At 37.8% G+C, this 67,634-nt stretch overlaps 1 protein-coding gene across 3 annotated transcripts; it reads left to right on the forward strand.

The window, feature by feature from the left end:
* The first annotated feature begins 18,879 nt into the window (after nt 1-18,879).
* On the forward strand, nt 18,880-54,360 carry PRKACB (protein kinase, cAMP-dependent, catalytic, beta). Of its 3 annotated transcripts, XM_009884705.1 has the most exons (11): nt 22,272-22,673; nt 33,112-33,120; nt 36,024-36,085; nt 37,036-37,164; nt 40,935-41,033; nt 42,011-42,093; nt 42,627-42,753; nt 45,000-45,095; nt 46,852-46,974; nt 49,025-49,189; nt 53,302-54,360. In XM_009884705.1, exons 1-11 carry the CDS (start codon nt 22,667-22,669, stop codon nt 53,425-53,427), a joined length of 1,026 nt encoding a protein of 341 aa, XP_009883007.1. In that variant the 5' UTR covers nt 22,272-22,666; the 3' UTR covers nt 53,428-54,360. The 3 variants fall into 3 exon arrangements, with proteins under 3 accessions (XP_009883006.1, XP_009883007.1, XP_009883008.1); XM_009884704.1 differs by lacking the exons at nt 22,272-22,673; nt 33,112-33,120 and adding an exon at nt 18,880-19,066; XM_009884706.1 differs by lacking the exons at nt 22,272-22,673; nt 33,112-33,120 and adding an exon at nt 31,034-31,043.
* The last annotated feature ends 13,274 nt before the right edge of the window (nt 54,361-67,634 follow it).

Consider the following 67,634-nt stretch of genomic DNA (forward strand, 5'->3'; position numbering starts at 1 on the left):
GGGATAGTGCCCACTCCTCAAGGATGGCATTCAGTAGTCTTCGTCATCAGCGTGTCCTGCTGCTTGCCAGGCTTGTGTAGATTGTTCCACCCTATGCAAGGAGCCCTACAGATAGATTTCCTTCACCGCCTAATCCTGAATGATTGCCAGGGAGGCTCAGTGCACTGTACTGTGGAGGTATCAGTCCGTGGAAAAATGAATACATGACTGTATCTGTTGTTACAAAGCATGTGTAAAAGAGGGCCATGCTGAGATTGAATACCAAATTACGAAATATAAATAATGTTTTTAAAACATAGTTTTCTGTTTGAAATAAGTTACATAGAAAAGTACTTGTTTATACAGTTTGATTTGTAAATGTCTTACTATAAAAAGGCAGTAACTTTTACTAGTCAGTTATTGTCTTTATTATATGTATGTATATATAATTAGTATGACAGTAGGTTGACAGCGGAATAGTTCACTTTATCCAATGTCAGTTGTGTTTCTGCTTATTATTTATCGAACGCACAATAGAGCTAAAGGGTAATACCATAGCTTTTTCAGTGGCAAAGTTTGTAGCTCGTGTATTTTTATGCTCAAGTTGGAGGAATTTATTAAAAATTTTGAGGAGACATCAATTTGTGTAGATATTACATCAAGTTTAAAAAAGAAAACTTGGGATTGTGAGAAGAGAATAGGTACTGGTGATAAGCCTTTGCCCACCAGAACTATAAACAAGTTCTTTTGCTGAATTCAGAAGTACTCTTAAAAAATGCAGTAACAGCCCACCCATCTGTGTTTTGTAAGAATAACAGAAATGTGTCAGGCTATGGTATCACAGTATGAAAATTCTTTGTAGATATGATTTGGCTCTTATCCGAGGTCAAACCACAGTATTTGTTGACCTTCCTACTTAGGCTTGATGCACTGAAAATCTGGGCTGTTAAACTTGGGAGTCATATGATTGTCTAAATCCTTACTTCTCAGTTGCGATGTTCTAGAAAAACAAGGCAGAGGCAGTGCAATCAGGCTTAACAGTGCTATTGCTTTTAACCATCTCTGGATTTCTCATAGGGAAAATATAGCTTTTAGGAAAATTATGAGCTTTTTAAAATTAGTTGGCACTATTAAGCACCTTTCATCTGAAAACTGGCAACTAACTGCAAATATTTATTAAATAAATAACTTTTTAGAAAACTTAGGCATACAGCAATACAGTGAAGTGACTTCTCATGATTACCGTAGGCTTATAGTAACACTTCTAGTAACTTAAAATAATGTGTATCTTCATTTTTTGCCAGTCATGCATTTAAATTGGCAAGTCTGTTACAGAGAGAAAACTATACCTTATTTTATGGCAATTAGTATATCAATTTACTTCACGTTCTCAAAGTGCTTATTAATTTTAGCTCAAAATAGATCAAATGTACCACATGTGACTGCTGTATCATAATACTACTTATCTATTTTTAAATCTAAATGGACTCTGGGAAAGTACTTTGCAAACTTTTGGCTTCTATTGCTGAGCAGGTTTCCTATGTATTTCTGGGTAAAGTGGCTCCTAATGGGGTCCTGTGTTATCCATTGGTCTTTCTGGCCATGTTTCAAGGCTTTTATATTTATTAATCAAAAAAACCTGAACTATAATTCAGGTGAATTGTGTAAATCCTTTTTCTAAATGAGCAAGCTGGGGAGACTACGTCTTCTTCATTTCAGTCCTGAAATTGTTCTGATATTGCAAAGAAAATGAGATGTGTGCTGTAAGTCATGAGCTCAGAGTTATAGTGTGGTATTTTGTTTTGTAACTGTTTTCTTTGTGGACTTACATTCAACACCAAAGAAATAATTATTGTTTGCCTGTGTGTATGTCATGAGCTTTTCAAAATGTATTAAATGTCTCTTATTAAAATATATTGACTAACGGAAAGCAAAAGGTCTTCACCTTTCTTCGTCTGTAATCATGGAGTCATGGCTCAAAAGTTACGCATAAGGTAGTATCTCTTTTGTAATGCTCAATTGGGATCTCTCTCTCCACTGCATGCAGTCCAAGTTAAACGTTAGGACTTTTCTAGCAGGATCTCGCCTCACCAAATTATCATAGTCATGAAAATGAATAAAGTAAGAGAGAATCTCCAAGGCAGTGAGGAATTTTAGTATTTTCTTGGTGGAAGGCAACTGTAAAATAAGACAGATAAATCTAAGGAAAGCAGATGAAATGTTACTGAACTGGTTGGTTTCATGGTTGCATCTGGGTGTGCAGTTGTGTTGTATGCTAATTGTAGTTTGGCTTTTGAGCGTAAATCTGTGTAATTGCCGTTTGTAGTAATTCAGTCTGAGAGTTACAAAGACAAAAATACCAGCGACAAGCAGCACCACAGAGATGATGTCAGTATTTAACAGAACATGATAAAGGAACATTAATTATCTTTGCAGACTGAAATGCATCATAATTTGGGATCCAAGGGAGTACCCTTAGGTGACAAACATTGACAAACACAATCCACAAAAGACTGAATATTTTCATTGCTTAGTGTGTGAGCCAAATAGCAGCAGTGCTATGTGGGTTTTCTGTAGTCACTCTTCATGCTGCAGTCTTGTCTCTGGCTGAAGAGATAGCACCCCAATGTCAGGTGTGGGGTTTTTTTTAATCATTATTTCATGTAAAGACATCAACATGTTAGTGAAGGTGTAGCCACTAAGTTTTACAACTTAAACAACTCAATCAGTATGTATAGTAACATCAGGTACAAATTCAGGAGGACAGCAAAACAGATTTAACAAACACTAGTGTTTGAGGCATTCCTTTTTTGAGCATGCCCAAAGTGTATCTGTAGTTTGGTGTTCATATCCTGAGTCAGCTATTGCTAAGTCAGAAGTTGCTAAAATATTGAAGAATGTTAAAGAAGTGGCTGTTTCACCTTTCATTTATGTACAATTGGCAGTCAGTAACTAAATTCAGTTTTCATTTCATTTTGAGAATTGTAATGAAAAGAGTTGAGATAACGAGATTGTTGAATCAGCTTTTGGCCTTTGACCTTCTAAAATTGATGTCTAAAACAGAATTAAGTGTGGAATTGTATATAGACATGGAGTGTTCTCTTAAGTTTAAATGGCTCAAAAATTAGGGCAGTGAGGGGTTAGGCGCTTTTCTCTTTCTCCATGAACAGTGATAGGACAGACCTCCTTTTCATCTGGAAAAATTTTACCTGTGCTCCTGGGGATTTGCATTGTACAACATCTCTCATATTTTTGTCTGATTCTGTTTTTTTAATGAGGCCATAGTTGGCACCTGACATTTATTTATTTTTTTAATATGAGACAATAAAACTATTCTAATTGTTTGGGGAAAATACTGGTGAAGATGCCTTTTCTTGCTCTATACCTTACATTCAAAGTCAGGTTTTGCCTCCACTCACAGTAGTTATTTCAGATGCGAAGCCCTCATCCTGTCCTTCCTTAGCTCCTTGTTTCAGTTTTACCTCTGTCCTGTGTCAGCTCCCTAATGCAGTCTTGCATCAGGACTCAATTTCTTGCCTGTTGGCCCTTCCTCTGCTTTTTTTTCCTTTCCTTACTCCCTCCCGCCCACCCACCCCCCGTCCCAGTTCTGTTGTGAAATTTTTGTTTTTGACTGAGTGTCAGAGACATTCTGGTGAATTCTAATATCGTGTGTTCCCTGTGTTTGTATCATAGTTGTCCCTGAAGTGGACACTTAATGGCAGAGAATAGGAAAATATTTTAATTTTAAGCTGTGTGTTTAACAGCTCACCCTAATTATTTGTAAGCAAAGAAGAAAGCATAGTTTCCTTTATCTTTCATATTTCAGCCTACTGTATCAATAATTAATCTCAAGGTTGCTGGGTAAATATTAGCATCATATCTTTAAAAGATCTTTTTCACTCTTGAATCAACAAATGTTCTTCAGAGACCCTAATTTGGGGTTTACTTGACTTGGGACAAAAATCAGACCTTCTTAAATGTGGCTTTTGTTTCTGTATACTTTTTATTCTCTTAATCTGTAATGTGTCCACTAATTTAAATTGTTTACTGTCAGAAGTCTTATGTTAATCCATTTTCTTGGCTGATGCAAAAAAAACCCCACCAATGTTTGAACTTGAGGATGCCAGTTTAAGCATATGAAACACTAAAATAAGCCATATTTTTAATTTAAACAAAACCCAGTCAATTTTATGTGAAATTGTTTCCATATTTAAACCTTAGTTTTACATTAAATTTCAGGCTACCAATTATTTTTAGACTACACTTATAAATTAATGAAAACAGATGGAATATATGATTAGAAATTTTGACATATTGAGCAGTCAGGCAGAACTGAAAAATATTTGAATGTATAATATGTGGGACAAAATTATATCAAAGAGCTATTTGATTACAAAGCCAAGGGTGAAAAAGGATGCTTTGAAGAAAGGCAGAGTGAGCATCTGAGCTTGACCCCACTGCACACTGTACAGGATGTGAGTATATGGCCACCTCTTGTTTTCCAAATGGCCGTGTCCCAGCCGGGTGTCTGTATATTTGTATATCTGGATGGGAATTCACTCCTTTAAGGGCGTGAAACAAATAATTTCAGTAAAAACTGTCCAAATGAGAGGGAAGGGGAGAGAGATTCAGGCTTTCAAAACCACTGCATAACATACATATTCATATAATGATGCTCATATATGATGATCAGAATTAAAATATTTACCAAGAAACATGGCTGCATTTTTAAAATAATATTGAGAAGAATCTGTCTTTGTAGACAAGGAGAGGATTTAAAGGTTCATGCAGAGTTTCTTACCCTGCTATTTTCATATCTATTCTAGGTGACTGCCAGCATTTTGTTATCGGGGTGGTTAGTTACAGTTTTGTTTGGAGTTCTATTGAAAGTATGCTTTTCTTATCTGTATTCCTTGAGCTGATTGCTTTAAGTAGAACAAAATTTGTACCCAGGATATCAGCTTTGCTTTTCTTTTTGTTAGGGTAAGTATATACATACCAATTTTTCCTTAGAGGAAGGAAGATAAACTTTGTGTTTCAACATGAATGGCTACGAGGCTGCAAGTTTTCCAGCAAAGTGTGAAGCTTTGATCTTCTAGCTGAAGTTCTTGTAATTAAGAAGTAAGAGAAACTGATTTTAGGTTAGATTTATAAATCTTTTCTGTGTAGGCTGGGTAAAGTGTTGGGAAGGACTCAATAAGCTACATCCAAGTGAATGCATGTGAAGCAAGCATAAGAGAAGGTGGAAACAAATTTGGTATCTTGTATTTGCTTTGAACAATTTGCCAAGTCTACTTTGTTAATTCTGTGAAATAACAAATTCATTAACTAAATACAATTTTAAATGCTACAGTCTTGGTGGAGGGTGGTGATGAACATTAATGAGGTGCTTTTAATAAAAGCTGTTACTGAATCTGAATGAGTGGTGTAGCTTTTCAATTCTGAGAGCAGAGTATGCTGCTCTGTTCCTAGAGTTCCTGAGTTGGGTTATCGTACACAAAATGGGGAGATAAGATACCGTCAGAGCTTGACGTCCATATGGTATATTTTTACTGGGTTTGGAAAACTTTTCTCCTGGGCTGGTGCTACACACAGACTAGTCCAATTGCTGGTGGACGTAATTTAGAGTTACTGAAGCAGTCATCATTAATGGAGTATGGACTACGGTTGTATTTAATCTGGTCTTAATTCTCTCACAGACAGAGGTTTTTAATGAACGTACACCAGAAGATACTAAGAAGTGTACACAGATGTACTTAATCCAGTGGTTGTGACAAGTGAATTTCTAGAAAGAACAAAAAGTGAGCAGGTTACTAACTGTTAGCAAAATCCAGATGAGTAATGAATCTTCTAGTACTGCTTTTGTTTTTAACTAAGGAAAGAGCAGCATGATTTGAGTTAGTTCAAACAATTTCCTTCATGATCATCTCCTGCCTATTTCCTCCTTTCTCTTTCTACCCAGCTTTCCATATGTGTATTTTAGTGCCACGACATCCTTAGCACCTTGTTCGCTTCAGAATCATAGAATGGTTTAGGTTGGAAAGGACCTTAAAGATCATCGAGTTCCAACCTGCCTGCCATGGGCAGGGACACCTCCAACTAGACCAGGTTGCCCACGGCCACGTCCAGCCTGGCCTTGAACACCTCCAGGGATGGGGCCTCAACAACCTCTCTGGGCAACCTGTTCCAGTGCCTTACAACCCTCAAAGTGAAAAACTTCTTCCTAATGTTTAATCTAAACCTGCCCTCTTCTAGTTTATATCCATTCCCCCTCGTCCTGTCACTACATGCCCTAGTAAAAAGTCCTTCCCCGGCTCTCCTGTAGGCCCCCTTTAGGTACTGGAAGGCCGCAACAAGATCTCCCCGGAGCCTTCTCTTCTCCAGGCTGAACAGCCCCAACTCTCTCAGCCTCTCCTCATAGGAGAGGTGCTCCAGCCCTCGGATTATCCTCATGGCTCTTCTGGACACGGTCCAGCAGGTCCATGTCAAGGACTAAAGTAATATGTTCCCATGTTGATGTGTTTTCCAGTACCTATCTATTTATGCTACCCTCTGAAATGTTCTGTAAGAAACTGTATTCAGTGTGCCAAAGTTGTATTTTACTTTGGTGGATATAGTAGGGATTGCATGGATTTAAGGCGTACCTGAAAAGGTAATTCAAATGTAGATTTCAAACTGAGTAGAATTTATAATCACATTCAACATGTAGTCATAAAAGGCATTCATCTGCAGAACTTGTCCATGTTTGACATCCTGAATGCCCAACAAACCCTCCAGGAACCATGCTGAGTTGCATTAGACAACATATTAGCATTGTTAACCTTTCACAACTTTTCAGAAAAATTAGGTACCAGCAGTGTTTTCAAAAATTGCAATAATTAATCATTTGCCTTATTTGGCTGATAAATCAGTGATATTTTCTTCTGAAAGTGTCATCTTTATAGAGGCAAAGGAATGGAAATGTCAAAGTAGGTTACCGAATAATACATAAGCAGTTGTTTTTACTTCAGATAAGTATTCATTTAGGCTTTCATTTCTGCATAATTTAGGTATTGGGTTTTTTCTATCGTATAGAAAGGCAAGGAGAAGGCTCAGTAATTGCAATTACTAAGTTCATTATTTTGATATTGCACTTAAATGGGATGCCATGTGTTTCCCCCTCCTCCCCCCAAGAGTGGAGGAAGGTGGCTCTTATAGCGGAAATAGGTTTAAAAATTCACCCAGTGTGTTGCAACTGGCACCTCATTTTGGCAGTTTTCTTGGGTAGAGTTTAACTTGAGAGGAATTGGAAGAAAATCAGAATGTTCCCACATGCCATGTGACTCCCAGAAATAACAACTCTGTATTGAGGTTGTTAGGAAAAGTTATGAGGATCTGAGAGAAGCTCTAAGTGAAACATGTTTGTTCTTCCAGGAGGAAGAAAAGAAGCCTCTGGCTAGTTTGAAAATTTTAGGCATTTTTTCTCAAAATGGTTCAAGTGAATTAAGATAATAAATTCAGGGGATCACGTGTCTTCCAGCTCTGCCAGATTAGAGGGATTTTTGACTCCCAGAAATTAGAAGGGACCACATAATGCTATCATAAGGTAGACTTTACCTATTCAAAATAGGAGTATTCAAAACTTCTTTTTTTAGCAGTAATCATGCTAATAAAGCGATGCTCATATCACTTCAAGATTAAGGATGACATTAGTGGGAATCCCCCCAAATGGTAAAGGTCTGTGTAGGCAAATTCTCTGTTTTCCGTGTGTGCAATCTGCAGTGGAGGTGTGTGGTGAAGCTGTCAGTTATTTCAGACATGCACATTTCTGTGACTCTAGACTTTTTGGCGGAGATCTCTCATTTAAGGATGAAAATATTTGGACATTTGTCATTTGTCACAATTCTCAAATTGTGACCCACGTAGGTTTCCTGTGTGCAGTCTGGGGTGGGTTTTCTTTGCAAGAGTTCTGCTGATCATGACAAATCAGAAGCAATACCAGTGACATCTCTCTAAACAAAACAAAAAAACCTGTCTTTGAACAGTTACTTGGTTTTCTTGGCTTGCTTTCATACAGGCAGTCATCACATAATAAGCCTAAGTAATTTATAATTAACCTGTGGAAGGTCAGAGCATGACTGAAAGCTCTTTGCCCTGGGAATTGTTAGCTCCTGGGTCTGTGACAGCCTTTTCTTATCAGGTAGGTCTCCTGGCTTTTGAGACTAAGGTGAGAATGGAGTTAAAGGTGTGTATATGTAGAGAGGACTTGTGTTGTCATGAGCATTTCATTTCTGTAAATATCAGAACTAGAAACCAGTGGAAAGAAAATTGGAGATTGAACTTTGATAGTTACTGTTGTTCGGTAGCAGGTGCATTGGATCTATGCAGCAAAAATTTCTTTACCTGTTAGAGCCTTCAGTAGCTTAGTAGCCAAGGGGAAAGATAACTGCGTGGTCAAATTTTGCTTGAATACAAGTTTGGGGAGTTCTTTGGATAACAGTGGTATAGCAAGAGCCTTGCCATATCCTTGTTGAGGAGAATATGGTGTTGAGTGTCAGTGCTTTGAGGTGACCTACTGTGAGAAGCTGCTCTCAGTGGTATTTCACAGCATGAAATACAGTGATTTTCAGGATGCATTTTTAATTATTGTTTGCTCCTATTTCTCTTTAGAGCAAATAAGTTAGATACAATTATAACTAATGGATGTTCTTGTATCTAATTAAAAAATAACTTTAAGAATATTTGCTGTTGTTTACCTGTCAGTTACAAGTTTATATCACAGTTAAGAAAAGAAATATTTCAAAATCAATTTAAATATTGTTGAACTGTGGAAAAGTTTGTTCTTTGTGCACTCTAATAGAGTGAGCTATAGTAGAGCTAGCCAGCATCGTGAGAACCTGCTTGTTAGAAAAAAAAACTTTGATTTTTTTTTTTTTTTTTTTAAAAAAGAATTATCAAACTTCTTAGAATAAAGATGTTATGGATTATCAAACACTGATTTTTTGCAGTAAAAATAAGCAAAATTTGCATGTTCAGCACAGCTTGTAACTTACTCCCTGTAAGTTGGTGAAGGACATCACTGGTTTCTTTTGATCTTATTAAAAGAAAATATAATCGTTGATCGTTTTGCTTTGAGAGTAAAAATGCAGTTGCAAGGTTGTGGCTGCTTAAGGATACAGTGTTAATGAATTGTATCTTTTCTCTGCTGTCATTCATGCTGCATGCTGAGCCAGCATGCCATGTGAATTGTTTGATTTTGTTCAGAGAATTACAAGTAATGGTATATTTTATCCATTCTTGCTTCTAAAGCTTTTCACAGAGTTCTGTGTTGTGAATAAAGAGATATATATAGCAACTTTTAGCATTTTGTTTTATGAATTCTTAATTATTATTCTTAAAATTGTCTTTGCTTGTATTAATAAATATCAAGTGAAACAGCATCTTGGCAAGTTTACATTAAGATAAAGAAAGGAAAGGAACAATTATGCATTTAATCTTGTAAAGTTTCTATCCTGGAAAGTGCCTTCTGCTTTCCTATTCTTTAAACAAATATTAGAATAAATTAACTATATTTGTAATCATGTGTTTCTCTCATTCTTTGTAAGTCAAAGAGTGAAAGATAGATCTTCTGACCATTCTGCCTATGGGCAATTGCATCTTGCAGTAAGAAGTTTTCTCAATTTCAAGATACCCATCTGAGATTTGGTTATTTTGGCCTTTACTGTAAAGTAATGCTTGGGAATGCCAAAGGATACTATGGACTGAGAAGAAAAGTGCCTGTTTGCTTACTGGTAGCCAGAAAACACATTCATAAATAGCAAGAGGGAAATGTTTAATTTTTAAGTTGGTTTTTTTTTTTTTTTTTTAACTTGGTAAATTATTTCTGTTGTATCCAAATGTAAATGCTATTTAAGAATATATCCAGACTGCTAATAAATAAATTTCCCTTACATGAAATGAGCTGGATATAAATCATAATTTATAAATGAAAACCCATCACAGGTAGGGGAGAAAAAATAAAATCTGTGCGCTTTGCTGCTACCTTACTAAGAAAAATTGCCAGTAATGAGAAACTGTGTGTGAATTATTTCACCTCTAAAAAATCTGAGATCCTTAGTTGTGTTTATACAATACATTACAGATGAATGACTGAGTACTTTTAAAACTTACTGTTTGGTATTACAGTTTTCGTACCTCACACTTTGTTTGGTCTTAAACCAGCAGATGGCATTTGTTACTCCATTTCAGTACAGACTAACATAAATTCTGTATACCCAATGTGATAAACTTCAGTATATAGAGAAATATTGTTGTCTGAGCTGTACTTCTTATGCCTCTGTATTAATGCAAGTTCCTGTAACAGCGTTACTGCTTACTTAGCACAATGTGTTTTAGGAGCATTTAACAAACTTCAAAATACCCTCGTATACGTTCTACAGCCTCTCGTCTTGGGGCCAGCAGCATCCCCTCTACTTTCCAGGCTTTAATGCCAGTTTTCCACTCTAGCTGCTGTGGGGGGTAGTGCTAGATCTCTACTAATTCAGTCTTTCCACTGTTTTGTAGAATATTTGAAGCTGAGCAGGCTGGTAGGAGTGGAGGGACCAGGACACTCCAGGGCAGTCTGTAGTCTAGCGGTAAGGTGCAGGAATACAGGATCTGGTCCTAATACAAGTAGAGGCGCATGCATATACACATCACATGACCAGATGTTTTGTACTTTAGACCATACTTTATGAAAGCCACTACTGTATTCTAATATTGAACTCTGTACTCTTTCATTCTATGAAAAAATACTGTCCCTTCCAATGAAGTAACTTTGGGTTTGCATGCTTTCTTATTTGGATATTTTTCCTAATTGAACCTAAACGTCATATAATCAAGGAGCACTCTAGTTTTGGAAGAAAACAAAAATATTAATTTAAAATATTTAGCTCAAAGTGGAGTCAGTTGTTTTTGTTTTGTTTTTTTCTCTAGGGAATGTGCTCGTGATTTAAAATGCAGACAGAGTTCCTGAAAGAGGTACTAAAATGATTACTAGTTACTCAAGTATTTATCATTCTGGTCTTTTACCATACAACACAGATTCTGGTAGTGGAGTGTAGCTACTACTATAGGGAAGAATTTTTATCTAAAGACTTTAGTTTTGGTGACCATTTTACTACTGTCCCTTCTTTCGCTTTCTCCCATCATCCCATATCAAGAAGTAACTCTAAATGTGACCCCAAACCTCTCAGGTTTAATTATCATTTGTCATGTGAGGCACTCTTGAGTCAGGACATGTAATACTTAATTTGCCCTGAGGAGGGGGTTTCAAACATAGGTGTTCCTCTTCTGGGGCAATTCCTTAATATAGCTAAGTGGCTAAACCAAGGAAGGATAGACCAAACCTGCAGATTCTAGAAAAAGTAGAACTCATCAGCCTGAAGCTTTCAGTAGTTCAGGTCCCCTCTATAGCAGCTTCTTACCTGCAGGAGCTTTTACAGTTTCTGTAAGAGAGACAGATCTTCAGGATCATTGTTCTGATGGGAAATCAGCCAGAATTCAAGCAGGTACTTTCTCCTTCAAACTAGTCAGATATTGAGCAAACTGTCCCAGGTTTTTAGCGTTTTTCTTCTAATTCAGGCAGTTCATCTTACTTATTTTGATGGATAACGCATTAATGCTTATTATTAATCAGCAGTATATTTAGTTGTAAATTAAGTGGACCAAAACCTTTGTCTGCTGTTAGTTTTTTAAGAGAGACAGAGTTAACTGAGGTCATACGCTAAATTTCTTCAATGTTTAACATTGGATTTTCATTTAAATAGATCTGTTTTTTCTAGACCTCATTTGTCCAAAAGCAAGAGCATATTACTTTGTCTTGGCAGACAACTATTTTATGCAAGAATAACAAAAAACACTTAACACAGGTCTTTAGATACTTTCTCTTTTGCTCAAAAGTAACAGGATTTGTACAAAACTTCTGATTGTATGTCAAACTATCTTGAATAGTGCTATGAAGTAACTATGAAGGGTTATTTGAGTAGCTTATGATCTGGAAGGGCATGGACCAAGCAGAGTACTTCTGAGTACTTACAGATGCTTCCAGAAGATTTCTTGTACTTGTGTGGAAGCAGATATTTCAAAGATGGATCTTTACTAAACTTTGTTTTATTATGGAGCGTTTGTATAATCTTAATTCACATTCTGAAAACCTCTGTCTTGCAATGTGACAATACAAACTGTAAGCAGCAGCGAGCACATCATCTTGAAGGAAGCTGTAAGAAAAGCAAGGAGGAAGGAGCCATGTTAGAAAGGAGAGGAATCCAGTTCTCTCTGGTGAGTTGAACAGTTTTGTGGAAGGTTTGGCTTGTAATGAGAGAGTTCTCTGTCCCCTTCTTCTCAACAGTAGATTTTGGACTACAACTACAAGCTATTTGACTTAAAAATAACAAGATAATGTGTTGGTAGAAATGAGGAAACTATCTGCTGCAATGGTATGTGTACGTGGAAAATCACATCTTCTTCAATGATGAATTTGTCAAATTTTAACAAGAAAACTGATGGGAAGAGTGAGAGCTTTTAGCTTGCATATGAAAAATCAGATGTTGAATTTGACTCCCCCTCCCCCCCCGAAGTTCTTAGTTATTTTTTTATTCCTTTTGTGTCATCATGGCTAAAGAATAAATGATGCTGTTGGACCATGCGAGCCTTAATTTATGCTTCCTGATGAGAGATGAAGGTATTAGATGTCTGCTGCAATTAAGCTTGTGTACAGTAGATGCCAGTAGAGGTCTACTGAGTCAAAATAGAAATATGACCAGCATTTCCATAGCAACAACTTCCTCTTGGCAGTCCTATTTATAGAAGTGCTGCAGTCCCAGCTTTAGTACGGCTCTCAGAGGGGCTCTCTAGTAAGGGTTAACCTTTTTAGAAAAAATGTACACATAAAGGTACACTAAGACTGCATGGGTTTACTTTCTTGTGTTTTATTAAACAGTGAAGTTATTGGTTATGTTTATTTTATTTATATACATCTTGAAAAATCTTTGTTTCAAAATGGAAAACCATTAAATCTGTAAGATATTAGCAAATGCTGCTCTTCCTTCCATGTGTTTAAAAAGAAATGCAAGCTAGTGGCATAGTGCTGGATGTATAGTGAAAATCAAAATACATCTGCTTTTTCAAGAAGCCTTTTTCTGCCTCTGTTTCTACCCATAATTCTTTGTGAAATATGCATGCCTGGCAAGACTCAAAATGGATTGTGTTTAATTACATAATTTCTGATGAAAATGTTCTTTTATTTTTTAGTTATGAAATGGTTATCTGCATGCTTTGATTTATGTCCTTTTATGTCCTTTTCTCTCAAGCTATATATAACAACTAGAAAAATATTTTCTCAGGCTTATAGCACAGAACAGTCTAGGTTCTTTAGTGTAAATTATTTCACAGATTTTAGAGTTATTAAATGCTTATAAACATTTGTATTTTCTAATTCAAAACTAGACAATTAAATTATTTTCTTTTTCTTAAAAGAAAAACTTGATCGATAACAGACCTGTGAAATTCAGCAAGATCTTAAAAATGGAGGAAACCGCACTAACACTTTGTATCAAATAATTGCTCACTCCTTTTGTAATAAATAATAAATACTAAAGTTGGACTTTCCTTGCTGAAATAACTGATGCATAAAGGAAAAGATGTGCTTTATCAAGCCATCAATTTTTAAAGCAAATAAATAAACTTTCTTTAACCTCTAGAAAAAAAGTTCTTTATCATTCATATAGAAGCTATTTTTCTGTAGATTACAAACAAAATAACTATGTAGAAAATATCACAGTATGTCTTTTTTACTTGTGAGTGCAGGCCAGGGTTAAAAAGGAGAAATACTGATTTTAAATATTTAAAATAAGAAGGTAGAAAAGAATATTTTTATTTAGCCCTTAAAGAGAAGTAGAACATGCAGAAACAGGCAGGTTGAGACTCAGCTTCTTGGGTAACCAGGAAAATACTAGGTTTCAAGATTCGGAATTAAGACCTAGATTTTAGTTAGCTGTAGGTAATCTGAAATTTATTTTGCATCACAGATCCATTTTTCAATGTCCTGTCAAGGAATACAGTTAATTGTCTTAAAAGCTCCTGTATATTTTTGATTGCAAGATATTCATAGTTAACCTTCACTAAATACTAGAGAAGACACCCTTACTTTTGATGTAGTGTGAGGGAATTTCAGTTCTGTGTATAAAACTAAGTAGTAAGGCATTAGATCCTAGGAGTAAAATAAATATATTTCAAAGATATATAGATGTGCTGTATTTTTTAATGTTTTCCTATTTTATACTTTAAATTCAGGAATTGCACAGTAACTTTACTAGGGAAACATCTTAAATATTTTAAAATTATAATACGGGCGTTTTTCTGTATTCAATTAAAGCAGGACTGTACAAATCATGCCATTACTCAACCATCGAGGCTCTTCGAGGAAAGGAGGGTGCTCTCTTTCTTAATCCTTAATTTTTAAGGCTTGGCTGGTAGGGTAGAATTGCTTCTTAGAAATTGAGAAATTATGTTTTAGCAGAGATTATTAAAAAGAAATTGTCCTCATAGCTACAGTATTTCCTGATTCTTTTTCACCAAGAAGCTGAAAGAGTCTGTGGCTGAGTTACAGTGCTGTGTGATGTTACTTATGCTTGAGAGATACGCTGGGCATCAGCTGCTGGGAAATGCACATGAGGTTATGGGGTGGCCATCAGGAAAAGTATAAATGGTTTTGTTGCCTCTTATCAGATTAGAGGACCACAGTTGTTAGCCCTTTCCTGTGGCTATCATCATTATGTTGTTTTTTACAAATTTGTGGGAGAGTACCTTAAAAAATTTTACTGAAATATTTTTTTTATCAAAAGACTATAACTTAGACATTTAATGTTCACATTCATAGCTGAATCTCTTACCCACCTGTAGGGGGTTTGAATGTGTTTTAAAATATTGCCAAGATTTAGTGGCTAGAATTTAGTGAAAATAAAATTTCTGCCTAAAGGAAATTCTTAACATTTCAGTATTGACTTTGGCTGCAGGGAGAAGTTGGAGCTTTATCTCTTGTAGAACAGAAATTTTAGAAACCAGTTAAAAACACTGAAGCAACTCTTTTATGTTTTTTCTATGTAACTAATGCTTTCCTTAAATTGTATGTCTAGTTGGTTTGAACTGAGTGTTTTTGGGAGCGCTTTGGAAGAGATGGAGCTCTGCAGGCAACGGGCACCACCATGGCGGCATGGAGCCCCTGTGCCGAGAGCGCTCGGTCAGGCACCGGTGGGTTGTGAGCTCTCTGGCATCCACCAGGTAGCGCATTACACTGTGTAGCCTGAGCAGCTTGGGTTTATTTTGCAATAAATACAAACAAAAAGGGAAATTGCAACACTGCCCAGCTGTAGAAACTAATAGGAGACCTGGATGGTAACTGGCTAGTCTTAATGTCTTCAAATATTAATAATTTTTTTTTTTTAAATAACTGACTTGAAGTAAGCCATTTTTTTTCTAACAGAAAGGTTTCCTATGCCACAGAGACTGTCTGTAGAGTAAAAGTTATTTGGTGATAATTAAATGCATCTTAATCAAGCCTGATGTTATATGGGTTATACCTCTGCACAGAGGTGCACACGGAGCTGATCTGACTTTTGTTGCACTGAGTGGGTAAAACATCTGGATGTTCATGGTATGGATGGAGTATAGCCAGCTTTTGCTCCTTTGGGAGGGCATACAAGCTTAACCAAAAGGACTGCACAGCTTTAGGTCAAAGCTGGCTTGGGTTCCTCTTCCAGCTTGGAGCATGAGTAAGATGACCTCAAGTCTGTTTGCACATGTCCATATAAGCATTTAATTGTATTTAAAGCTTTACAAACTGTTCTAAGGAAAAGCAGTGCTGGCTGGCAAGTGGAAATCGTAAGACAAGCAGAGCCGCGGAATTTTGCCTTTGATAAAGCATCATCCATTGCTGATTACTGAGCTTTTGAGCGGTTAAGTACTGTGTCAGATTTTATGGACTCTGCATTTTATATATCATGTATAAAATACTTTGTGTGGATAAATGAATATTGCATTTATTTGGAGACTAGTATGTCAATAAGATGAAAGATAGCGTAAAAGGAAATAGGTGATTCCACCTTTGAAAATTGCGGACTTCATATGAAGACTTTGAAGTCCACGTGGGATGTGGGCTTCACAGAAAGTCATTGTGGTCCTGGTTTGTATTATCATTCCACAATGCCAATCGATGCCAAAAATTTCCGAGACTAGGAAACTGTATTACTATCTGTGTATAAATATGACCAGTACTTTCTTTTCCAGGTTTTGCATGTGGAGAATAACTTCTGCTGCCAGTGAACTCTGCTATAGTTTGTAAAATTCTGGCAAATCCCGGTTTTCTCTTAAGATATCTTTTAATAATCCCCTTTAGATAACCTATTCTTATTTAAACCAGTTCACTTCTGTGGTCTCAGAGGGTGGCTATTTCTGCTTCTGATTTTCACCACCTAATTCAAGTGTCCAGGTTGGTCACTTGGGTGCATTCAGTGCTCTGAATTTTGGTGGGTAGAGTGGCTCTCTGGCAGTTCCCACATCTCTCCATTGACTCTAGAGGGTTGGCAAACTCCAACTTATGTAATGTGATGTGAATTTTGTAAATTACGCTCTTTGAGATCAGGGAAACAAAATGGTTGTGTTGAAGACTTGTGTGAAAGATAAGGTGACAATAGCGTAAAGGCTCAGAACCATGGGAGAGGAGAGAGACAAGATGAGCACACCATTGTACTGGGTGGCTTTGTTTAGTGGAGAAAACAGCCGAGGTAAGAGAAAATAATAGTCTCTTGGAAGGATTCCCTGGATGCCCAGAGACTTGCAGGGCGCTACAGGGGAGCACGGCTGAACGATTCCAGAGGGACTCTTCCAACCCCAAGAAGCTCACCAGAGAGGGAAATAAGCATACTGGTGTTCTCTAAGTATTTCTTATAATACTGTATGGAGGGTGGCATAGCATTACTCTGTCATAAAGTGCTTGGTTATATATGGCACATAATATATCCCTTCTGCCTATTTGTGACTCCGATAAGGCAAACGGATCCCCATGGTCTTCACTAGATCTTGTTTCTCTCAGCAGAGCCTTGAACCAACAGAGTGTCATGGAAGTCAGCATTGATCCTGTGACAAAGCAGGGAAAAGCCTGGAAGGCGTAAGGTGGAAAGGACCTGTAGTGGGATCCAGGGAAGGCTGCAGCACCTGACCCTTACCGGGGAGAGCAGCCTGGTCACCAACAAGATAGCTCAAGGTGCTCATCCAGATTTGCAGACCGGTGTGTAAAACGTAAGCGTTTAGAGATTTGGTTTCAGATTTTGACAGGTGCCAGAGAAAGAAATTACATTTCCAGAGTATATCTGGAGCCTGACAGCAAAGGGCGTTTCTGTACTTTGCGTAGAGTCTAGAAATTTGAACTGCCGTGTTGACTGCGGCCAATTACCACAACTCTGGAAGTGCCCGTTAGAAGGAACGTAGCCAGATCTGTAAAGTCTGTCCCTCACGTTTTTATTGTTTTATCATTATCATAGGCAGTTTGTCATCATGGTGTTTCTTCTGAAGCACAGAGCTGTTATGAAATGGTTATGTAATGTCCAAGGATGGATATCTGCTGACATTTGAAAACTATTCAGTGAGAAGTATGGTGGTGAAAAATGAGGTATGTCTTTAACACGTGTTGACTATAAGACAGGAGACAGATTGTGGAACAGTTATTTCAATCTTTCTTAAGAATAGCCTAAATTTTTTAGAAGCCACATCTTATATGTGCAGAGGATATACTGAGAAACCTGCCTAATGTTTCCGATTTCACAAAAAAAGGGAATATTTAATATTATGCATCGTAAGCATGCAGAATTACATAATTTGCAAATTATATAATTTAATATTAAATACAGCTTTCCATTTTTTTTCCCTATGGTTTGTGCCGTTAAAAATGGTGCTTTCTAAACTTACACTACAGTTGAAAATACTTGAATTTCTTGTGAATGAAAAAAACTTTCTTATGCAATTCTGGGAGACTTTCATGCAAAGCTTTTACATAAGCAGTGTCAGGAGCTGGTGACCATGACTTTGTGACTCTCCTCCCAGCTGCCTTTGGGGCTGGGAGAGTGAGCATGCTGCTAGATAAGGATCTGCCAAAGCTGGTCGTTCTGGTACCTTATGCCTGAAAAAGTTAAATGCGTTTGGTTCATTCTTGGAGTAGAACCCAGTTGGGATAGGTATAATGCAGTCGTGTTTATATGTACATTAGAATTCAACTTCTTCAGCCTGATTTTTTTCAAAGAAGTAAAATAATACTTTTTTGTCCTCCCAATAGTAGTTTCTTCAGTGGTTTTTGCAAGTAATCTCCTTGCTTAGAAAGTTGTTTGATTGAAAACATGAGATTACTAATGATTAGATTATAGCTGGCTATGTTTGCTGTGATGATGGTAGTACTCCATCTTAATAACAGGGGAAGAACTGCAGACTAGTCACTTTTCTTTTTTCACGCATGGTTGTGGTAAATTTAAAAAAAAATACATCTGCCCTCTGATCTTTACTTCTGAACAAGTTGTTTATAGTATTTTAACATAAAATGTATATTTAAATATAAAACATGATGCATTAAAAAGCTGTGAAAACACATGCTAGAGCAATTACTGCCTTTTTTTTTTTTTTAAAGAAACACTTTTCAATTGACACGAAGAGAGACTTTTAGCAGTATAAACCAGTACATTATAGAGCTTTTCTTAACAGGAAGTAGAAGAGAGTAGTGGTTAGAAAACACTGCATACAGGAAGCTTGACACATGCATAGCTCTTAGTGGCTCTGGGTTGTCCAGCTCCCTTTAGATATTTTCCCTTTTGCTGTTGTGAAAGTCGCCGGTGTGTATAGATGGCAGCTCAGAAGGAGGTACCTTGTAACCAGTGCACAGGGACAGCCACAGCGCTGCAGAGACTGGAAGGTTTTGCTAATCGCCTTTTCCATAGGCATTCAAAGAGTGGTGCGCATGAACAGAGAGCGGCTCTGGAAAACGAGAGCCAACATTGCTCTGAACTTGCTGTCCTATGGGACAAATCAAGTAAGTAGGGGGTTTTGTTTGTTTTATAGATAATCGCTCTTCAGCTTCCCTAGCGAGTGAAGAACTTGCATATTTGTAATCGAATACGAAGCCTGGTCTGTGATACGTTTCTGGAGGCAATTTTACAATTCCTTACCTAAAGGTATTAGTTTGAAGAATAGCATATTGCATCAGGCAGGGGGAGGTGGGGGGCTGGTTCCTGGACTGGTGGCTGGCAGGAGAATTTATCCCTTGTCCCTTCTTTTCTCTTAAAGCACAGTTGACTTGTTTTGGCAGGCCCCCACCCCAATTTTTGCTTCTAAATTACTTCCTTTATTTTCAAATTAAATCAGCTAGTTCAGCAGAAACAGAAAACTCATTAAAGATTTTAATGTTTAAACTTTGGAGCAGGCAGACATTGCTGCAGACATTAAACTTCTAATTGTAGGGCTTTTTATCATTAGTCGTTTTATTTTAAGGGATATGTACATCAGAACACGCTATACAGTGGTAAACAATATAAAATTGTTTAACTATTGCGTATTAATTTAGTGTGGGAATGCTGACTATCATTAGCTTTAATTTCTTAATTAGTGAACAGTTTACAGTATTGTATGAACTAAAACTTGTCATGATTACATTTTGGGTAATAAAAGTGAGATTTCAAAAAATATCACAGTAAGTAAATTGACATTTGATTTTCATTTTTTCTTTTAAAGTCGTGCATTATTTTGCAAAGCAATTATTGTCTCTGGTTAAATACTCATTTTAAAATGTTACAATATGGTAATTGATGATAATTTTGTGCCAGATTTAAGATTCATTGATGGATTTTAGATAGCACAATTATTTCAGTTGAATAATAGGCCTTATTGGAAATGCTTAGCATCGCAGTGTTACCATGAAGAAAATCAGTGTTTATACATCTCCCTGCTTGCAATTTAAAATATTATATGAGTCGGGAGTAAATCTGTTCTCAAAGGATAAGCAGTAAACATGGGGGGGGGGGGAAGGTGTTAATGCACTGACCTAAAATAGATTCAATCTAGGTCTCCCAAATGAAATGGGAAAGGATCGACTAGTTTTGTTGATAGGATAAATGATGAAAGTGCATAAATTCTGAGGTTCCACTTCTCCGAAATATCTTCAGCCTGGTAAAAATAGAGGCATACCGTGTTTATGTAGAAGCTCTTTTTTGTGTAAATATCTATTTTAAAAAATAACACTGAAGCATTTTTGTTTATATAACATGAAGAAAAAGATGGTATTGACCTACTGACACTTACAAATTGTGACCTGTTTGTGTACAAGTCTCTACTATTTTTTTCCCCTCTATTTAAGGCAGGCTTCCTTGTATTACTTGCTTGATGAGGAAATGGACTGTCGTGTCTCTTGATGATAAACATGGTGAAAATGGCTGTTCCGCGAATGCTATTTTAAGTCATAATTAAGCACAGTGGTTGCATGCAATTTTTGTGAGCCAGAGTTACCAAGCTGGTAGCTGAATGGTGGTTGATTATGTAGCTTTGGTTTTGGGGTGAAATTCTGAATCTCTCTCCTGAACCTTTAGTCTCAATTTGTAGTTTATTTAAAAAAAAAAAAAATAATAAAAATACTGTAGGTACACATGGGCTAAGTCTACATCTCAAGATTCTCATTTCACTACCACTGTAGCCGAAGGAGTGATAGAGGAGATAAGGAGTACAGTGGAAGGAGTATTTCTGTCTACTCCTGACTCCTAATTATATCTTCAGAAAAATACATCATCTGTGAAAATTCTTTGTGAAAAATGAAAGAGAAACATTATTGTTTTGTTGGTTTGATTTTCTTTTGGTGGTTGGTTGTTTCTGGTTTTGTTTGGGTTTTTTTTTTTTTTACTTGAGGGTCACTGAATTTAGGTTGTAGATTAATTTCACAGAAATTTTAATGAATAAGCTGTGTTTTAGAAACATACTGGTGTTTGTCTTGTAAAGATATTTGAATATCCTCAACTATTCTGCCCATATCACTGCAACTCATGAAATGTTGGTGTAAGGTTTTAGGTGGAGCTACATAGCAAACAGTGTGAATTACTCTTGAAGTTCGAGGCAAAAGCACTCTTTAATTCCTGAAAAAAGTTTGGAAAGTGAATTTTCCAGTTTTTTCTTGGTTTAGGTTTGAACTAGAATTAATTTGAAAAGAAAGTTAATGTATTTATACCTTCTGCTGTGATGAAATACTGTTACAGGTCTGTTTCTATATATGTCCTTTTACAAGCAGTTACTGCTGAAGTTTATGGGTTTGCTGAAGGGGCAGGACCTGGTGCTTGTTGGGTGGACATCGTTTGTGTTGTCAGTTGTCTAGTAGTGTGGATGTGAGGAATTTGCCATGTGGTCTGTGGCTATAGGGTGTTTTCAGTGGTTGACTTTGAAGTTTAACATCTTTGCTTTGTTATTTTGATATATAAAACAGAGAGTTTTTCTAATGTGCCTTGGATTCTTGGTTGATGTATGAAACAAATGGATGTGTCTTGTAAAATCCTCAGAATCCAGTAGGGCAGGGGTGGCTCAGGACACCACAGGCCTTGGAATATGTTTTAAAAAGCTGACTGAGCGCACGTGTGATTGTACAGCCTGAACTGGTAACACAGTTGTGCTGCACAGCCAAAGGATGGAAGGGATGCGATGGCAGTCATCAGAATGATGGATTTCATTCTCAGTTTAGATGTCTTGACTGTGACCACTTGCAACTATATGGAACCTACGTTTTGATTTTTTTGTTTTCATAGTTGATTGTTGCTCTTTGAAAGATTGAAATGGGAAAGGAAAGGAGAATGAGGCTGCTTGGTTTTGAACATAGAGACAGTAAGATCAGTGTGAATCTTTTATTCTTGAACGGATACAAATATTTTCCAAATCTGTGCATAATAAGAGAACACATTAACAACTTGGATAACTGAAATGGTCAGGAGAGTCTTTCTGTCATCTTCATAGTCTCTAAATTGCAAATGCATGGGTGATGAATAGTCAAAGGAATATTATGTGGTCTCAAACCGATTCAAAATAGTATCGATATCCTTTCAAATACTGTGCAATGTCTTATATGGATTTAGCCAAATAATCACTATATGTGTGTGTAGAGAAAAATACACATGAAATATGAAATAATGTACAGAGTACATTGTGTGATTGATTAAAGCTTTAGAATAACTACTAGTTGGGTACAAGTCAACAGATAATTCTGGTCTAAGGTTGCCATGGAAACAACCAGTGCTTGATATAATTGAGAACATCTTAAAACCTCCTGGTGTTTGCATGCTTTTTTCCCCCCTGCCATTTTGAGTTGCATTAGACATGAATAGGTAGCACTGGTCAGAATAGAAGTAGTTAATGAGAAAAACCAAATATCCGTGTCCTGAATATTGATTTTGGTTTACTACTGGTATCTTGTGCTTCATAGTTTTTTGTATCGCAAGGAGCTCATAAGGAAGAGCAGCTCCCTGGATTCTGTGTGCTCTCTCTTTCCAGTTAGTGTATAAGTGTGTGTAGAGATTGAAGCACTGATTTTGCAGAGATTAACATACTTCATCAACTGTTGGATTAATATTAGGAGCAATATGTTTCTGAAAACTAGCTTTTCAGCATGAATGGTAAGTCCTTTCTATTACCTTTGGCACTATTTTTTTGTTCTGTCTTCACAATCGGGATAAATCTACCAGGTTTCCCTTTCTTGTCTGCATAGCTGCATCGAGTACTGATCTCTTTGTTTTTGTAATCGACTCACTGTGAGTTTCTATTAAAAATTGCTATTCCTACAAAGATTTGCAGTTTTTATTAAACATTTTTCTTTGCATAACTGGTATTTGGTATTTGAAATTCTATCAGTATTCTGTTCTATCGGTAAATAAGGCACAGAATCTGATTTGGAAAATTTTATAATTGAATGATGTATATGTCAGTTCATTTAATCTTCTGTGCAGCTCATAATAAATTATTTTATCTGAATTGATACAAATAGAGAGGCCCTCTGAAATTAGTGTAATGATAACCTAAAAATTCTGAACTGGCTTTTGTTGTTTTTCATCTGAACCAGCTTATTCTTCTGTGGTTTTTATTCCTTCTAAATGATGGGATAGCAGATAGTTGAGGTCATTCATGGAAGTAGGGGAGGGGAGTCTCATTTGAAATGAGGTATTACAGTAAGTCTAGTAAACTTACCAGGCAGGTATTTGCTTTCCAAAGCCACTGTGACTACTTATTATCAGGTACTTTGAATTTAATTGAATTATGAAGTACTTTATTCTTGCGTGGTATATTATTGAAAAGTTGTATCTGATTATATAAACTCTGTACATTTAATTCCTTAGAAACAGATATCCTTTGAAAATTGTTTGCAAGAAGCCCAAATATATTAGTTTCTGAATTGATTCATTTTTGTTTCAAGCAGGCAGTCTGGAGCTTTAGAAAATTACTCAAGACGGTTAGAGATTGCTTGAAAAGAAAAAATAGTTAATCACGTCTATGGAGTTTGTGTGTGTCTGTGTGTGTGGCTTTGCTTTATCCTGCAAATTTAAAGGACCATTTTTATGAAGGTTTCACTTTTGTGCATGGCATGAGATAAAGAGTGGGAGGAGTCATCCCACTGCCTTATCTAATATCAGCTTATATACAGTTATCTCTCACAAATGTGTTGAGGTTTTCTTCCCAGAAATGAAAAGTGTGGCTGTCATTTCCTCGGTATACAAACTGCAACAATATACAAATGTCAAAACCGGTACAGATATAGGACAAGGTTTCAGAACTTTATACGTACATTATGGAGACTTATGTTACAGCATCATGGCTGTTCAAGTAAACCTAAACGCAGGCTGTCCCTGAAGGAGGTGGCCCAGTGCTCCTGCAGCCCAGCGGGGATGCTGGCAGGCGAGAGGGAGCCTGGTGGGAGCCGGTGTGGCTCACAGGCTCACGGCCAGCCTGTGCTCGTGCTGCAGGGACACGGTGGCAGCCCGACCTCCCCGCCGACACCTGCCCCTGCTCAGCCTCTCTGGACGATGAGGGGAAACTACAGCCTCGCTGCCTTCCTCAGCGTCACGCAGCCGCCTTCGTCTGCTGATGGAGAGGTCTCTCCTTGGGTCAGAGTCTCAGCTTTTCACCAGTTACTGGGCTGGGTTTTCCATCGCCTTTTTCTCTGTTTCTCTTACAGTTAGGTTGTAGCTTCCAGAGGAATTAAGGTTTGTGGAAATCAGCTCTATTTTAACTTTTGCTGCTTGGGTGGTTTATTTTTTTTGGTGTTGTGTTATGATTGAGTCATTTTAAAGGAATAAATTTCTTACAAACTAGGTGAAAAAGAGGTTACAGGTGTGTTGTTTTGTTGGTTGTTTAGGGTTTTTTGGGGAGGGGTGGTGTTGGTTGTTTTCTTTTCCTTGGGGCTTTATTCTGCAATTTGCATCTGTAGATTTCATTCATCTTGACATCCAGGCTCCTGGTTCCATTAAAAATAGAAATAAATAGCTGCAACTTTTACCAAGTGTCAGTTCACAGTCAAAAAGATCTATAAATCGGAAGTCTAATTTTGACAAGGGAAAGGTGACTATTTCCTCCCCTATCAAGTGAGGATTAGATTAAGTCTTCGCTGTAAACATTTCCCGATTTAAACCACTTCTGCTTTTCAGTACCACCTTTGTGGCTGTCTTCACTGCAGCGGTGTTACATTACACCCTGTCAGTGGATAAAATCAGATGCTGTCCTTGTGAAAGAGTACCAAGATGCAAGTGAAGCCTTGATGAAAAAGTGATATTTTTTCTTCAGTTGCAAGCACAATAAGTATGATTGCTGGGGGGTGATTGTTTGGTTTTCTTTTTTGTTTGGGTTTTTTTTGTTGTTTTTTGGGGTTTTTTTTAACCCAGGAGAGCTCCAGTTATATGACTTTTTTTTTTTTTTTCTGGAAAGACTTGAAAGAAGAAAAGCCTGGTTTTCTATTGTTTTTTGGTTAGAGTTTTTGTTTTGAACAGCAGAATATTCTTGAAAGCATAAAAATGGAAGGCCAAGTAACTTTAATAGTCCCAGCTCTGTTCTGAAAAGTGCTACTCTGCTAGATCTTCTGTTTCACTAGGAATAGGCTTAATACTCTCAAGTATCGCCAGGTACACGATTGGGCTAGTACTTTTATATACTGCAAACAGAGGTAATTGCAGATACAGAAATTTACACTCGTAAGATAGGATTACCAAATGTGTGTGGAGACAGATGGAGCAGTATGAGGAAAGAGTATGAGCGATACCGATAGACTGCTGAATTATTGTCCAGCTTTGTGTGCACTGGAGAATAGGAGTGACGGTGAAGGAAGGTAGTGTAAATTCTGTTATGTGTGTTGGGAACATCTTTTAAGGGCAAGGGACAACAAGTAGCAACTAATTATTCCCACTGCTGAAAAGACTATAGAAAATGGAAGGACGCCGTGGAATTTCCAGGCGCTAGGACTATACATCTTTTTATATGCATCTCATGGGACTTAATCATTTCTTCCTTTCAAAAATTCCTCAGTGTTACCTGTTACCCTCTGAGAGTGGACTAGGATAATTTCTTAGGTGTTGACCTGGGTTCCTGTTTTGTTCCGATTCTTGTACGAAATATTTGAAAACAGAAGAGGCAAGAGAAGAGTTGCTGCGTTGATGTTCTTAAAATTCATCCATACAGTGAACAGTCCCTCAGGGTGCTTGGTTTGGGGCATAAGCAAAAAATGAGTTTAATAAAATTGAGTTTTCTTCCAAAGGAAAGGGTATTTAGTATGTTGTAATCTTGCATCTTCGGAACTGTGACTTACTCTAGTCCCTGTTGTTACATTTCTTGTATATATTTTGTTACATATTTTGTTACCAGAAAGATTTGCTTCATTCCTTGGTTTTTAGTTTACATCTCAAATTGTTTATATAAATTTGTTGCTGGTTCCTCTAAGAGTTGCTGCTGGTACTGCTGTTGCAAGCCAAAGTTTGCAACAAGAGTTTCCCAGCTTGAATTATTGAGGTTCTTCTGGGCAGTTTTGTAACTTGAATAATGGTTTTGGTGTTTTCGTTTATTGATTCTAGTTCCTGACAGATACTCCAGCCCATTAAGAATTTGTGTGGTTTTGTTCTTTCATTTAATTTTTTTTTTGCAGGATTTGCAACTCAATTCTGTGCAAGTTTTATGCCTGTCTTTTATCCAAATAGGCGCTGACTTTAACCAGTTTCTCTCTAATGTCCCATTCTTTATCAGGATGAATAGTAAACACTCTTACCTACTTTTTGCCTGCCCAAATCCTGAGGCAACCAAAAACTTGTTGTTCACTCAATGTGTTGAATTGTGAAATGTGTTTATTTACGTAAGACTTCCTTATTCAGGAAGTCAGTCTCTCTGCTATTTAAGGTTATAAATGAACTTCTCCTGCTTGGCTAGTTACTGCAGGCAATCCTTTCCTGTAAATATTGAAAGTGTGCTCTGCGGGAGATATGTCAGCATAGCGATGTGTCAGAATCTCAAATCTTGCAAGGAGATGAAGAGCTACGTTGCTGACTTACCCTGACAGCTGTGAAGATGTGTCTTACTGATCCTAGCACACCCATATGAGAATTCGTGTAGTCTTGTTAACGTGAGAGCAAAGTAGCTTTGTGGGAAGCGGACTTAGACATGAGTGCAATTAAACCAAGACTGGTGGATCTGCTATTATTTTGATGCCTTATATGAAATATTTGAAAAAAGAAAAAGCAACACAAGGGTTGCTCTTTTCAAGTAACTTGTGAAAGGCGTCCATATAGTGACCAGCCCCTGCAGTTTAGTTTGGAGTATAAGGAAGAACTGAGTTTAGTTAAACTTGGATTACTTCTGAAGAAATGGGTATTATTTGTGCATGAGTGTATCTAGTATTATGAGAGTCATTGCCTCCTTGCAGGGAATTTATTAGTCAATATGCAGAACAGATGAGCTACCTGCAGATTTTTTGCTTACTGCTTCTAGTAATCTAACCATAAAACATACTTTCAGTGATAGCTGCCCAGTAACGTGTTATCCTCTTTAGTCACTGAAGTTTTACAAAGAGGGAAGGTGGGGCAGTAATATGGATAGGAAAGTTGGTGCTATGCAGTTAGCCAGTGTCTTACAGTGCGGAGGGGTGGATAGCTTAAGTAGAGGAAAACTGAAGCAGATGCCGTAAACATTTTGCTTGGTGTGTAGTTTTGACTGTTAGAGGAAAATCTGATTATTTTGTAAATTTGTATTTAACTACTGGAATTTGCTAAGAACCTTTACTCAAGAATGTGATACATTTACAAGATATTTTATAGTAGTGCCCTAGAAAATTTTGTTCTTGGAACTCATTCTTAAAATGTATTCTTTTTTTTTCTCCACACGTAACCATGGAAATATATGCACTGCAGAAACAGAAGTGTTTGAATTTTCACAATTTTTGCAGTTTTCTGTTTTCTTTGTAAAGTAATACCTGTTATATTTCACACAGGAAGGCAGTATTTTACACTGGAGATCCTGTGGTTGCAACATTTTAGATTACTCGCTGGATAAAGTTCAGCTACAACTGTACAGATGAAGCTTAATTCCTAATTGCTCACAAAGCACATCATTGTATGATAACTGAGGATTTTACATGTTAACACTTCTTCACGTAACCTTTTATGTATGAACTAAATTTATATGTAGGGAGTGTTAAGTACTGCATTTGAACATAATTGTATTAAATTTAAAAGTATTAATTTTAAATTGTAAGCTAATAGAATTAATTTATCTAATCAAATAATTGAAGAGTAATAACTTAAAATTAGAATTATTGCTCAGAAGCCTTTTCAGTAGTCCAATGCTGTACTTTCATGGTCATGTTACACTAGCACAAACCAGTATTTCTTCAGAAAAGGAGCCGTTCTATCTGCCCCACGTATTTGCCTATTTCCACCCCGCTTGTCCCCTCCCTCACCCCAGAAGGAGCGTTCATGTGATGAAAAGAACAGAGAGCTGCTGTGGATTAAAATTAGCTTGCCATGTCCTCCCCTGCCTTCTGTCCAATACTTTTTAATCTGGCCTAATTCCCTGACCTGGCTTGGCAGTCAGCCACAAGGATGCTTTTGCTCTTTCAAGGAAGGTCATGATAGAGAGGCAGGAACGAGTGACTGTGGAAGGACAAGACTGGGTTGGGTTTTTTTATTTATACCAGCCCATACTGAACACTGACCTGCAGCCTGACAAACCAAACTGCTATTTCTTGGACTTTTAAGCCTTAAAGCATGTGGACTGTTGCAAGAAAGGAAGCAGATTTACGAATGAGTCGTCTCCAGCAGTCTGAAATAATTCCCTTCAATGAACACTTGACAAGCAGGAAGAAGGTATGAGAGAGAGTCCTTTCCTTAGGGCAAAACTTAGTTTTAACATATTCCAGAACTAACTGGATGCCAGTTCTAAATGATTGTGGAGAGAACTGGAAGAAAAAAAAAAAATCATCTCTAATGAATCAGCAAAATGTTGCTAAAAATGCTTTAATTTGAAAGGAAGGCTTGGGCAAGAAATAGAGGTGCCACCCTGAAGGACCAAAAGAACCAAAGGGATGGAACAGCCCTCACCCACCAGGAATCTGCAAGAGACTTGAGATCATGTCCCATGCTTGGATGTTAGATAGGTATTCTGCATGTCTGCATTGAGGAGGACTTGCATAATTTAGGATTTGAATAATAAATCTCAGCTTGGTTCATAGGTTTTGGTTGTTTTGGGGTTTTTGGCAGAGAAGAAGAGAGGCTTTCGGTGTAACTGGGAAATATAGCATTCATTTGTGTGTCTTGAGGGAGGAATCACTTTTTTAAATGAAGTATATTAGTTTCTAGATTCTGAGGAGTATTGGGTCTGGATTTTGGTTTAGATTAAGAAAGCAGGTTTTTTTTTATCTCATCTTTATTTTTTTGGTGGAAAATGATTGAATTGGGACATATATGCATATTCAACTCTGAGCAGAACTAGTACAAGACTTGATTGTGTTTGTGACTGAATAAATTTACTGATTTACATTATATATTTAGGGGGTTTTAACCAAAATTTCAAGGATTTGCATTTTAAGTGACTTGGTGTTAGTTGAGTTTGGTCCTGCCTCCTTGGAGTGGTCTCTGTTACGTTGTACTTTTGGCATTAGCAGGCAGTTCACTGCCTCTGTTTAGGGCAGTACTTTATGATTTAAGAAAAAGAATAAGTGAGAAAGACTGAAAATTTGATGTGGAAAGAAAATGAATTTTGTTATCTCTAATAAAAATCGAAGGAAAAAGAGCCAGTCTGACTGTGGCAGTTGTGCGCAGTAGAATATCTGCTGCTGAAAATTCAAGAGATAGGTATTATCTCTAGCTGAAAACCCAGCTCCTGTTTTGGTATGTCTAAATCTGTCACATCTCTTATGCAGGCTGTTGCTGTCTAGCCAGCCAAGTAAAGAAGTGAAAATTAAGTAAGACTTCAGCTTTGTTTAATTTACAGTGTAAAGTTACAGCCTGTAGCACTGAAAATTAAGAAAGGGGGGAAAAGAAAAAAAAGAAAAAAGAAAAGTTGGGCTCTTTTTAGAGCTCTTACTGTTGCAAATTTGCTTCTAGAAGACTGAGAAAATACTGTCTAGCTCAAGAGTTCAAAATCATGGACAGGTTTAAAATAAGATTTTGACTGCTTTCCAAGTTTTGAGTTGAAGTGGACGAGAACAATTTGTGTTTTACAATTGCTGCACATTGTAAATTAATTCCTGAATGTGCTCCCCCAAAAATCAGATTCTAGTGCTCTCTTCTAGTCTGTAGGCACTGCAGCTATAATTGCTCTTAATTTGTTATTTATCCTGTTCCTCTCCCTTTTTCTCCACATTTTTTCCATGCTCTTCCCTTCTCCACTTCTTACTAGTCCTTCCCAGTATACCACAGAAGTGTTTACAGCGTGCAGTTAGATTGATTAATAGCACTTCCTTTTTAATAGCAAACTTGTATGCAGTTAATAATTCTTACATGATCCTTCATTTACTAAGAACTTTTAGGGTTTTTGTTCCTGCAAATGAGTTCTTACGGAACTGCCCCATATGTTTAGGGTTTTTTTTTTTTAACTGGAGGTTCTTATCCATTGCAGCTGGGTAAGTTAGTTTGCTCTGCATCCCCAGTTTTTAACACAATTAATGTTTAAACAGAAATATAAGATCAAAACTTTGCTCTCAAGGTAAAAAAAATGGGATAAATGAGATACTAAATCAAGACAGAGTTTATTAATCTAGCCTTTGTGACTTTGTATCTATTAGAGCAGGAACAAGACAAAATCCTTACTGGTCAGCATGTCACAAGAGAGCCAGTGAGTCTGTCTCGCTGCAATGTTAAGACAAGATTGACTTGCCCTCAACCAGTCTTATGTCACATTGGACTTTTCCCCACTGTTTTCATATTGTGAGAAACAAAGAGTTTTGTTCTTGTTGACGGACTGTTTCAATGATACCATTTTAGTTTGTGTTTTGAAGAGTTTCCCAGCTATTAAAACGTTAACTGGTGCTCATGCTACTTCCTCTGAGTGTATTAACACTTAGTTGTGTTTATTTTCAAAGACTTGCCAGGATAGAAGAATCTTGCTGTAAGCCTTGTGATATTTTTCCTGCTAATCAAAAGAGAAATTTAAAGATATTTAAGAGGTTAGTGGTGTACGAGTGGGACTTTAAATTTCAATTGTACGCTTCTCACTTGCTTCTGAAATGTGGTACCATAACCACAGGATTCACTAAGGCATCTATATACATCTTGATAATGTTTAAGGCTATAAGTATTGTTTTTATAAAAATGAAATATACACATATATTTACTGGCATCTCTTTATACATGTTTATTTTTCCCTTAAGTGAAATTTGGAGATTTAATTAAATAGCCCATTTAGTTCCAGACTTCAAGTGATTATATTACAGTTTTGGAACAGAAATTGAATTGTAGTTTGATAAAGGGCATTTTAAATACCAAGCAGAGATTGGCATTTAGCACGGCAGATGGGGGTTTGTAGTGGTGCCCAATGTTTAGTCTTAATCAGTTTAGTTCTTGCTTTCTTGCCATGAATCCTATCCAAATACTCCCCCCACCCCACCCCACCCCCCCCCAAAAAAAAATCTGGCTTGCTGGCTCTTGTGGGAGATGTGCTTGAGAATAACAAATACAGTGCACGTGGGAGGTGGGAGAAAGTAATTCACGGTAACTCTTCAGGACTGCTCCATCTGTGACCCCTTTCCCTCTGCTGTCATTGCACCCCTGCAATTGAGAGGTCCTGATCCTTTTATTTTTTTTCAGGAGCTTTCATTTGATTCACTCACTCTTGAACTGTGTTTAGGCCAGAGTACTCTTTATAGTACTCACATACCATTTGTTAACAATATTTTTTATAAGCTTGCTAACTCTTCATACAAAAGTTGATCGATAAAACAAACAAAAGTATTGTGCGTTGTGTGAGTGTATTGTTAGATAACAGATCTGCTGTTTGGGAGTGGGTTCAGGGTCTTTTTGGTCTTGTGTGTGGTAGGGTTTTTTCATTTGCTTAGGTTTTGGTTTTATTTTGTGGTTGTTGGTTTTTTCTTTTTTTAATACCTCCTTGTATGCCAGTGTTACCCGGGGACCTCTGCATCTTGAGTTCCGCTTCCCTTAGAAGTCTCTTCCAGCAAGCTTTCCTGCTTATCCCCGTGTTGCCTGGGTTCCAAGTACGGCCCTGCGCAGGCTGGGTCTCACACCAACTGTGATACCCAAGGAGATAGCTTCAGCCTTGTCCAGCTGCATGTGCACCTCCAGCTTTTCTACTGACCAGGCCTTGAACTGGAGCAGGCAGAAGTTACAAACCTGCTTGAAGTCTTTTAGTTGTGACTCCTTGGCCGTTACCTCATTTCTTCCTGCCTTTTTCTGAATCTCCCCAGATTTCCTACTCTATGCTTTGGGTGTTTGCATTGCGTACAACTTGCTTCTCCTGCCAATGGTTGCTCTTGCTGCTCACAAAGGGCTAGGTACGCGCTGTGTTTGTGCTCACCTAATCTCTGCACTACTTGTGTGTCCTCTTCAGTTCCAGCTGTGTCCTTACTGATGCGCCCGGTGGTTTTGACCACTGCTGTGGCCCTCTGTGCCAGGGCTGTTACTCCTGCCTTGCCCTCTCCTTCCAGCGCCTTCCTTTCTTGAGCAACAGCTTTTCCTCCTTTAGTTTCAGCCTCCTTTGCTCCAGCTTCTGCTGTACCCATGAAACCAGTCTGAGCAGGGTCTGTTCGCTGGTCTTTCCATGCACTCCTTGCATCCTCATCTTCACTTCGCTCAGCCATATGTACGATCTCCTTGCTCTTTGGTGCTTACGGGAACCTGTATGTCGACATCTCGTTCCTGGGTTCTGGTTTCTTGGTAGTCTTACAAAATTAAATCATACTTGTATAGCGACTGTACAGGATTCCTGTATGCATTCCAGTTCGCATACAGCAACTTCAGCTGCGCAGTTTAGAGTTTTCAAGGGGGTTTGTTGCTATTGTTGGGTAACGGGACTGAAATTTGATTGTGAATTTTTTTTTGAGACTGCTTGCCATTTCTGTGCTATCCACCACATGCCATGCAATTCACACATGCTGTCTGTTGGAACAAAGTGCTAAGGAGTGGGAAGATCACCCGATTGCAGGTTTTATTGTGATCCAGCATGCTGCGATGAAGATAGATACACTTTTGTTAGCAACAGTTCCTGGGATGTGTCTTGGAACAGATTAACTATTAAAGATGCCAACTTGATCTCCTGAAGTTTTGTAAGCTGTGCTTATTTCTGTGGTGCATCATCTTTTTTTCATACTGAATTTAGCTGTCTTTGGTTTTTTCTCATTTCTTTGCTCAAACATTCTGTGATTTAGCATGAGTCATTCTGTCTGTGTGGGAAAGGGCTGGTTTATTACAGGGTCCGTTCTTGAGTGGGGAGGGGGAAGGGTGGAATGTATTTGTGTTTTCTATGTGTTTGTTGTGGAAATGCATAAAACTTTTTTTTTTTCTTCTCTTTCTTTCCTCTCTTCATCATCTCATCTGTGTGGGTGAATGTTCCTGCAAACCCTTGGGGAACCTATAGAGACTTTTGGTATGCTCATTCCTTCGTTAGTGCCCAAAGTCACAGATGCTAGGAACAGTTTAAAGACGAGAAAAGCAAACAAGAATCACAATGTAACAATGTAAAGTGGCTAAAAATGTGCACTTGTGGAAAACTTCTAAGTCATCATCTAATAAACCTATTTGTTTACATCATCTCAATAATACCAGTGGTCACTATTATCCAGTTGGTGTAAATTTTGATTCTGCACTTGAAAAGTAGAAATTAAATGTATTGTCCTGTAGCAAGAGCTAATGTTTTGTGATTGAGATATAAATTTCAAAAGTACCTCTCCTGTTTCAGTCCTATTTTCAGAAGTGACTGAAGTGTATGCGCTTAAGTTGCCTAAATTCTATTGGAAGTCACCTGCTCAAATGTGTTGTGGTATGCCCAGGTGACCTCTGAAAATGGGAACCAGGCACAATGTGACCCCCTTTCTTAGTAGGAAGGAAATGTGATTCTAATAAGACACCAAAGAATATGAAATTGTTTTTGAAAGGTAGTGATTTTAAGATCAATTAATGCCATTAGGTAGGTTCATTTTGAACATACGTGTTCAATGCTGCTTTCCAAGAAAAAAAGAGCAAAAGTAAAGTAGAATAAGGTAGAAGTTTTGTTGAAGGAGAGCTTGTGGCTTATTGGTATTCTAGAAATGAGATATTTTTCTCATGCTTCCACACTTTGAATATTTCCAGCTGGATCATATTTTTTTCATGTACAGCATTCTTTATTCCATAAGTAGAACAGGGACAGAGATGACTACATGTAAATGTCATTGTATATTTTTATAAATACTGTGTAATTTAATTTCAGTGCAAAATATGTGGAAACTTAAAAATATTTATTGATGTGAACAATGGAGATAACGAGGGGATAGTTAAAACCTTTTTTTTTCATGTTATTACTGTACATGAGACCAATTATTTCATGTTTTGGTTGTGTTATATAATGTTAAAGTTAATGTTCATTTCTAAGCTACAGCCACTTCAGTTTGAAGGCTCATCTTTTTGGTAATCTTAATGATCATCTTAAGCTTTTTCTTGGAATTAAGAAAAAACAACTTCCATGCTACATTGACATAAATTGATATTTACAAAGCTTTATCAATCGTCATCACTTTATCAAGCCTTCTCTGTTCTTCTAATGGAAGAAGGATTGTTGGGCATGAATTTGGATGTTGTTAGCTTCCCTTTTTTGTGTTGAGAAATTATTTCATGCCACAGGAAATCCTGTCCTTTTCTCAAATTAGGATCATTAAAAGTCATTACATGAGCAACCCCTGTGATTTAAAAACAATGGAAATATTTTCCCCACACAGGACAAATATGTCAAACATTTTACTGATTACCCTGCTAAAATATTGTTAACTCTTATTGAATTTTAATGCCAATTTTAAAAAGTTCCTTTAATATAAACTGTTTTTCTTACGCTGCTTACCATAAGTTTAGGGTAATAAATATGTTCCTCCTCTGTGATATTGCTTGTTTCTCTTAAAATAAAATTACAGGGTGGATATCATGCTTTAAACACTTTCTAACCCTGAGGTCTGCCTGAACTTTTGACAATTTTTCTGAAATTTCCGTTATATTGATGCTGCTCCATCAGAGCCAGTGACAGTGGAAGCCATAAACCTCCCTTGAGTATTTTGTGATAGTTGAGGCCCATAGCACACTTGAGAGGAGGGGGAAGGAAGGAAAACAACAACAACAAAAACCCCCACAACCAGTCTTCTCCAGGGCTGCCATTGCTTTTACTGCTGCTGTAACTGGACCTGTAATAGAGGCGTGATAAGAGAATTTTTGAAAAGTTCTCTGTGTAGATGATAGTATTCTCTGTCAAGTACAAATATGTTCCGATTGATCAGATGATTGTTTACAACCCCTTATAAACCTAATTTTTTATGACCATCAGAGGGTAAAATACAGTTGCTAAAACATATATTTCTAGATATTGACCAGAATAATATTGGCGCATTGCTGAGTATTTTTAGAAATTGCTTGTGGCAGAATATCGCAGTACAGAAAGTCCACTGTTATTAACGTTATATTATGTAAAATGATTCAGAGAACACAAAAACAGAATGATATTTTCTTCTTGACTCTGTGACTCTTTCAGAACCACAGCAGTGTCTGAAACACCTCCCGTTTATGACTGCATTAAGCAATCTGCATTAATCTGGCTGATAATTGATATTCAAAAATAGAACAGCTGAAAGATGATCTGAACAAAATATGTTGGTGCACATTTTAAACAGTCGTCCAGAAGTTTACAATTACACATTCCTTTAATTTCAATGGAAAATCAATATTAAAAATATATTCTCTGACTGTGGGCATGCCTAATGTGCAGTGTCGTTGTAGCCCTGTGCTTTGTCTTTGCTTGCTTATGCTGTCCATTTGGTACTTGAGCTTGCAAACAGCCTTTAAATGAAGGTGATGGGGGGGAAAGCAATGAGATTGACATTACGCTCAATCAGTTGAAAGAAAATGTAACTTTTATTTAACAAAACTAGATTAAAAAAAGAATCTGTCTTTGTGGAATGGCTATTTGTAAATGTCAGGTGTTTGTGGTTTTTTTCCCAGTCAAATTAAGAACATCTTACATCACCTTAAAGCCTGCTTGCGTATACAGTAATGTGAGTTATTAGAGCTGATGTAGTTTAAGTAATTTGCCTAGAATGATGTAGATACTCCAGAAAGCTTAGAGATCACCTGGAGATATTGTAGAAGTTCTAGAGGCATTGATGCTTGCTTTCATACATGGTGAAAATAGCGTATTATAAGCTGAAGAAATAAGTTGATAATGAAGTTTACATATTTTGTTAACAAAGCATCTCCATCGCATCTGGGATGAATTACATTAATTAAAATGCACTTGTTTTTGTCTGTTTTCAGTGAAAGAGTTTCTAGCCAAAGCCAAAGAAGACTTTTTAAGAAAATGGGAAAGCCCCCCTCAGGTATCAGTCATTTAAGCATTCAATAATTTTCTCTATTGCATTTTTTTGGATGACATTATCAGTGTGTTGTCAGTCTGTAATGAGCAGCAGAGACAACAGAAATCAGTTTAATGCAATTTTTAAAGGAGTTGCCATTATAATGCCAGTTTTGTCATTGAAGTTCATCAGCAAAAACTCTCGGGTCTTCTCCAGATTTGAGCTGATGAAATGCTCATACTGAACAACAGTCTTTTCTTATGGAGAATGATGTTCACCGCCAACATAAGATTCAAAATCTATTGGCATGTTTTAGCTGGCTTTTTATGGCACAGAGTGTTGGCACGACTGTAATTTACCCTTTAATAATTTCCCCCATGATATTAAGGGGGATTAAGAGCATTAAGGCTACTGCATGGGGCTTGAGGGCAGGTTAAGGAGCTTGTTAGAGAGAAATCTTTTCAAAGTTGAACTTGAGGGTTTGGGGTTTTGGGAAGGGTCATTGTTGTTTTTAAAGCAGCATTTGAAATGTTATGGTAAGGAATATCTGAGAAAACTTACTCAGTGATATGCTGTCCAGACAGCTGTCATGTAGAACTGTCTCTAGAGCTTGGCATTTTTTGCATGTTCTAATATTCTTGTTTGTGAAGCATGAGGGGGTTATTTATCTGCATGTTAAATTCATGATCTGTTTATTGCTAAATGTTTCTTACTAAGCATGTGTCATCTGTATGGACAGATTATAGAAGTGTTGATACAATTCAGTTAAATCTCTGTTTTAATGAGTGCTGTGTAAAATCTCTTATTAAAATTTGCCAGACATGAAATTGTAACAGCAGTATAGCTGGCTATAGTTGTCTTTGATAAATGTAATTTTACTCAATTTTCTTTCATAAATGAATTCAGTTCATACAGTTAAAATTGTCTTTGGGTGTTAAATTGCAAATAATGTCGTTATATCCTTGTGTATGTAGAATACTGCTGGCCTAGATGATTTCGAGAGGCAAAAAACGCTTGGAACAGGATCATTTGGGAGAGTCATGATGGTGAAACATAAATCCACAGAACAGTATTATGCTATGAAGATACTGGACAAACAGAAGGTTGGTGTAATTTATAGTGGTTTTTTTGTGGTACAGAAAGGTTTGATGTAGACAAAGATCTGGTAACTGTGGCTGAACTTGTTGCACCTATGGTGCTTTTTGGCTTATCGCATTTGAATGCTGGTGATGCTTTAAGCAGTTCACTTTTTTAGCCAGCAGATTCAGTTGTTGGGATTGTGTAAAAGTCTTACGACAGCCAATGACATTAATGGCAGGCTAAAGAGGCTCTAAGTAGTGTCCGAGGCATTAATAAAACGTCAGCAGTGAAATTCTTTGCTTAGATTTTGTAAGGTGGCCTATATGTTCTTTGGCAAAAGGAAAATGTAGTGCTGTAGTTAAAATAAATAAAGAAATAAATACACTTTTGCAGGGTAGCTTAAAATTCTGGAAGACCCTTAGGACCAGAAATTCTCAAAAATTTCATTTGTGAACCATAATTTAACAAATTGTTTGCACGAATAACTGGTTTTCCATTCTTGATCCCATGAGGTATTACTTTTTGTATGCATAATTATATAATAATCCTGTTGCATCTATAGTAACTGCATAGATAGAACAGTAGTGTCTCTCTCAGAACAGCTGTAACACAATAGACTTTCTGTGTTGAAAACTTAAGTGCTGTAGTCTGAATCTGTATTGTTACTCCAGCCTGATTTTTTTTTTTATAACAGCTTGTTACTCTTAGATTAATTAAGTGGTCTCATTTGATAAAGTTTAAATTTTAAATGAAATAGAATTCCAGAATTCTTAGAAATATTTTTCAGCAATTTATCAGTACAATTAGTTTTTTAATGGTTTTGACAAGTTTTTCAGAAGTACATTATTTAGATTAGTAGATTCTAAGGTCCTCTGTATAAGAGCTCTTCTTACTTTGTAAGGCACTATACTTAGCTTTGCAGCTGTATAAGAAAGATCATATTAAGAAAATATTAATCTGGCAAAGAGAACTTAATAATCAGCAACTAACAAAATGAAAGTCAGCGTTGCCCCAATGTGGACTCATGCACTTAAGCATTATTACATTCCCGAGTAATTTTATATAATGGAACTATGGCATTGACATAATCAAACCATTTTCCCTGAGTTGCAGTTCCAGTATTCTTCATTTGTGATTTGGGGTCCTGGACCTAGAATAATGTGTCATTCAATTAAAGACTGCTTTATAATGATCAGACAAGAAGAAGCTGAAGTAAACTTACCTTTTAGTGTCAATTCTGGCATTATTTTTTTTTACTTGGAAAAAGGTCGATTTTTTTGCAACTTCAGCATTGTGCTATAACAATGGTTTTTAACTTTTATTTAAAAAAAAAAAATATCCAATTTAATAAAAAGAGATTCCAACATAGTACAACTGAAAGAGCCCAGACTATTTCCACCCGTGTGGAAACTTACCTCACCATTACCTCAGTATGGCTGGTGGCATCCTGCAGGGAGCATTGCAGTAGCACGAGGTGTGAATAGCATCCCACTGCTACATGGAGAGCCCATCATCAAATTTCAGATTTTCAGCTGATTTTTCAACTGGTTTTTTTTCTTTGAACGCTTTTTCATGAATGGCTGCGTCCTTGTCACTGGAGCAATTTAGGAAATTACATCTTACTTCAGAAAGCTGCCATAAAAATAGGCTGAGGACTTTTTTTTTTTTAAAAAAAAATTTAATTAAACTTATTTCTACTTTTCAGCCTAAAATAAATTGGAAAGCTAGACCTGTAAAATTATCTGGTAAAAGCAAAAATTCACATTTTTAATGAAGGCAGTGGACTTGCAGTAAAAAATTCACAGGGTTAAAGATGTTTGCATCCAAGTATCAGTCTTCTATTAGAAAATTAGATTATTCTGTCTATAATCAGAAGTCTGAAGTGTTCCTTTATGAAATACGTGCTTTTTTCAAGTTGACAGCATATATAATTATATATTTATGTATTTTGTTAGAAAGATATTAGTGTTCTGTTAGCATCTTCTATTAATTGATCAAACAATAGGAGATGGTTTAGGGAGAACACATTTCTATCACTTTGTCTAATTTCAGACTCTGTATGTTTTCTATAATAGACAATGTGCAGGCTGCCTGTAATTTTTCATTTACATTTCACTTGAAACGAGAGAGCATATTGTGTGTCCCTTTATCCAATCTTATGCTTGGTTTATCAGGATATGAAAAAAAAAAAAAATGTAATAGATGTAGCCGGTAGTTTCGTGTGCAAGGTTGTTATTCCTTTATTTGTCTGCCTTGATTAGGAAGGCTGTAACATAACATTTCTTGGCTAGTTTCATTACGTAATTGGTTTTGGAAAAAAAATATTGTTAATAAAAACTCAGACACAGGCAAGCCGTTGGAGAATCTGCTGTTACGAGACATCATTTGATCTACAGGAAGCTGTCATTGGACATGCCCTGAACTTGAGCTTAAATGAGAGCAAAGCTGTGTTAGCTGAGGCTCCAGTTTGATTTTATGAAGTGTTAAACAGCAGCTTCAGCCTGTGGTATTGGTGCCATCAACCTCTAAACAGCAGAAGATGCAGGAAGGGTGGTAAAATCTTGTCTAGCATTGCAGCTGAACGCTTCTCAAGATGAAATGAAGACCTTAGCTTGCTTGCTTTGATGGCCAAGATGGTTCCAGTACCATAGCTTTTCAGGGGTGAAAGGGACAATTTCCACAAATGAGCTGATTTGAGCAAAGTTTTTATTTGGTTGCTAAAGGTCCATGATTCAAAAGAGATTTCATATTTTTAACTCAATATTTCTTTTGTATGATACTTATTTCAAAACATTATTGGGGTTTTTTTATAGATACTACCTTTTGCATCTAAAGTTGAATTTAAACATAGTATCGGTCAGGGTTGGAATATTTTGGTTATTTATAACAGTTAGATTTGATTTCCGAACATGTAAAACCAGACTTGTTTTGATCACTTTTGTACATTTTCTCCTTGTTTCCTATGAAAAAAAAAAAAGTAACTTTACTTGGAAATCATGCCACTCTGAAAATGAGATATAGATAAATTGTGCAATAGGGATTAAGTAAAATGGAAAGAATCAATTGTGCAATGTTGGGGTTTAACACAAGGAAACCAATTATTAATTACTGAGAAAGAGCAACGATCAGAAATCTGCCACTTGCTGCCTTGTTAGCAGCTTAACATTATAGTGTATTCCAAGAAGGTAGCATTTAATTTTTTTTAGTACTTTTGCTAAATGTTTTGCTAAGCAGAGAGGCAAAACCCATTGAAAGGTCTGGCAGAAGTAACTATTGTTTGTAACGATGGAAATTTTGAATTTGTATTTTCCTTAGTCTTTTCCTCAGTGTGTGAGCTATGTGAAATAAGTCTGTTTACTCCTGTTCACACATAACAAAATTTATAATGAAATGTGTCTGACACAATTTCCTGCCGTTCTCAGCAAAGGGTGCAAAGATCAAATGGATTTTATTGAACTGTCATCTTGCTGCAGAAGTATCTCCATTACAAACGCAAGCAATTCTTAAGAAAATGTAAAGAGATGTCTTCCTTGCCGATGCCTATATTCAACATGTAATAAGAAACACTATTTCTAGAGTTATCTGCAAACCATATTGCATGAGTATTACTCTTTAAAATGTCGTTAGATTTTTTAATCCATTCTCAGTGCTGTTATTGTTATTGTACTAGTAATCCATAAGGTTTTTCATTATCTGTAAAGTTACAAGCTCATTTTCAAGTAACTTTTGCACTGAAAAAATGATCAACTATAAAATGTCATACTTAAACTGAAGATTCTTTTTTCTCTCCTAGGTCGTCAAACTGAAGCAAATAGAACACACACTGAATGAGAAGAGAATATTACAAGCAGTGAACTTTCCTTTCCTTGTAAAACTGGAGTATTCTTTTAAGGTGATCATTATTTTGAAAGTGGTTGTGTGGGTTTCAGGGAAGCGCGTGCTCAAACTTTAAATAGTAAAGCATTTAACTTCTATAATACAATAGTTTTTTTGTTTTCAAAGATGCTTCACTTGGCACTATTGCCAGATCTTGAGCAGGAGTGTCTGCACCTGTGTGCACACTTGCACACACCTCAGTTCACCAGGTGATGATTGAAAGAATATCTCCAAATAAAGAAATAAAAGTTAAATTTAACTCTTAGAGATTTCCCTTTTTGTACAGCAGGGAGCTTTTAGGCATCAGTTGGACTTTGAGAGAAACCAAAGGATGTATTTCTCTACCAATATATGGAATACTAAATTTGTAGTTGTTGTGCAAATATTTCCTTGAGAGTTATACCTGAGGCAGGTTTTAATGACAATCTTAACCATGAAGGAAAGAACTTTGAGGTTAGCGTCTAATTTCACGACAGTATGTGCTAGTCAGTCTGTAAAGAAATAAGTATTTTGCTAATTTATAGTGTTATGTGTCCTCTATATATCTCCTTTTTTTTTTTTAATACCATTTAAAATCAACAAACATGTTCTATCTTAATCTTTACAGTTTTGAGATTTGGGGCTGGGGCTGTAGGAGATGAGAATACCTCAGGCTATCAATTCTGAAATTTGAAGGGCGCAAGGTCTTGTCTTGCAGTAGGCATCTTATGCTCTCTTCCTTCAGGTCACCTGCACACCATTCTGTCTGAGGAACTCACTAATTATCTTTATTGAAATTTACTTTAAAATGTATTTCTTGAGATACGTGATGTTCCTTTTGTCCTGCATGTCTGCACTTTTTCAAGAATTTCTACGTGTGTTGCATTATATTTAAGTCATTGGGTGGCTACAATTTTTCATTTTCATTCTTTTATAAAAAAATACTCTATGTACAAATTATGGAGACTATAGGATGCCTAATATGCATTTGTATGTGTTTACTTGCTTCCTTAGGACAATTCTAATTTATACATGGTAATGGAGTATGTTCCTGGTGGTGAAATGTTTTCACATCTAAGAAGAATCGGAAGGTTCAGGTAAGAGTATTAATGACATTATTCCTTTAAAAAGGCTTATGTTGTTAATTTGGGAAGAGGGTTTTATAAAATTTGTTAGTATTGAAGAAAAAATTCTGAAGGGGTAACTGCATTTAACTTACCCATCTTTCAGTGGATGTAACTAGTCAGGCAATGAAAATCTTGTAATTATTTCTTATTTTTCAGTTAGTTAATGCAGGCACTTGTGATCTATGCAGGATAGAATCTTAGAATTCCTGTGCATATTGTCAGTGAAATTGATGATAGTTTTTAAAAGTAAAATTTAAAGTCTAAGCTCTGTATTGTGGGATATGTTCATCGTGATTGCATGTGTATTTTAGCTGCAAGACTTAAATTTAGGGAATGTGTGTATCAATTCTAAAATGTTTGCTGTTTGCGCTTTTTTTTCTCTTGTTACACAGTAAAAGAACCAGTTAAAAGATACTTAATTTGTCTATCCCTGGCAGTTACGTGGTTGTTTCAGTATCTTAGCATAGCATTGGGGTACTTAATATTCTTTTAATTCTTCACAGTGAACCACATGCACGGTTTTATGCAGCTCAGATAGTGCTAACATTTGAGTACCTCCATTCATTAGACCTCATCTACAGAGATCTAAAGCCTGAAAATCTTTTAATTGATCAGCAAGGATACATCCAGGTATGATATTCTTCATATATTTAGGGAGTGGAGTCTTGTCTTATGATGTAGGTAATTCTAGCAAATGCATTTAGAATAAATGGTCTGAAGCTGGCTGGCATGTTAGCATGTATTCAGGGAGCATTAAAATGCCCTACTGCTTACTAATGGTTAAAACCGTTGGATTGCACTTCCTCTGACTAAAATTAAGTATGCACAATGGAGCTGTCTGCAGTTGAGCGAGTTGTCAAGGTTTTCCTTGGGGTCTGTGGTGAAAAGTAGGTGATTACATGTCTCTGTTCATCTGACCTATTTTATACCTCTGCCCTAGAACAAGATGAAAGTGCCTTAAAATGTCTGGTTCTCTGTATTGTCTGTATAAGTAGTTTAGGATAACCAGCTTAGATATCAACGCCGACACTATAGTACTTAATTTCAGTCAGATGAATCCCACCCTTGGAGAGTCCTAACCTTCACAGTGCATCTGGAGTAAGAGCTGAGTTGAGATCAGATCAGAATTGCAGTGCTGCAAGTAATGACTTCGTTTTTACAGCAGCCTCTCACAGCACCTCCTCATCTTCCTTTTTGCTGTTATGTTTTGGATCTAAATGGCAAATGGGAAGGTGGTATACAGGAACAAGCAGTTCTTAAAGTATGGAAGCTCTTCTTTCCTCAGTGTGTCACCTTTTGCCATAGCAGAATCTAACAGGAAAATACATAATAAAAATGTTTGAGTGAATTGGAAAAGACTAATATCTTATCTTGTTTATAACTGTAAAACAATTTTGCATGGAGAATAAAATAACCCTATAGGTAGAAGAGAAATGCAAGTTCTATTAATGTGGTTGGAGAGCACCAGTAACGTAAAGCTGTGAATGGCTTACTCCAGAATCGGTGACTCTCACTATACAACAGTATGTTTTTGTGATGGTGGGCAATCTGCAAATGATAACGGGTCCAGCAGTCACTCTTCCCATGTGAGGCTGGTTTGCTTCCGCTTCTGAAGAAAGAGACGGGGTTGTGTTCATATGTTCATGCTGCAGCTCCAACTAAATATTGTTTAGAAGCTCCGTTCATTTTCTTTTTGAATTTTAAAGCCATTACCGTTTGTCCCATGTCTACAGTGTACTTTTCTTACATAGACTGATATGCATTCACAAACACAGAAATGATTCTTTGCTGACTGAAGCAGGTCTGTCTAATCAGCACGTCACCCTCTCCATTCAGGTCTAGCTGTGATTGCTGCTGTTTCTTCCAAAAATGAAGCAAAAGCTGCCTTGAGAGTTTGGAGTTTGGCTTGTTTAATTGTGACATTAGTGTATCAGAAACATCAGCACACGTTATTGTATAATTAGCAATGATTATCATTGTGGTACGCTATGTTTTCTCAGGGAATAGGTTGAAAGTGATACCAAGAAGGAGGAAACAAAACAAACAGATCCCCAAACAAGCATAGACTTGATAGCTTGAAACTGATCCCAGAATTTCACATGTAACTCCCTGATCTCCATATGTATTCCACAATACAGTCCAGGAAAAATCACAGAGAGGATGATATTGCATACAGAGTTCTGAAAACTTACTGCAGAAAATAGGACAAGTGGAATGAAGAATTTATAACGGCCAAGAATTTGCCATTTGTGAATACATTTACCCCCCCAGTCCTCAAGTAAACAAGCTTGACTCTGGTGCTGCTTTCAAGGATACTCAGAATCAGAAGTTACTGGAAGACCTCTTTTATGTTGTCTTATTCCCACACTAATTTTACATATAACCTTTATACACTTATGCAACAAAATTCTAAATTTACAAGACTGGCAGATATCTTGACCCTTTTTGTGATTTGTTTATTTGTTAACTAAAGGAAAAGATAAATATCTTGTTCATATTCACGTTCTTTAAACTTTCAGCAGTATAAACAGTCTGACGTGAAAAGCATAAGAAAAATGATTAATGTAATTGCAGTATATGTGGAAGATTAGTAAGCCATAGTTCCCACTGATTTTTTTAAATTATAAATAGGAGCTTGTGTTGGGGGGAGATACATACTTTGTGTTATTAATTTTATCACAAAAACCTATATATCTGAATTAGTAGCCAGTCCTTTTGATACTTCTAAAGGTACATATGACTATATGATACTACGTGATATGAGAGACAAATTTTTCCTCTGTATAAAATAGCTTTCCAAAATATTTCAAAAGTACTTCATTTTAAATTTTGTTATAGAAATGCACTTACAGTCAATTTATTTCTTCTGATGACAGGTCACGGACTTTGGCTTTGCAAAAAGAGTAAAAGGAAGAACTTGGACGTTATGCGGGACTCCAGAATATCTGGCACCTGAAATAATTCTCAGCAAGGTACTCTGTCTTGTCATTCAGTCGTGCATTTGATGCAATAAAACTTATCACCCAATTATTAAGCTCTGAGGGATAAACGATTACTGATACTTCCAAAATCTTGACTAGTCAACTCCTTATGAATTACACAAAATGCAATTGTTGCATTGTAAATATGTTTTAGTATACTAAAACTTACTCCAAAGTGTGGATTTTCACATAACTGCACAGAACTTTCAACATATGCTTGCCATGTAACTTGTGAGGGGAAAAAGGGACTTAAAGAATCTGTAATTAGGTTATTTAACTAACATCCTTATCAGAACAGCAGATCATAGAATCGTAGAGTCATCTAGGTTGGAAGGGACCTTTAAGATCATTGAGTCCAACCATCAACCTAACACTGTCAAGTCCACCACTAAACCATGTCCCTAAGCACCACGTTGACCCATCTTTTAAATACCTCCAGGGATGGCAATTCCACCACTTCCCTGGGCAGCCTGTTCCAATGCTTGATAATCCTTTCAGTGAAGAACTTTTTCCTAACATCCACCCTAAACCTCACCTGGTGCAACTTGAGGCCATTTCCTCTTGCCCTATCACTTGTTACTTGGGAGAAGAGACCCACACCCACCTTGCTACAACTTCCTTCCAGGTAGTTGTAGAGAGCGATGAGGTCTCCCCTCAGCCTCCTTTTCTCCAGATTAAACACCCCAGTTCCCTCAGCTGCTCCTCGTAAGACTTGTTCTCCAGACCCTTGACCAGCTTTGTTGCCCTTCTCTGGACATGCTCCAGCACCTCAATGTCTTTCTTGTAGTGAGGGGCCCAAAACTGAACACAGTATTCGAGGTATGGCCTCACCAGTGCTGAGTACAGGGAGAATATCCTTATCATTTATGGAGCTGCTTATGATAGAAACTATCATAATGCATAATGTTAAATTATGCATTTAATATGCGGTTTAATTAAATCCCCTTGCAGGTCTTTAAAAGTAAACTTAAAATACTTTTATTTGGGGAGAAAATGTTCATTGTTTTCTGCCTTTTTGCCCTTATGCAGCTAGAGCAGCGGAAGAAATTGCAATGTGTCTACTACAAACTCTCCATAGTAGATTTTTCAGGAAAGACTGAGTCTTAGCCCTGAGCTTTGTAAAGATCTCGGAGAACATATATAAAATTGATAGAGTTGGTGGAGTTTTCTGTCTTTTTTAATATTAAATAGGATTTACTAATGATTTTATGTTCAGGCTTTAAAGATCAGATCATAAATGACTTTATAACAGCTAATAAACTAAACTTTTAAGCTCTTGTAGCTAGTTTACTAAATATGAAAATGAATGTTCTGAAATGTGGATCATCAAGCAAGAAGATGATGGTATACAATATAGGAAGTGTTGTTATAGTTAACGAAATTTCGAAGATGTGAAAAGTTTCAATCATTCTGTAGCAAGATAATTTTGACTTTAAGTAACTAAATAAATTGTGCTTGTTTCTGTCACAGAGAGTTTTGTCACATCATTGTAAAGACATCACTGAAACAGCACAGGAATGTGTGCAAAACGTTTCACTTCCATCACTGTTTCACTCTTATCACTGTTTTAGGTTTTAAGTATATTGCTGTTGGAGTCTGTGAGCTTCAGTTTGGTTTGAACTAGGTTGTCAGTTCTGTATTAAACAAGCAATAATGCGTTTGCTTTCTTTGTATTCCACAGAGATGTACTGAAAATTTTATACTATGTTAGAAATGCACTAGCAGTGGTATTTCTCATTTTATCCAGGGTTACAACAAGGCAGTGGATTGGTGGGCATTAGGAGTGTTAATCTATGAAATGGCAGCTGGATATCCCCCATTCTTTGCAGATCAGCCCATTCAAATTTATGAGAAGATTGTGTCTGGCAAGGTGAGTGAAGGCTCTGTGTATTTTCACAAATGCAGTTGTTTGTCTGTGCATAACCTGTTTTTTGTGTGGAGTAGATACAAATTTGCTGGCTACTAGGCAGTGAGAATTTGGAAAGAATATGGGAAAAGTTTGTAATGTATACTACTTCAGTGCAGACATAGTTATTATAGTAATACCAAAATTCAGAGTTCTAAAAATCTGTTCCCTGCCTTCAAATTTAAAATGTAAGTTATTAAATTTACAGACATTGTGGTATTATATCCTTTTATGCTTGGATAAAAATGATCCAACAGCTAGTTAGCTGTATGCTTAACTAGCCTGGCTAGTTTATTTTCTATTTTCTTTTGAGAAGCTGGAAAGAGTTTCCATAATTCATGGTAGATTTCTTTACTCCTGCAGTCCTGTAGTTCAAGTCATGTCTAATGTTCTGTTCAGCTTTCATGGTTATATAAAATTTAAAAAAAATATTTCCAACTTTTCCCTTTTATTTTTCGTTAATATCTCTTAGCGTACCAGATAGCACAAAAATGGGATCATTCTGTTGTTTCTCCTTCTAACCAGTGTTGTCTCTTCATGTTTCTTTGTGCTTAATTGAGTTGTTATGGTTCTTCTCTTCCTTGGCCCTACATAAACACGTGCTGTGCTGCACCTTACGCACTTCTGTAATTCTAATCAAAGGAAGTGCCTCAGTAGGCCCTGTGGTTCACTGCAATGAGAGACATTCCTGTCTAGGACCTTACTTGAATCAAGAAGGTGGTTGAGGGCTGTGATACTGTGACCCTTCAGCTGTCTCTGTGAATATATGGGACTTCATTTACAAAGATACATTTTTAGAGAAGTTATTTACCTTTGAAACTAAAAAAAACTTGGGCATTTTTTTGCAGTTGTATCTAATTTGTTTGAGATTTATACTGTTGATCGTGTGCCTTCTTTACTGAGTCCATGGATAGATGGTTGCAGAAACAGCATGGGACTTGAACTCTGGAAACTGTAACATTCACTTCTCAGCTAGCAGTATGTTTACTTTATAACATGAAGCCTTTCATTTAATTTACCCCATGCACTTAGTTCTCTACTTAAAAAAGGAGTTGATATTTCCTTACTTCACAACTGTCTAGGTATTACATTCATCAAAACCTGTAAATTTCTCATGTTCTACAATAGAGCCATATTGACAGGTAAACTGAAGCAGTGTCCTTGATTATTAGACCTCTTGATTTTGCAACATCTTTTTATGTTGAATAATTCCATATTCTGCACATACATTGTAACTGATAGCTAAATACAGGGAGTGTCAAATGCTGAGACTACAGGCATGACAGATACAACTTTTTGCCTGTACTTTTTCCCCTTTTCTCTCTCGTCCATCTCAAATGGTGTCAGTAGATCTTTTGCTAGTAAAACCCTATGAAATTACATCCCATAAATCACCTTCAAATATTTGTTAGCCAGGTTTGAATTAATTGTATTGGCAAGTCACTCGTGCTATCTTCAAATAGTGCTGTGTTATTTATGTAAGACTTTCGATGTTGGTGTATTTAGTTATAAGAAATGGGTTACAGTACAGCATAAAGTTCCAGATTGAATTTTCACATTATTACTGAATGTTCAGTTATTTCAAAGTAATCTATATATTTATATGCTTTATATATGCTATACTATACTGTATCTCTGGTGTGCGTGTGTATAATATAATCTAAAAATTTGTTCCTAGAAAATAGTTGAGAATGCTTTGAGATACCAAGTTAAATTTAGCTTTTTTGTCATTATATTAAATTAATATTTTTCCTCAACTCAATCAAATCTGGAAAGTTTCAGTTCGAAAAATGGTAGAGACACAAGGTAGTGCTATTGATAAAGGCTCTGTGAAACAGAAATACACGTGCAACAATAATCATCTCTCTTTTCATGCATTCCTACTTGATTGGTTTTTAGAGGAAGAATAGAAAACGGCCCTAATGTTTCCTTTTGTGTGAACACTGTTATATTTCACAGGGCAAAGAATCAAATTTGTGTATTGTTTTTAATGTTGTTGGATGTGTATTTTTAGGTAAGGTTCCCATCACACTTCAGTTCAGACCTAAAGGATCTTCTAAGAAATTTACTCCAGGTAGATTTGACCAAACGATACGGAAATCTCAAGAATGGTGTAAATGACATAAAGAATCACAAGTGGTTCGCAACTACAGATTGGATTGCCATTTATCAGAGAAAGGTAAGACCCTTTCTGATCAAAACTATTACACATCTTCAAGGGGTTGAAGCAAAATTTCTAATTATTTTGCTTATTTTTGCTTTCCTAAATCTGTCACTTTAATTAAAACTAAGAAAAGGTGAAAGTAGTTTAATCTTTAACACTCTGAAGATTTTATATTGATTGAATTATGTTTGTTTCTTGTTGGTATTTTATCCTGGACCTCTGTGTACGGTCACAGTCTCTTAACAGGTGTTGTGCTTTAGTCTATTTCTGGAATATCTCAGAATGAGCCATCTCCTGCCTCTCTCACTTTTTATTTAACCCCCGCTATAGTGGCAGCTATAAATACTCCTCCACAGCAGAGAGGAATCTGTTTTCCTTTCCAGCTAGTTCTTAGCACTCAGACTGTGCTTCAGTGGGGCGGAGCTCTAGCCGAAGCTGGAGCTTCTGTTTTTCTACTAAAGTAGTATGCTCCCTCCTTCTTGCTCTTGCTTCATCTGTGATTGGGACAGGATCAGATGTAGAAAGTGTCTACTGAGGAGTTTTTGCCTTCTGACACTGCACTTTATTGACTGCAGTTCCATAAGCTGCAGTAATGGCGAGGGCCCTGCTTGAATGCTGTTTTCTGGCATTTTTTAGAATGGTTTTCTAGGCCTGCTTGACCAACGTGACTTGCAGTGTGGTTTTTAGAAAGTCCATGCCCAATTTGCACTATGAACTTCAGACTTCCATAAGAATGAGAGCAACAGAGAACTGAGAGTATTTTCAGAGCACAAGCATCCATTATCATACTGGTTTGAGAGGAGCACATTAGTAGCTGCCAGAATGAATGAAGCAGAGCTGCAAGAGGAAACTGGGGAAAGGGATGGGGATGATGACAATTCAGTCTAGGTCTGTCTCCCTCTCCCCTTCAAGGTAGAGTCCAAGTTAAGTAGCTGTATATTAGTGAGTTACTAGAAGCAGATTCTTAAGAAATTATTTGTTCTCTCAGGTGCAACCTCTGAATTCCTGTTTTTTCAACAGACAACAATAAAAGACTAAAATAACTTCATTGGTGTTGTCCCAGAAGACTCAGGTGGAGAAATGATTTTGTGCCTAGATATTGTTAAAAAGGTTAGAGTCAAGCGATAACATTTCAAGGAATTGCTTCACATTGTTGAAATGATTGTCTTGATTGTAGAGGCATGAACTTGCTGCTGTAACAGCAGTATTTTAAAGGCCAAACCTAAATACTAACAATAGTTTCTAAAAAGAAACTGGTTGTTTGGCTACACAAACTGACAGTACAGTTGTTGTAGTATTCACTAATGTATTAATTACTGGAAGACAGGGTACAATTAACACATCTTGTATTCTTTCGATTAAGTATAGATGTTTTAAGAAAAGATTCCCCATTGCAGAATTGTAATTATCTGTTCTTTGCTTTCTTAATGCCTGTTTACAGGGCAGTTTCATGTGCACTGAGTTTCATTCCCCAGTATGCTGTTTGGGGACACCCGGGCCCCATAATATTAAATCAGATGTTTTAACAGTGTGCTAAATATTTTTAGCATTGCTAGTGCACTGTTGTAGAGAATTACTTCCACAGAAACAAGAAATACTTTAAAATGTGAACTAGTAGTACAGTCAGAAAAGCTATTACTAGTTTTAAAGGACTGTGAAAACTAATGCTGAATAAGTTTGAAGCTTCTAATTATAAGGAATAAATACTGTGATACTAAGCAGTATCACATTTAAGCAGTCATAGAAATACAGCAATAAACTTTGGGTTTATCCCAGCTTTTTACGGTGGCTGTTACCACAGCGTGTATTTTCCTGAGTAAACGTGGTGTTCCTTGGCAGCTAATGCAATGGGAATAATTTGTTATGCTACAGTCAGAAGTGAACCAGTCAATTACTTAATATTTCAGATAGGATCAAGTCTTGTTTTCTTTTGTTTGTGTAGCTGTTTATTAAAATGCTGCCTGATAATATGATTGTACTTGGGGCCAAACAGGTATTTTTACTATAAACCAGTGTTACCTCCTGCAGTCTCTTCTTAGCGATTTCCTTAGAGAAGGTAATAGGAAAAAAGTCTGAGGCATCTCATTTGACTGTGTTTTAAAATTCCAGCAGTGAATAAAATATTTCTTGTGCTTTGAGCTTTGTTGTAAAGAAGTAATTGAAAATCAAATTGAGAAGACACAGAGACAGAATTCAGGTAATGGTAAATGTGTGGCTTTGTCGGCTAGGTATATACACAGACTGTGTACTCTCTCGGGATAAATCACCTAAATGCATATATTGTTTTAGGAACAAAAGGATACACACGTGACAATTGTAGCACAATCTATAAATGCAGAAAATGTTATTTCTTGGGGGTGTATAGCGTTATCACCCAAAATCAGTAGAGTTTAATTTGTATTAGTCTGTGCTGTACCTCTTTAAATTACTGATTGACAGCCCCCCCCCCCACTGTCAGTAATCTACCTGGGGCTCTGCACAGTTCCGTGGTTGCAGAGTATCTGGTGCCCTGCCTCGGCCGGAGCCAAGCCTGTCCTGCTTATCTGTCTCCCCACCGTGCTGCCTCTGGCACACATACTCCTTGGGGTGTCCCAGAGAGAGATACTTCTCTGATTACTTTGCATTTCCAGGTTTAAATTTGCATCACCTCAATAATCTTGTTTGCCATAACGGTGGATAAATCAGGCACCTGTCAAATGAAAAAGAGGAATGCAGTACTGATTATGGTGCCTCCAACTCCAGTTTGTCTGAGCCCGGTTTCAGTAGAGTCTCTCTCCTTTTCCTTGGTCTTCCATTCTCTCTCGTTCTTTCCTTACCATCCGTTCTTCATCTTTGCCTCCTGTCAACCCCAAACCTTCCTTATTCCGTCTTTCAGCATGCAGCTGATTCTAAAATTTAGGTTATTTTAGAAAGTAATTAAGCTTAATTTTGAACTTTGAGGTGTGATAGACTAGAAGGATTAAAATTTGAATTGATACTAGCTCAGTGAAGGTGGAATTTAGTAGTCTGTTCCCTAAAATAGCATTTAAGTGTCTGCAAGTTGGGAACAGCTCCTATTTTTTTTTCTTTATTTTTTTTTCCCCCCGACTGAGTAGGGACAGCATAAGCTGTTAGCCAGTAAAAATGTAGTATGTCCCTGTACAGACCTGTGTCTTCATTTAAGGTCATCTTTATTTTAACTCCCAAGACGTGTAGAGGCTGAAGTGCACTTACTGGGACAGAAAGATTGAGACTGCTAAGTTGTAGCCAGACCCAAGGATTTTATTTTTAAGGTCAACCTCAAAAAGCTGCAGGTTCCCTCAGCTTTAAGCAGCAGCACTTAAGAGGGTCGTTGGAAAACACCTGGTTCCAGTCCCTGAGAGTGAATGGCTTACTACCATACAGGTGACATGAGATGCGCCGAATCTGAAGGCTAATTGAGTATATATGTGGATTTGAGAGGATATGCAGACATTCTTTACCAGACAGGGTTTTCCATCATTAATTAGAGCTGCACTGGCTTTCCGTACAATCATTTATTGACCCCTTTCAAGCCATTGCTTGTCTCCCAGTTGTGGCCTACTTTGGAGAAGGCTTTCACTTCCCGCTTCCAGTTAGGTCCTAGGAGGAACTTTGTAGAAGATGCAGAACAGATTGTTTTAAACTTGTATTAGGTTAGTTTTTATTTGCAAATAGAGGATTGTTGGTAAGTGGGAGGAGAGGGCTTCCAAACAGCCCTGAGATTTTTGAGTAGCGTTGATGGCAGTCAATCTACTTCTCCGCTTCTGCCATGACCGTGTGACTGTGAGACGCTGCCCTTGCTGCGCCAGGAGCTGCACTGCGCTACTGATGAGCTGAGAACAGGGCTTCTTCTGCAAGAAGAGAACTAAACTTTGTTTCGAAGTGGAAGTAATTTTTTTATTGATGTTTGTCTGTGAGATATTAGTCTTTTTCAACTTAGACTCCTACATCTAAGCTTGTACCTTCTTAGGCTGGTTTTACATATGTGCCACAACTTTAAGTTGGTTCACTGTAATATTGGTTTCCTTGGGAATATTGTTGTGCTCGTTATCACAGTGTTAAATCTAAAGATGTTAGGCTGATAACATTTCATGTGGCTTTTTTTTTTTTTTCCCCTCAAAAAATAGGTAGAAGCTCCATTCATACCAAAGTGCAGAGGTCCTGGAGATACCAGCAACTTTGATGACTATGAAGAAGAAGATATTCGTGCGTCTCTAACAGAAAAATGTGCAAAAGAATTTGCTGATTTTTAGTAGGCGTAAGAGGACAAGATGACATCAGGGCTCACATTGGGATCTTTGCACTCTCTTAACAGATGAGGTGGAGCTGAGACCATCATATGTCAAAACAGTTACCTAGTTACTTCATTCCACAAAGCTGACTGAGGTCTTTATTGCCATCTTCCATGTGTGCAGTTTGCACCAACCCTTCTAACTAGGCACAATTAAGCAAGCACTGTTTGTGCAGTAACACAGAATAATAGACCACTTTCCTACTTAACTTTGGTTTCTGTCGTTCTTTGTTTCTGTGTATTGTTCATTTTCCCCATTTAAAATGAAGTAGTTTTTTACCCAAGAATGCTCCATTTTATTTTGAATAATGTATTATTTGTGTGAGTGAAATGGAAGGTGTTGCGGCTAGTGTGATTTAGACTGAAGTGAAAGATAAATGTTGCTTCTAGTCTGTGCCAGCCAATAATTCTTGTCTGTCTTGTGTCTGATGCTACAATTTATAATAATTTTTTAGTAGCTCAGACTAAACCTAGCCAACATTTTTAGCATTTTTGAAGGTAGTATTTATCGCCATATAAATGTCTGCTAAATTAACTTAAAAACATTTCTTCCTGGAGACTGACCAAAATTCAGTAGAATCAATTGGATGGCTTACGTAGGGGACAGTAGCTAGACCCCGTGCCTTGGTTTTCTACATCCCTGCAGTTTTCGTCACTGCCTCCTTCCTTTGTATTTCCCACCTAGGCAGTAGGTAAATTGCCATAGCCAGACTGTACCGTGGAAAGCGTTCAGTCTCGTGAGAGGGAGTAATTCCACCCGGTCTGGATTATGGACCGTATTTAAGCAAGTCAACTTACCAGCATTTCAGTTGGCAGGTATGAAATGGCTTTTTTAAGAACATGAACCCTAAACTCTTAAAGGAAGTTTTGGTCAGTATTGTAGAGAATAAGATTCATTTTGATTCACTGGGTTTTTTGTGGGTTTTTTGTGTTGTTGTTTTTTTTTTTTTTTTCTTAAAAAGCCAATGTTTGGGCTCCCAAAGTATTCCTTGTTTTGAGCCTTTTTTGGTGAAAAAAGGCATCCATTAAAATAAAAACCACCACACCACAAAAAGCAAAATGCGCTCTGCCATTAGCTATGAAAAACAAATGGTTTAGCAAATGCAAAATAATGTTCTAGATGCATCGCTGGATGAACACGGTTATTTTTTTGTTAGCTGTTAAGAATAAGAGGTTATTGCCAAGTTTTTATTCTGGTATACTATATTAGTAAACTGAGGATGGAGTACTGCTACAATCATTTTCTCTTTAATTACAGCACTTCATTCATGAAGAAAAGAGACAAAGTTTAAAAACTGCAACAGCTGGGTTTGTTTTAGTTGCGTTGTGTCTTCATTTCTAACCTACTTTCTTTCAATCAAACAGAATGTATGGTCACACAGATATAAGTATTTGGGCTTAATTATGTTTTGTATACTCTCACCAACTGACTTAAAAGATACTGCTACCATGTGCTAGCTTTGGGCACTTTCACACATTTATTTCAATGTTAATAATCAGTGGCTCAGCACTTTTTTGGGGGTTGCTTTTAAACTTATTCATAGTAGTTTTATTTGTACACTTGATTCTGGCTGTCTCAGTGACCTGTCTTAAAACAGCACATCTAAACAGTTTAAACTAGACTCATATTTTATGATAAATTTACATGCATACAGGGATGAATTGTTTTTAAAAAAAATGAGCTATATTGATACATAGCCATTGTATTTGTTTGAATGTCAGCGCAAATAAACGGCTGGCATTCCTTCCTTTTAATCTGTATGACACTCCTTTAAGAAAAGCCTTTGTAGACGTTTTACAAAAGAGTATGAAACGTACCATCCAACATTCTGTATGTTTAGGTTGTTGAGCATTTTTGCACAACATCATTAGGAGGCTGACACTGAATGCAGTCTTTGTCCACCCATATTTACATATGTGCAAGAAAAGTATAAGATACTTTGCTGTAGCAAATTTTATGTAACAAAAATATATCGTCACATTAATAAATTTAAAGAAATCCTTTGTATGAAAATGTTAAAATCTTTTGTATTTCATTTAGACCAAGGACATGCTGCTGTATGCTAGCTGTATGCGATAAATTCTACAGTAACTTTGTTGTCGTTTATGAACTTTAAAAGATTTTAATAAATGTTGGAGATCACAATTTGATTCTGTTATGATTTTAATTTTTAATCATTGCATTTATAATTCTAGTAAGGTTCAGAGATTTTCTGTTTTGTAAAATACTGTAATCATTCATCTTGCGTGTACAATAAGACAAAAGTCTAGGAAATTGGTTCTGACGTGTCTGTCTGATATCCAGATTAAATTCTACGTGGGCATAAGTGGAAAAGTCATCTTAATGCCATGATATTATGCTATTTTTTAATTTTATGAAAAACCTGTTAGAAAGTAAAATACTTTTCCAATATGGCATAATAGACTTCAGTATGGAAATGAGATTCTATTTTGGAAAAGGAGGGGAAGTGTGCAATTTCCAAGGCATTAGTGAGTACATTTGACAATGTGAGTATTATACAACCCTCTCATTTAAACACAGTCATAAAATATAACTACAGAATATTATGTTACCTGTATTTAATTTGAAAATTCCTTTTCACAATATGGAAAAATTGTATATCTATGACAGTAGAAGCTTGTTAATTTTACACATTTGAGGAATTAAGTGTTGAACTATATGGTATATTTTAATTGTACTCTAGTTGTATGTAACTTTCATTTCCAACATAAAGGATTGTATCTCATTAAGTAAATTGCTTTTTTATTATCTTGTCAGTTGCATTAAAACCCTTATTTTTAAATCCTTTAAAGTATTTTACTAATTTTTGCAAATAATTAGATGTTTTTAAGTGCTGCAATAGTGTGCAATATAGTAAACATTTATATACAGAAGTGCAAATTAAATTATGTACAACACTTGTGCTGCTTCTTTGTGAATCAGAATGTTGTATGATGAGAGTCGTTCCATCTCCCCACACACTGCAAACAGGGGTCGAAAGCAAGAGGAAAAGGTTATGAAACATACCGCACGCATTAGTTGGGACACGTTAAGCTTTACACTAACTAGGGTGTTCGGAGAAGATGGTGTGGAGAACATCAAAGGCATTATGAGAAGTCAGTGAGTTGGACTTCTTAGACAGTCAAAGGCAAGCAAGGTGATCACTAGCTGCAGGATTGTTTGTCTTCATATTTTCACATTCAGACTCGATGCTTTTTATTAAAGATAATTGCCTGGTTTTAAACTGTCTGCAGATCCCGCTGTACAAATTTTGTGCTGTGTCTCCTTGTGCTGTGAAACAACTGATAGAAGTAAAGACTGTTCGTGGTCTTGGCATTGTCTGTCTTGAGGCTTTTTCTGTAAGTGGTGTTCGGAGAGGCTCTGGTACCTGCTGTCTGTAATGCAGCTCCTCCTCTTCCTGCTTTCCGAGCGGAGCTTCGGCCTCGTTGCTTCTGCTGCTGCACGCCTACTGACTGTGGTTTTATGTTCTTGGTTTTGTAGTACAAATGCTACATTACTTCTTAAAAGACCTTTGTGCTTTTTCTAAAGCTGAGCCAAGAAACTGCAGAAAGATTGTCTTCTGCTTTTACTACAGCTCCCGTGCAAACAGCATGTCGAGCAGCAGATTTGAAGGTGTCATTCAAATCTGTTGTTCTTCTAATTTGTGGCGTGTAAGGAAGACTTATCCCAGATAAGAGTTTGAGAATAATTCCATAAGAAACTGGTAAAAAGACGATTCCATCCTCCAGCTGGGGTGTGTATAGCTGATCTGGATGTGTTTGACAAAAAAAAAGTATGACCACCATAGTTTTAAAAATGGGGGTCTTGCACACATTTTAAAAATGTTTTTAATTGACAGCTTGAGGAATCGACTGATTTGAGGTCTCTGACAGAAGGGGTAAAATATGAGTCTCTAATGTCAGGTAGGGCAGTGATCACTTCCAGTAAAAGGGTTAAACTCCATTAAGATGTTTAAATGTCTTCTAGAAAGTAAATATTTGTCATTTTACGTAGGAATTATATAATGTGTTGGGTTTTTTAGAAGGGTTAGATGGGTATCTGGGGCAAGACGGGATCTCAAGATAGCTTCCCTTCCTAACTTCTGAATTTGATCATGAGTAAAAGTTTTAATTAAATCTGAGGTCTAGTCACATTTTGACCTTTTGTTGTTTGGCGGGTTTTTTGGGGTTTTTTTGTATACTACAAAAAGGGATGCCTGCCTGAAGGAAACTTGCATAGATTGAAAATGTAGTTTATTCTTTTAATTCACTACTGCAAAAAGTTCCTGCCTCAGTGGGATAACAGGGAAACCTCAAGCTACTTAAATCATTGGGATAAGTTCCCAATAGTCTTATTTCAAAGCCAGTAAAATGTCCTTTAGAAACCCTACAGTCTAGTTGTCCTGTTCCCTCCCTCAGAGGGTGAAATATAAATTTTTTTAAAAAAAATGTATTTCTAAAAATTGTGTTGACATAGCTCTTTGCTTTAAATTTTAAAAGCAATGTATTTGTGGTGTAGATTTGCATTAGCTCATGGTCAGTGAAGCACCTAAGTGACAAATCCAGTGACAAACTTGCACATTCCTTATTATAGTGCTCATCTTACAAGACTTAGATTTTGATAGATTGCACAGTAGCAATCTAGTATCTAACTGAAGTTTCTGCTCTTTGTGTTGAGAAGCAGCCTGCCTGAGCATGAGGCATCTTTGCTAAGGACAAGAAAGAAAACACTTTGCCAAACACATGGACATGGTTGCAGCACAAAAGCTCTTCAGGATGAAAAGGTTGTTCTAGTCGGAAAGAGTTTGGGGACGGGGGTCAACGATCTGTTCCCATACATACACAACCACAGTAACAGATGTTTTCCTTTGCCGGGAGGTAGCTGTCAGAGACGACTTCTTTTGCCTTTGCTTCCAAGATGCTGTGGAAGATTGGAAAGGACACAGCTGTAGGTATGTTGACTCAAATGGAGCAAGGTCTCAGCAGCCTGGCGTGTAGTGCGGTATGTTTTGAGTGTGTCCGGTCAGTTATGGGAGGAAATATTGGGGGCAAGTGCAACAAAGAGAAAACTGGAGTGCTGGAAAGGCTTGATTAACTTTCTGAAATTCTTCCAGCATCAAGATAATTGGATTAAATTTTAAGAAATTCCAACACCACCTCATTTACATTTAGTGGTATATCAATGCTTTGGTCTACACAGCAATATCACAAGAACTGTCTTCTACTGGAAGTATTGTTCTTTACCGCATATCTACATTGCTACTTTGAATGTATATATAGTTATCTAAGTAGTAGTTTAACAAAATGAACACTTCATTGTGATGTCGTTTCAATTTCTTCAATCTTTACTCTCATCTTTTTACTTGATGTTTGCATAAAGCCGGGTTCGGGTCTCCGTTAATGATAGGTATCACCTTGGATGAGTAAGCCAATGTAATTCACTTATTTCACAGGTGTGTTAATCGAGGTTAAGCAATCACTATTTGGTTATTTCCTAAATGCCCAGAGTTTATAAAACAATCTCTCTTTCAACTGACCCTTAAAAAAACTGCAATGTGTGTCCCCAGCAATATTTCCCTTTATGTTGTTACCATACATACCAGGCGGTATGCACCTGGGAAGCTTGCTTACCGGTGGGAAAAACTCAGAGAGGAGCTGAGCAGGGAGCCTTAGTAAAAACATCATGTTGTACCAAAGCCGAGATCATGGTGGCAGAATCATTCTAAGGGCTGCATGATACAACAGGTGTATAAGGCAGTGATATAGTTTGTTAATGTTGGCACGTTAGTTCATGACAGGAGTGTGGTTCTCCTTCTATAGAAGTATCTGCTCTGTGGTTTAGGCCATATCCCGGGGACTTGGCTCCAGGAGGACGTCCATATCGGAGAGCCACCACCCCAGGTGGTCGAAGCACCCATAGGTCTTTCATTCTGGAGGAGAATTGCATAACGGGACTGGGTCGCCCGCAAGGTACGTTTCCTGCCAAGAGAAATATTGCAGTGAATGCTGGGGGGAAAATAGCTCTCTAAAGTCTCATAAATTAGTTGGTCTTTTTTAAAGCCATGCAAGGAAACTTGAAATATCAACACAAATGCTTTTTTACTCAGGATTTGTACAACCCAAAGCTATACTTTAGGGCATTCCTAGTAGTATGTCTGCAGTTATTAAACTGGTCTTAATTCAGCAACTACTTATTGACCAACAGGACTCAACCCTGACTTTTCTTGAACTTATTTTTTTCTCCCAATTACTACTATAACTTGTAAACTATAATGAATCATGATTTCATCGTCATATAGCTTCTCTGTAACAAAACGCTCTAGTTGCATTCATTTGCCAGTAGATGGCACATTTATATGGTGTGGAACTGTGTGTGTAAGAAATGTCAGCTGCAGAGCGTAGGAAGAAGAGGAGACTTGGAAAACATTGAAGAGCAGTAGGGAATGAGAAATTTGGACTGTACCAATCACATAATATGTCAAATAATATATGCAATACCAGCCACGAGCATTTGTTGTTTATGTATTAGTAGATTTTGCTTTTAACTCCTTTTAGAGTTAATTATTAATACTTGCAATTTTTTTTTACTGGTTTTCATATCAGCATAAAAGGAGTTTTTGACGCTAACTTGAACAAAAGCATTTTTTTCATAATATGTATTATTGCACAATCTGTATGAAAATTTCACTAAAAATCCCTGACACAAATCCTTTTTTCATTAGAGGCTAGAATTTTAATAGCACACAATCACATTTCTGTTATTATGTGCACTTGAAAGTTCAGAAATACACTGCTTTTAACCAAAGATTGCCACAAAAAAAGATTCAAAAATGCTTCTAAGCTGATTCATTAAATATATAGTATTTATAGTAGAGAGGATATACATTTTTAGAGTTGGATGCTGATCACATTTATGTGTATATCTACTAATTATAGTTGTAATGTTTACAGATAAAAAAAATCAATATTTTTCTAAATTATGTGACCACCAGAGTAATTGGAGAGAAAGTAAATTTACGGCAACTGTTCTTGAGAGCATCTCTGGTCAGAGCCTCATCAACCAATTTAGAGCTGAGCAATTTTTTAAAAGGTCAGTTTAACTGTTACAACCTTAATGCATAACTTTTGTATGTCAAGTCTGCTCATGTTCACATGTGAATATCTGTTTCGTTTTGTTTCATGTCAAAAGAGAGAGTAGAGAGGGGAAACAGGGTCATGCAATGTGTGACTGGAACACTTACCCTGCTCTAACAGTGGTTCCTTTCTTGCGGTCAGTGGTACTGTTTGCAGCCACGGTCTGCTAAACAACACACGCATCCTTTGATCCTTCACATTTACACACAAAGCTTTGGGCTGTCGTGATTTCTTTTGTTTTCCTCATAGTTCAGTGCCCATGAGCAGATAGAGAACCCAATAAGCCCCCACTGGCACCAGTGACTGAGAATTGCAGAGAACACCCTTTTCTGGGTCCAGGGTGCTTCCAGTGGGCTGAGGAGCAGCATCCTCCATGGCTGATCAATGGAAGAAATGCCATATTCTGGTCTTCCACAGCTGGTACCTGTTCTGGAAGTTATACCAGAACTGTAACGTGTAAAGACGATGCCAGTATTTACCAGGACATAGGTGCTTTACAAATCTTAGAAATCTGGATGTTTCTAAAGCAGCCTAAAACTGCCTGCAACTGGCTAACTCTGCCTGCCCACTGGATATCTGGTGGGAAAACTTCACCACCCTAGAAACTCCCGAAATTATCTGCCCTAACACCTCTGAAACATGATCGTTCCCCAAAATGGCTATGGTTAGCAAATGTGGACACCCTTCAGGAGCTTGCCACTATCCAAGTGCTGCGTAGATCTCTGCATGCTCAGAGTATTTTTTTTTTTTTTAGAAGAAAACCATAAAGGAACAGACTGGTTTGGCTGGACTCCTGGTACAAAGGTGGGTTTGTGACTAAGTTCTGCTCTTCTTTTCTTTATTGAGTGCATATATGATCCTGAATCTTACTGGCTTTGGCTTGTAAGAAAACTTCTTGGTGGGAAGGTGATGTAAGAATGTTACAACAGTGCTTTTAAGGGGAAGAAACCTGCAACACCCCAGAAAGTCTGTGTAGGATTGAGCAGAAACCTCTGAGGGCAGTTGTGGAGAAGGCTCAATGTCCCCACATTGAAAACAGGGAACAGCTCAGCACAACTGCATTGGAACATTTTGACTGCTGCTGTCAGGTGGCTACTGAAGAAACTAGACGGTAGTCTTACCCATTGTGAAAGCGATGCATAAGTTGGGATTTTAGAAATGGAGCAGGTACTTGGAGTTGTCCCTGCAGAAAATACTTTCCAGCTTGCAGACTAGGTGTCCGTGATGGATGTTCCTTTGGTCTGGGTGTGGGTCTCCTCTGCCTCTTGAGAAGGTGTTGTGCGAGAGCTGCACGGGCCCGTAGGTATGCTGGCTTCTGTGGGGGGCTGTACTGGGCCCAGTTCCCAGGCATAGTGTCCCGGGAAGTAAAAGCTCATGCAGGAGGCTGGTGAGGTATCGGAAGTCAACTTTACAGCCAGGACTGTCTTGTTAAGATGTCAGCCTCACCCCTGTACATGTTGTCTGGAGAATGAGGAGGAGGAGCAGCAGAAGCGTACAGTGCAGACCCTGAGACCACTGCAGGGGAAAGCTGTCTGGTGGGAGTCAGGTGCCACTTCCCCCGCAGCAAAAGCACCTGTGAATCGCACTGTCACCACTAGTCACCAAGTGGGTCACTGGGCCACTGAGGTGTTGAAATGAGGCTTTTGATGTTTTTTCAGTGATAGGCAGGTTCTTCTCTCCTGGGGAAAAAAGCTTCCCAGCAAAGTGGGAAAACAACCTTGCACTAACTTCTTAATGTAGTGTTTGGAATATAGTTGAGTTTTCTGCTTGTGTTTTATTGATGTCTTTCTGTCTATGACTTTATTTTTTCAATCTTGTGTGCATCAGGATGTTGTGCTTTTTCATTTGCCTCACTTCATACAACCAAAGTGCTACCTTTCAGATTTCCCATAGATTTTACAGCTATTTCATTGAGATGTCTGAGCCATATTTATGTAACATATTTTTATGAGGATGGATTCTATTTTACAATGTTGGTATTTCACATGAATACTTTTTATAAGCTACATTATCACAAGCTAGGCAAATATGTGACAGGTACCACTGCTAGTATGGGCAGAATGAGTTGTGTTTTATACAATGATTTGTTTGATTTAGAGTTTAAGCTTTAAAATAACAGGGGTTTAAGCCTGGACAGTAGCTTTATTAAATATGAGCAGCTACCAGAACAAAGAGGAGTACAACAAAATAAGTAGGGCAGGAAATTCTCAGTGAAGTGGATATAATTCACGTGCAGAAAGATTTATTTAAGCAATTCGGTCTTGGAAACCAGAGGAAGCAAAAGCAGAAAGGTATCACTGGCCATGCATTGTAGTCAGCTGCCGTACACATTTATTTTTAGCCTGGGTGAGGAGGGATGCAACATCTCGTCCATCTTATTGGAGATTCATACGATTACAAAAAAAAAAAAAAAAAAGAAAGGTTGGATAATGCTTATTGTGTAAAAAGGACCTTCACATACTAAAGCAAAGATTTAAGGGGCTCCCCATCAGGACAAAACGGAGTAAAACAGAGAGTATTTGCCATCCTGTTAATTGCTGCCTTGTCAGTAAATCTGAGCAGTGCTCCTCCCCTCCAGGCTTGCAGCAAGGGAGCTGTGTTGCTGATTCGGCACTGTGTACCCGCAGCGCTCTTAACCCATGCGTTCATCCTGAAACCCAGAGCTTTTATAAAACTTTTGGCACATGTCTGGACCCTGTTTTTTACCTCATAAGAGTGTACCCAGGTAACTGCATGGAATGTAAATCGAGGCTGACTGGCTCTGACCTAGTATTTAAACACGCGCTTCAACTTAATTGCCTTAGAAATGAATACTAGGTTGGTACAAGTCACTCTGCTGTATTCCTGCCACAGGTTTTCTGCCTTCCTTCCCTCCACACTTGCTTTACACCAATGCTATCTTTGGCCTTTTGTCTAGGCTTTATGCAGAACTTCAGAGCATCAAGACAATGCTCAGCCATGCAGAAAACCCTGGCAGGTCAGAAGGGGACTGTGAAGAAGACACAGCATGGTTTTTGGATGACCTTCCTGGCCAAGGCAGGAATCAAAGAGAGGCGCTTCATTGCTGGACTCTGCGGGCGGACTGGAGTAGCTTGCTGGGAACTCTCCCTCGTTCCTCTATGCAATGCCAAAGTAGGGAAGGGAGAGCAGGACAACAGGTATTAAGCTGTCGATGCTGTGGAGCAAGGTAAGTGACAAAATTCCTTTCAAGCAAACTACAAAGAATATGGACTGGAGTGGAAAAGACCTTAACTGAGTAAAGACAGTTTTCTGAGAGTAAATGTTGGAAAGGTGCAACCTGGACCAGTAACACGGATTTTGCCTCTTTCTGTGTGTACAGTAATTACCGGGGACTATGGAAAAGACCCTGAGGTACTTGCCAGTCCTAGGATGTCTAAAATCATCAGTGCCATACAAATGAGATACAAGACCTCTGTAAGTGTAGTGTGGAGCTGGGGGCTATTCAGAGCAGATAGGAAAGTTGGAAGGTCTGCTGAGACCCTACTGCACCCCAGGGTGCAGCTCCAAATCTCTGCTCCTGGAAGGTGAACATACAGAAAGAGGAAAGGGGAACAAGCTCAGAAAAGGCAGAGCTTATTACAGAAACAGTCTAAAAAGGCTATGGTCATTCAGGCAGCTGAGTCCATATAAGCAAGTAATTACTGGAGAAACAGAGAAGTCAACTATTAAACTAAGTAATATTACTACAGGAACAAATAGGTATAAACTGTTCATGTATTTTGCAAGTTGTAAATTAAAAGGTCTTAACCAGTAAAGGGGAGCTCGACACAGGCTTTCCAAGCGGGTGGTATTCCTTATGGGCTCCAAACCAGCGCCAGATGCGGATGTGGTTATGTGAGGGGTTGCCTGTGATGGCAGGAGATCAAACCCCGAGCCTGGAAGGTCCTGTTTTAGTCCTGTATTGCTAGGAAGGAAATGATGCAAAAGGGATTTTTAAGCTACTGTTATTAATAGACTGGAAACAGCTATGAATTAATTCAGTTTGGGTGGCAAGCAGTCATCTTTAACCTGGGTCACTTCCACATCTGTGACAAGACTTACTTAAAAATGGCCTGTGCCCCCCGTTCATTTCCCCTGGCCCGGTGCTGCACGTTAAGAGGAACTGATAATTTTTGGCCCCTAATCGCGTTTGGACGAAATCTCTCAGCATTTTGGCTATCTCTGATTGACTTTCTTCCTCACGGTGAGCAGGATTTCCAATCTGGCCGCCAGGAACCACGAAATGACCGGTCCCAGCTCTGAAACATCTCCCTGAACACCCAGAGGAAAAAGCGCGGCACCTCCCAGCGTTTCTTCCACGCTGTCCTTCGGTTAGTCAGCGGCACCCAGAGGCTCCGAGAGCCGCGTCCCAGCCCACCCGCCTCCGGGCCCCGTGAGACCGGAGGGGCGGCCTGAGGGACTTCAGTTCCCAGCAGGCCCCGCGGCGGCCAGGCCGGCGGCGATTGCCCTGACAGCACCCGGCGCTCGCCTTTGGGCCCCGGGTAACTCTAACACGTTCAAGTTGTTGTTGACGAAGACATTTGTATTTTATACGTGGGTATAATCCATCCTACTCTGCATAAGACTTGTTGACGCGGATGAGCTTTCCTAGTCCTTCGTTGCTTCCTCGCTTAACTTTCCCTATAAACGTGCATAACCATGTTTTTACTCAGGACAGCGGAACACAAAAGGTTTAAAGGGCTTTATTTTGCTCTGGAGGAGCTGAAATTCGGTACCCGCTGCACAGCTAACGGGCTGCTACACTCCGCTTTGCCACACGTGCAATGCATTTTTGTCTTTGTGTACTGCTGTCGTTTCCAGAGACCAAAAACAACAAAAAAAAAGCTTTTCAGTAGAAAACTGGCATTTTCCAATACACAGAAAACAGGGTCAACTGGTGTCTGATACCTACACTGACTTCTGTGTGTAACTGACTTCTCCCTGTGTAACAGCAAAAGTTCAGAAATACGCTGCGTTGACCCCTTAACCTGGACCTACCAGCCCTGGTCTCGCTTGGTTCCCTACGTGGCCTGGAAATGTTTTGGGTTTTTTTTTTCCAGAAGTGGGATGCAAATAGTCAAACAAAAGTCTAATTCACTTTCCTGCTTTGTCTCCCTCCAGACGTAATCTCGTTTTAATTAAATTACCTTACCCCAATGAATGAAAATACAAACCACAGATCATATTCCACATTGAATATTTCCATAGCCTGTTTTCTTAAAATGCCTCTCTCTGCTGTTCAAGGTCTTTTAGATGAAACACAAGGACTGCATGAGCCTCACTTCGAATACTCTAAGGATTAATTGAGGAACGTGATGGAAGGAAGGAGAGAGTGTGAGTAAAATAGCTGGTTTATATTTGTATCCTCAAATGTCAGTTCATTACCAAAGTTAGAAACCAGCTGATGCACAAAACTCATTATGGCCTCATTTAGAATGCTTATTTCTTGAGAGACAAAAAAGAATTGCCTTGTGCAGCTTACTCGTCCGACACAAATATGCCACGTTTCACAGTACGCTTTGGGATGCGAAGTAAAGAAGGGTTTTCTTTCGGGTGCAGTATGTTTAATACTCTATTTAATGTGTTTATCTGCATTTATTTTAAATCTAAAGCAGTGAGGACTCCCACTGCTGTCCATTCTCAATGCTCTTATCAATACTCAAGTCCCACTGTTTGCATAGTTTTTGTGAGATTTGGTTACTTATTTGGCAGCAGGCGAGTCAGGCAAAATGTAGATGTGACTTCCCCAACCATTTCAGTCCTCTAAACAAAAGCACGCTTTTCCTGTGATTTTTAGTGCTTGTAACTGTGTCCAGTTACCAGTTAGGTGACTCTGTTCACAAGCGCAGCCAGGATGCAGGATGCTTCTGGGAGGGAGAGAGATGCGGGGTGCCGGGGACAGCCCCGTGTGCCCGCTCTGCTGGCCAGCGGGCTCTATCAGTGCTGGCTGGGGCATCGTGTCACGGAGCCGTGACTTGCTCCGCAGAAATCAGGCGGAAGTCACCAGCTGGTTCCGTACGAATCCCCAGGTAGCTTGTAACGTCCCCCTTGCCTCGCAGCGAGGGTGTAATTTGAGTGGTTTCACTCAGAGGGAGATTCTGCAAGTAAAACATCCCACAAATGTTACTAACCGTGACTGTTAGGGATGGTCAAAAGGTCACAGCACCTGAGCTGTGGTTGGGCCACAGCCCTGGGGCTGAGGAGCAGCCTGCCAAGCCCCTGTGTGGGGAAGGCAGGGTATGTCAGCTGGTTGGTATTGCTTGCTCAATTTCCTGAGCGCTGACAGCGTGTCACCCATGTAACACCTCTATGCCACTACAAAACATCCTGAATCAAGGGAAATTGGGAAGAAAAAAAAATAAAAATTAGTGTAATAAAGGGGAAAAAAACCTGTGCAAATGCTGGAGAAACTTGCCAATGTTTGTATTAATCTCCGCGGGTGAGATTTTATTGCCAGTGGGCCAGACTTAGTCACTTGTGGGCACTGTGAGTTGTACGTAACTGTACAGCAAGTCCTGTGGGTGTCCTTGTGAACTAAGGTATGGTGTTACAAGCGTAAGAGATAGAGATGTAGCTGTCCTCGGCAATCGCTGTCTCCATCTCCTCTCTCCTGTGGGTCCCGGTAGTGGTGGCACAGTGATGGTGACATGGCAGTGGTGTCCTTAGTCACTCCTCTTTCCCGGCACCCCGAGCCACTTCCAGAGCAAGTCAGGTGCCCACTATTCACCTGCAAGTTGACGAAAGCATTCTAGTAAATGAATTTTATGTAACTATATCAATTTTTCCGAGATCCGTCTGTTCCCATTTCCCACCTCGTGTAAAACTTCCTCGGGCATCCTTCAAAAAATCGCTGCGGATTTTTTCCCTTCCCCTCCCCGCTCTTACCGTGACTACAGACACCCCGTTCGGCAGGAGGGGTGGGAATGTTTACGAGGAGGTCCCAAGAAACTCAGGTCACGAATCTGGCATGGAACGCTCCTCTCCGGCACCGCCGCTGCCGCCGCCCTGACCGCCCCTCCCCCGCCGGCACGCGCT

The sequence above is a fragment of the Charadrius vociferus genome, unplaced genomic scaffold (genome assembly GCF_000708025.1).
Source record: "Charadrius vociferus isolate BGI_N301 unplaced genomic scaffold, ASM70802v2 scaffold163, whole genome shotgun sequence".
NCBI lineage: Eukaryota > Metazoa > Chordata > Aves > Charadriiformes > Charadriidae > Charadrius > Charadrius vociferus.

What these genes read in the sequence shown, in the direction of transcription:
- PRKACB (XM_009884704.1), top strand. Translation starts at nt 18,880, where the DNA reads ATGGCAGCTCAGAAGGAGGTACCTTGTAACCAGTGCACAGGGACAGCC. An exon ending in ATCAGCAAGGATACATCCAG is followed by an intron (nt 42,754 to 44,999) that starts GTATGATATTCT and finishes TTCTGATGACAG; the next exon opens with GTCACGGACTTTGGCTTTGC. An exon ending in TTGCCATTTATCAGAGAAAG is followed by an intron (nt 49,190 to 53,301) that starts GTAAGACCCTTT and finishes CTCAAAAAATAG; the next exon opens with GTAGAAGCTCCATTCATACC.